Source organism: Larus michahellis, chromosome 3 (assembly GCF_964199755.1).
Source record: "Larus michahellis chromosome 3, bLarMic1.1, whole genome shotgun sequence".
Classification (NCBI taxonomy): domain Eukaryota; kingdom Metazoa; phylum Chordata; class Aves; order Charadriiformes; family Laridae; genus Larus; species Larus michahellis.
The window spans coordinates 95,370,509-95,442,018 of NC_133898.1; the positions used below are offsets into that span (position 1 = coordinate 95,370,509).

At 41.1% G+C, this 71,510-nt stretch overlaps 1 protein-coding gene across 3 annotated transcripts; it reads left to right on the top strand.

The window, feature by feature from the left end:
- The first annotated feature begins 32,533 nt into the window (after positions 1 to 32,533).
- HMGN3 (high mobility group nucleosomal binding domain 3) lies at positions 32,534 to 59,031 on the top strand. 3 transcript variants are annotated; one of them, XM_074581323.1, is made up of 7 exons: positions 32,534 to 32,707; positions 48,964 to 49,014; positions 54,859 to 54,888; positions 55,541 to 55,588; positions 57,913 to 58,026; positions 58,143 to 58,242; positions 58,542 to 59,031. In XM_074581323.1, exons 1-7 carry the CDS (start codon positions 32,693 to 32,695, stop codon positions 58,553 to 58,555), a joined length of 372 nt encoding a protein of 123 aa, XP_074437424.1. In that variant the 5' UTR covers positions 32,534 to 32,692; the 3' UTR covers positions 58,556 to 59,031. The 3 variants fall into 3 exon arrangements, with proteins under 3 accessions (XP_074437424.1, XP_074437425.1, XP_074437423.1); XM_074581324.1 differs by having other exon boundaries at positions 57,916 to 58,026; XM_074581322.1 differs by lacking the exon at positions 58,542 to 59,031 and having other exon boundaries at positions 58,143 to 58,411.
- Positions 59,032 to 71,510: the final 12,479 nt, after the last annotated feature.

Here is a 71,510-nt window from a genome sequence, read left to right on the forward strand (position 1 = left end):
ATTTCCAAAATATTAAAAAATACAAATACTGTTGCATGGCCTGTTACATCTACGTCTAGCTACCTCCTTTAGCAAAAAAACAAAACAACTTGCCCTTAGTTTTCTCTGTCCCCTTCTGTTCCAAGTCTTGTGTCCAAGGAAGATGGTATAGACTAGTTTTACCTGTGCATACAAAATTTTCCAACAGTTACTTTTATCACTAAACCCTCCCATTCATTTACTTGCTGCTTCACTTTCTGGTGCAAGTAGTTCAACACATGGAGTAACTCTAATTGTATACATTTTCTTAAGTTAGCCGTTACTTTTCTGGTCCCTGAATGGCAGGAAGCTGGATCTAAAGACAGCATTGAAATCTGTGTCACTGCAGTTATTTAACATTTGTCAATATCTTTGTAGCGTAGGCTCTACATGGAGGCTGAATTAACTCAGTCAAATTTGAGGCCAAAATGAGTAGAATTTCACAATGTTTATCACTGTATGTGTGTTATGGTTTGCCATTTTACCCATCAGTCATTCCAAGCTGTGGATGTCCTAACGTTATGGCATTAATCTTATGTTATGAACTTTGCTTCTGAAGCTAATGAATACTCAGGAGAAAAGAATGGAGTCAAATATTTCAAACGTCCTCTCAGTACATTTGGAACCGTTCATATGAAATCAGTGTATTCCTGCTAAAAGGGTTTTAAAAGTGTGCTGACACTAACAGTTTTCTTGACTACCCCAAGAAAGCTCTATAAACTTGTGAGAGATCTCCAGTTTCTCTACACGTAGGCCCCACCTTGCAAGTGCAGGCAAGCATTACTACTGGGCTCAGTGTAATTCTTCAGTGTTCATACAAATCAGAAATACTGGAGAGAGTGGATGAAAATACTGTAGAGAGTGGATGAAAATCCCCCTCCGTTGAAAATAATGTACTGACCTCAGTGAGACAGGACTTCACTCAAAGTGCAAGAAAGATGTCTTCTACTACATGGTCTGGGCACCGGCAACATACCTGAGGGAAAGCAATACTCTAGCCATAGAGCTAATTTCTGTCATCAGAGATATTTACAGAAAATGGCTGTTCAGTTAGTGAATTGCAATAACTATATCCAGCTGTTAAAATCGCACATGATGCACCAAAACCAAACTCAAAAAGCATCTGTGATGAGAGAGCAATCATTTCTTGGTATTTAACCAAGATGTAGCCAATTAGAACAACAAACAGGATCACACAGGTTTTCAGATTGTATCAGCAATTCATCTTTGACGATACACAGCTTTGATTACAACCAACATTTGTTTCACTGAACTCTGTCTAAACGTTCTTTCTGCTTCTCAATTCAAAACTGCTTTAATGCATTTCTAAAAGTGTTCTAATTTACCTGTTTCTGCTGCTGAACTCGCTCAAGCCCTTGAAAATAATTTGCAGCGTATTAGCTTCTGTAACACATTATCTTTGCCCTTCATGTCATATGGCGGGTGCTTGTGGTACGAAGTATATTAATTCCAATATTGTAAGTTCTGTTGGTCTGAAGGATCATAGACAGCTCCTGGGAACACAGACAACCACTTCAAACCATTTTAACAAGTATTGTAATTTTATCTTGACTAGAAAGAAAGCTTAATCAACTTCAGTGCCAGATACTCTGATCACCATTCACACTCAAAAGGATTTGTGGTCTCTAAGTATGTCTAAAATTCCGGTTATCAGGCAGGATTCATACTATTCAATTTTAGCTCTCTAAAAGGAGGGGGCTTAGTCTACGTCAGTTTCTAGATTTCACCTTCTTTCAGTGAAGAGAGACAGTGTTTCATCCTGTCTGTCCTAGAAACTTGTGCTGTTTCCTCCAGAAAGAGTCCAGCAGCGATGCGGCTGCTATGGGTAAACGAGAGATACTCCACAGCAGCGAGTGGGCAGATGAAAGCACATGTAGAAAAGCTGTTTCTACAGAAGCGAAATCAGGAAATCAAGGAAAGGAGACTAAGCAGTGCAGCAATGCTACTTGAGCTTCCTCACCAGCTTCCACCACGTGTTATGACTGGCTACAGTCAGAATTCACAGTCACGTCTTTGCCACTCCAATCCACCACTTCTTTTGACAGACACTGCCCGACAGGGTAGGTTCCCCCATTCTCAAGCGTTGCCTACGTTTTTTGTCTCACAGATGGACAATTTCCCTCCAACTGTCCTGGAGCGCGTGTTCAACACGCTTGAAGAGCAATCCACGCTGCTGCCTGCCTTAGTCTCTTTGTTACTCACTGCTTTCACACCTTCTTCCGTGCTCATCAAACATCATTAGCACCAGAATTTTGTTGCAACCCCAGGCCCCCCCAGCTGAACCCTGTGGCAGCCGTAAGAAGCACCAGGTCACTGGCGATTCCAAATTTATGACTGCATTTGGACACAGTCAGTTAAACAGTTTATCCTTCTTTTATTACATCCCACATACATATCAGTACACTTCAGATGTGTACGATTTCTCAGTCAAACTGTTGTGACATACCAGGTGATGCATGTTTTATTTATTCTATTACCTCTATAGGTTAAACATGAAATCTCATTTTTTAAAAAATGAATCCACATGGTAGGATTCAATCTATTTTCAGTAAACCCCTGTTAGCTGGTATTAATTATATTCCCTTCTTTTAATTCTTGGTGAATCAAGTCCTGTATCAGTCATTCCATTAATTTGCCCAGGATTGATATCAGGCTGCTAGAACTATAATTAGCTGGGTCATCCTGTTTGGCTTTAGTGTAAAAACTGGTCACACTCTTCTAAAGTTGTTATAACTAGATTATGCTCATTCTCTTCAATTAAAAAAAAATTCATTAGCTATGTGATTACTTGGCGTAAATCAGAATTGCTTCAAAGCAATCTTACGAAGCGGAGCCATATAGCATTAAAGTGTCACATTAACTCCCAGATTTCTTGCGGCCAAGGGAAGCATTCATGAGGGATGTTCTCCATACTTAGACTGACAAGGACTTGGCTGTAGCTTCCCTTCACAGCCTTTGTAAACATAATCACTTGTGGCTGTTTGTGCAGCTATTAAGGCAACCTCATCAAGCACAGAGACTTGTCTCCTCAGTCTAATGAGAGCAGGGACGGTCCCCACAGGAGCATTTCCAAACTACAATCCAGCTGCTGCCACAGCTGTGCTTGGCTGCCAGGCAGAAACCGGAAGTTATGTCAGACTCCTGGTCTTGAATGGACAATGCCTACAATATCATAGAAATGTAGAATTGTTTAGGTTGGAAGAGACCTTTAAGATCATCGAGTCCAACCATTAACCTGACACTGACAAGTCCACCACTAAACCCTAAGCCCCATGTCTGCACATCTTTTAAACACCTCCACAGATGGTGCCTCAGCCACTTCCCTGGGCAGCCTGTTCCAATGCTTGGCAACACTTTCAGTGAAGAAATTCATCTTAACATCCAATCTAAACCTCCCCTGGCACAACTTGAGGCCATTTTCTCTCGTCCTATTGCCTTTTACTTGGGAGAAGGGACCGACCCCCACCTGGCTACAACCTCCTTTCAGACAGTTGTAGAGAGCGATAAGGTCTCCCCTCAGCCTCCTCTTCTCCAGGCTAAACAACCCCAGCTCCCTCAGCCACTCCTCATAAGACTTGTGCTCAAGACCCTTCACCAGCTCCATTGCTCTTCTTTGGACATGCTCCAGCACCTCAATGTCTTTTTTGTGGTGAGGGGCCAAAACTGAACACAGTACTGGAGGTGGGCCCTCACCAGTGCCGAGTACAAGGGGACAATCACTTCCGTAGTCCTGCTGGCCACACTATTTCTGATACAAGCCAGGATGCTGTTGGCCTTCTTGGCCACCTGGGCACACTACTGGCTCATATTCAGCCGTCTGTCAACCAACACCCCCAGGTCCTTTTCTGCCAGGCAACTTTCCAGCTGCTCTTCCCTGTAGTGCTGCATGGGATTGTTGTGACCCAAGTGCAGGATTCGGCACTTGACATTGTTGAATCTCAACAATATGGTGTGAGATGTATTCTGAAAACTGTATCTCATACCAGTACTTTGCAAGTGTGGGACGTGGCTTTTGGATTCCTCTGTTGCTACTGTCCTTCTAGATATGAACATAAGAAATGGACCACACCAGTTGTCCACCTAGACCTGTACTCTGTTGCTGAGCACAGCAGTAGGAAAGGCTGTTTAGAGGGCACACAGGAGCCTGGCCATCTTCTGAGTTCATTCCTTCACACATCACCATAAGCCATGCTCATTGTATCACAGAATACATCCCTGCTCATTTTCTTTAGGGCTGTCAACCCATTGGCCATGAATTTGTCCAGCCACTTTTGAAGCTGCTGATACCATCTGCCCCCACAGCCTCCTGTGGCAACAAATTCAGAAGTTCACTATCCGTTGTGTAAAGAAGTATTTTCTTATATTTGCTTTAAAATGCTTTATCACTCATTTCAGTGAATTTCCCTTATTCCAGTATTGCAGGTTTTGGTGAATATCAGTTCAGTTTATCTGCCACTGACATGACTTTTTTAAATCCCTCTTAGCTTTCTCCTCTCCAGACTGAAAAGTCCTGTATTTTTGCAGTATCTCTAGCCACTGGAAAGAGAAGAACAGAAGGTTTTAAGCCAGCCCCCCTCTGTTTCGTCCCATTTCCCACTCCAGTACAGCCATCCTTTCCCCTCACTCCAAATGTGATGGAAACACCGATAGCACTGATACTACTGGAAGAGAGTAGGAGGCAGGGGTTGATAAAGAGGCTTAACTTTGCCTATGGTTGTGGGACAGCCCTGCATATATCCCAGGCTCTACCTAAGCCCTGCAAACAGCTCTCCCCACAGAACTGCTATTCTCACAGGATTTGTGATGAGGCAGTTCATTAAACCCATAATGTTGACATACAGATGACTGAGAGGCTCAGTGCACTCTTTCCCCATCCAGACTCTGACTGCCAGGGCTGTAAGCTACTCATGATGGTGCTGGTGTAAAGCAGTTTCTTCAAGGGTGACATTGAGCGCTAGTGAGACTCCTCAGCAATAGATCATCTTTTGAAAGTCCATTGGTCGAAGATGGATGTGCCTCTTTGTCTTTACAATTTTTTAAACTGCTAGTGCTTAACACTGTCTAACATGTGCTTAGTAATATATATTTGGCCAATTTTCTGCTTGTCAGTCTGGAAAATCAGCAAAGAGTCATCTTTCAGTATTGAGCTTTGTACACAGCTAATGTTAAGGGAAAACACGAGAGTGTTAACAAAGACAAAGAGCATGAGCTGACATTATTTCCTTCAAGCTTCATTCAGCAGGAATGCCCTGTCAAGTGGAGCACATTATTCCCAAAAGCGTTTTGAAGATTAGTGGGTGAACATCCTCTGTCATTCTGTAATACTTGCTAAATATCAACAATGCTGCTGGGAGGGATGTACAGCATCGAGGGTGTGGCTGGAGAATTGACAAAGGGCAATACAACACTTGCCATTTTTTAGTTAGTTCTTTGTAAAATAAATACAGAACAGTTTAAGTGAGAAAACAGAGGACAGAGTCCTCTCCAAGCAAAATAATCTGCCTGTATTTGTCAATGGATCTGTAGTACATAATTTACAAAAGTAAGAGTCTTACAAATGTTTCCTTAATGGTTTCCTTAATTATTTTAATTAATGAATGCCTAGTAGGTTGCTTCAGTCACTGGTGCATTCAAGCGCTGTTTCTATTCCTGCCTTGTCTTCAGGTATCCTCAAGAATACAAAACAATGATGAGGAAGCGACCAGTGACTGGAACTTGAAGGAAAATAACGAATAAAAGAATTATCATGATATAAAATGTAGGTACAGTGTTGGAAAAAGGCACTGCTCCCAAGAACAGAGGGAAGAGGTTTACTGTCTTACTGCCTGGCATGATTAGTTGTGTTGCGGATTTCTTCCTTTTTTTTACCGGTCCTAGTGACAAGAGAACATACACTTGACAGAGCCTTTTCATTCAGTATATATTGAGCTGTAATCTCACATTTTAAAAAAAGACAAGAATAATATATTACTAGGCAATGTAATATCAAATGATGAGCAAACAATCCAGGAATAAATTAAAGTCCCACTGAACCCGAAATTGCTGGTTAAGCTGAACAAGCTCTGAAAATGTAATTATCTTGTGGGAGTTCATCTTGTTGGTCTGAAAAACTCTAAATATTTATCTCACAAATCTGTCCATAGGTTGGTTGTTTTGTTTTTTTTTAACTTTCCTCAATCAATTAATGCAATATAACATGAGAGTATGCACATTCTAACACTAGAGATGCAAGTTCATATTTCTTTTGTTAATGTGGCTCTAGAAAAAATATTCTAACATGTTACAGACTAAGAGGACATCATTGCTTTTCAATGAAATCCTGGTTGTCTGAACCAGGTGACGTTAAGGATTTGCAGCCAATTTCAAATAAATACAAAACGGGAAGACAAGAGTGGGAGAAGTAGCTCGTTAGAAGGAGAAGTTTAGGTCACAGGTTTTCAAATGTTGGAGCTTCTATTGTGTAATTAATCTGTCTCTTCCCAGTGTAAAGCAAGTATCTGCTGGAAAATAGTATCATCCATTTCTTCTGTAGGAAGAAAAGTATTCACAGTGGGAATCAAAAGAAGTAGGAAAGTCATTAAGAGATGCTAACAAGGTGGTTCAATGGTCTTTCTTCAGAACATGTCAGTAGAATTCTTTTTGCTTGAAAAGAGAAATGCTTTTTTCCTACTGCCAATGTCTGAGTCCCTAAAAATCATAGACCCTGACTGTACAATCTGAGCCATATCAACAGAGTGTTATACGCATGAAAAATGCTTCTGAAATCCATGCTGCTGACATGGTCCTTAGAGAACCTGCCCACCAAGGTTCATTTTTAGTTGATTAGCTTAGGCATGGAAGGGAGACATGATTATATCTGCAGTCAGCCCAAAAACATTAGCAGCACTGATGCTGTTAGTTCAAAAAGAAATTATTTGTAAACAAAAGTAGCATCTCTATGATCTGATCACTAACATCAAGAGAACACGGTAAGCATAGCTGCAATTTTAGAGCAGGCAATAGCGCTCTACAACTCACTAGCTGAATTATTTTCCTTTTAATGTCAAACCGAATGTGCTGCTAGAGGATGCTCAACACAGCAACACAGAGAATTGCATTAACTCTTTGCTTAGCAAAGGCTGAGCTTCCCAAGAAAGGAGGATGGCAACAGCCAAGAGATAGAAATCCATCGCAGCAAGCTCTTTCTGTCTGTATCTCTGCACTTCAGCAAGAGCTGTTGAATTTTAATCTTTCGGTCTCCATTTCACACGCTTTTTTCAGACTTCAGAATTAATGCAAGAAATGTAATATTTTTTTCCTCATAGTCCATCTAATGACAGGCTGCACACGGCTCGTTCTGGACCCCAGACATGGGAGTCTTAGAGAGCCATGTCAGTTTTAATTTCTCTCTTTTCCTTGCATAATTACCAGTGAAAATATAAAGTGACCCTAGGAGTGAGCAGAATAAAACACTTAATTTCTGCAACAGGACAGGAGGAAACACTTTTCTCCTCTTCTCAGGTTTATGTGTACAGCATTGCCAAAGCTGGAGGCTTTCTGTGAGGCACCAGCTTCTTGAAATGGACTGAGATGTGGCAGTTGCCATTTTTTTCTTTTTTTGTAATGTACATTTCTCATACTCATGTTTGCACAGAGAAGTCTTGAAAGCATCCAGCAGTTTTAGAAGTCACTAGAAAAAATATTTTTTTAAAATTTATCTCTGAATAAATTGGGGGGACTTTTACATGTGTTTGGCTAGCATTAATTGCAGTTAAAATATATGATTCTTATTTGGAATACTGATTTCACAAATCTTCCCAAAATCTTCAGAGCACTCCTGTCCACAGCGGTGAGGTCACTGAGGGCAGGAACTGGTTAAGATGGTCCTGGAAAAATTTGCCCTAGCCAAAAATGCTAAAACTGATTTTATAAATAGCAAAACAGAGGAGAGAAAGGGACATCCTGTATCTTCCAAGTTCAACATGGAGCACGTGATGTATGAGGACAGGCTGAGAGATGCAGGTTTGTTAAGCCAGAAAAGAAGGCTTAGGGGACTGCTAGGGGCTTACAGAGAAGACAGAGCCAGAGTATTCTTCTAAGTCGTCAGAAAAAAAGATGAGAGGCAACAGGCACAAATTGCTGCAAAGAAATTCTGACTGGATAAAACAAGAAAAATACTTCACAGGAGAATGGCCAAGCACTGGACCAGGTTGCCTAGAGTGGCTGTGGAATCTCAGTCCCTGGAGACACTCTCAATTCAACTGGAAAAAGACTTGAGCAACCTAAGCTAACTTGGAATTTCAGTCTGCCTTTGAGAAAGAGGTTGAACTGGATGAGCTCCAGAGATCCCTTCCAACCTGAATTATCCTACAGTTCTGTTTGTCTCGATTCTTATTTTGTTAAGCTACCCAAGCTAAACCTTTTTGTCTCTTCTCATAAAAAAGGAGAACCTGAAGCTCAGTTTCATCCAAAGTGCTAGATTATCATCTTTTCTTGTGTCAGTCAAGTATCTATAATGAATGGGGTGTACTAAACTCATGTAAATGTTTGCAACAAGTACATTATCCTATTTACAGTTGATATAAAATAGCAGCTCGGTAGATGGAGACACTTCACACTGAAATATATACACAGAGTCATGACAGAGGAAGATGTTTTACCCCCTGCAAAGTCAAGGTCAGCCAAGTACAGATGACACCTGCTCTGGCAATGTGACATTTCCATCCCTGAAAAAGTGAGTTTATTCTTAAATCAACAGGAGGAAGATTATCTCTTGACTAACTAAGTACAAGGAAGTTTTGGGGCAGGACAACTGAATCTGAATGGATTCCCTAGCAACCTCTAAAGAAACAGTATTGGCTATAGAGGTTCGGATGCTACACTAGGAGGTGGTTTCCACTGTGGGACATCATATGAGAGAAGGGCAGACAAGGAGATAGTACCAGTGAAGAGATAGGTACATCTACGCTGGCAAGTAAAAGAGGTCTGGGACCAATGCTGGACCCTGAGGCCAGCTGGCACAGATTAGCAAAGGTCCCCGCTGCTTAGGGCTAGTCTGCTTTAAAGAAATAACCGTGTCCACACTGCAGAGTACTTGTCACTGAATCTCTTCTGGATCCTGTGTACTGCCCCCAAGATCATAAGACATAATTATTATCTTGTGCCTTTTTTTTTTTTTAAACCACAAATTCTCTGAAATAACTTCAGGACTGTGGGGCAGCCCACCACTGTCATATCATTGGACTCTGAAACCGCAGGGTTTGTGTTTTCTAGGAAGCAAAAGGGTACAAAGCCTATCAGGAGACTTTGCTGGAGGATTCCATAGGGAGTTGAACCTGATGGTCTCTTTCTAACTGCCTGCTAGAGTTGGTTTCTGGATTGAGCTATTCCCAAAACTGTGTCTGTGTTTTTGTCTTGCAGAGAGTATGTCAGAGTGGTCAAATGCAGAGCCAGGGGTAAGCTGGCAATCAAACAATTATATATCCATGCAGGCACTTCCCCCTCATGCCAGAGTTGCTTAGTTTCCTTAAAATTTTAATAGGATAACCTTGGGGTCTGGTGTTAAAGCTCACTCCCTGGCCCTATGTGTTTACCAGAACAGAAGTACCCCTTGTGTCTACAAAACACTGACTATACAGAAGGAGAGAGATTATTTTTTTTTTTCCTGTGTTGATCTTGGTACCAGCAGATTAAGTAGTTTCTTTTTGTTTCTATAAACTTTTGCAATTCTGACATCTGCTTTACACTTGGAATTGATACTTTATCTCTCTTTCTTTTGACTTAAGTATGATATCAAAGTAACTGGCTAAGAGGCATTGGTCCCACACCTGTCTTATTTAGCAAGACATTCCTTTAGATTGGCAAAGGGGCAACGCATCATTACATTGGGATTTTAGCAACTGTCCAGCTTTTCTATGATAGCCAAAGGAAAAAGGAGTGTATCCCCATGGTAGCTGCAACAGCTGCTTTGAGAGTTCACATCACAAAGATCAGGAAAGGAATTAGCGTGTTGCAGTGACAGCTAGAAGAGCTGTCTAGCCTGTAGCAAGGTAGTAGATGCTGGTCCTGAACGCCCACGGGCAGTTTGTGTCAATGCCTCTGCCTGCAGATGTCCTCCCAGATGATCTTCAGACCCAGTGGTGCAGAGCAGCCAGCATCCACACGGTCCAATGTGAAACCTCCTCAAGCACAGTGTGCTCCTGCACACGCTGCATGGTACTTGACTTGGGTCTCCCTGGGGACAGCACAGGGACCCCACGGGTCTAAAATATAATGATAGAGTAATAGTAATAACTCTGTGTGTGTGTGTGTGGTGGGAGGAGTTTGATTTCAAAGTGAATGTAAGGACTGTGCTGGATGGAGCCCACCAGAGTGCTGTTTTAATAGCATGATGGTGAAAGCATCTATTGCTTACTCTGAGGCCTGGCATCATCCCAGTGGAGTTTAAGGGTGTCTTAAGCCTTTTGGGCTGGTGTTGGAGGAATGTGAAGGCCCAATGGAGCAAAACCTGGCAACTAGAAGCCATCTCTGTCTGCAGGGAACAATCCATAGGACAAATGATCGCCAGCAGCACATCAGAGAATGGTGGTCCATCCAAAAGAAAGTCCAGGGACAGCTTTGCGTATGGCACCGACACTTCCTGACACATCCTGGAATCACATTTGCCTCTTTCATGATCATATCATCTTGGCGCCATATAGTTCTTCTGTGGTCATCTGGACCTATGTAAGAGCAGAGATTCCTGTTCTTTGTTCCTAAGTCTATTGCTTTGCACTTGGCATTGTTAAATGCCATTCTATCCTCAAACTCTTCTCCAGTCCTCTCTTATACCCTCGGATCCTCTTTTATACCCTCGATATTCAAATCCTCTTTTATGTTAATGTTGCCTCTCAATTTTGCATCATCATCAGATTTCATTAGGATGGGCACATTTTCCCATGACAATATATACTACATGAAAATATTAAATTAGAGATCAAGACAGACCAAAAATTTTGCTACATACTTCCCTCTAGTATTATGACTGTGTTCTCATCACAAACTCCTGTCATGTGTATTCTGACTATCATCTTTTCAGTTCTTATATATATCCTCCTCTTCATAAACTGATGATTCTCTGTGTGGAACAGAAAGTGAGTAAGCAACATCCAAGCTGATTAAAGCTATTGCATTTCAAGGGAAAGATAACACAGAGAAAATATTTTTGTCTTAAAAAAAATAGTGTTGCTATTGTATAATCTACTTTTGGTGAACACAAAACAGATTTTGTTCCATTTATCCCAGACATGCTGGCAAAAAAAGGAAGTAAGCTCAGCTTTGCTACAGAGGGTCCCCCTTCTTCTTTTCTGGTTCTCTTTTTGTTTATACAGATAAAATTAAATCTACTATTTTAGTTGCCTTTACAAGATCTAATTCATGTTAACTTTTCACAATTCTTAATTTAGCTCTACTCTTTTTGCCCTCCAGGAAACTCTTTGGTCTCTTTTTGTATTTCACTAGTTATTTCTAATATCCTTTTGAGGTGGTTAATTGTCCAGCTCGATTCTGAACCTTTTCATAACAGTTTCTGGACAAACATTTTTGGCAGTTTTGAAAAATCCAGTTCAAGCATTCCCTTCCCTAAGCACTTCAGTCCAGCCTGCTTCACTGTATAGTCTTCCTAGCTTATCAAACTTTGCCCATTCAAAATCCTCACTGTAGGTACAGATCACTTCTGTTAATCCTTCCATTTCATCGCCATTCTTTGCCAGACAATAACGAGCTCCTTGGTGAATTCTCTTAGGCTAAAAGGTTATGAGCTCTGTTAGTTTTGGCTATGGCTTACATGTCCAGATGAATGAGTTTGAATGAAGTTGTTTTACCTGAGGCATCCTCCCTGCCTTTGTTTGCAGAGAAGATGAATGCAGTGCCCCTGGCTTTCCTGTCCTACCTGCATGTATAAACATCTGAGTGTTTTAAAACATAAGGTCCTGTGGAGGGAGTCATGTAAATGTCTATGTCTGAGAGTCACTGCAGGTTCCTCTTAGAGACCCTGAAGAGAAGCAGACATTTTAAGGCTGCAAATCAGAAACGAATAATTTTAGTCCTTCCAGTGACTAATTTTGGATAGGGAGGCTAGACAGTTAGCTCAGATGTAGCCATCTACACTGGAGATAACTACTGTTAAAGAAGATGAATCAAATTCCTGCTGTGCTTTAACCAGTTGTTTCTGAAACAAACTACTGCACCCATTTCAGTGCTAATGAGGTTGTGGATTTTCTCTGCTACCTATTACCACCGCTGGAGATAGGAGACTGGGTTACTGGCACCTTTGATATGATACAATGTGGCATGTTCTTATTGCAGACATTTTTCAAGATAATTATGTCACTTAGATTTTAGTTGACTGATAATTAATAGTAGTGAGATTCACTTGCTAGATAATAATTAGTATTATCCCTCAATAGTCTTATATATTAAGTACAAAAGACAATGCTTTCTCAAAATTAAGTTAATATCTGCCTTGAGTGATATCTTAGGTTTTGTACAGAATACTATAGTTTCTGGAGACCTCTACATTAGGTGGCGCATATAGGCTGGTGTATATTCATACAAAGTTATCTGCTAAAGATAATTACTCACTTGTCACACACTGCAAGAATGAAGTGCTAATAAACATACACATATTTGTCTAAAACCATATGGTTCACTTAAATTTGCATGACCATAAAAAAAGCACACAATTTCTTCCTTCACACTGAGTCATCCTGATTAATCTTGCTTAGTTACACTCCTAGTTATATTGCTTAGTATATTCTTAGTTAAGTAGTCAATAAAAGATTAGAAATTTACAATGTCTTCCTTCAAGCCAAGAATGGCTTTTCCTCTGATTGTCCATACAAAAATTTATTAGTGAAAATATTATTCTAACAGCAAATAATGCAATTAGGTAGTTGCTTTTGTTTGCTTATTTAGTTGTTAGGTCCAACATAGCTTTTCTGTAAACGTATGCCCTGGTGTGTTATTAGGTTAATCACATATGTAAAGTAATAAATGATTTCTCAAGAAAGATGTCAACTTTTACTGTAAGGCTAAGAGAAAACTGCACTGACTCTTATATAATAATGAAATACCTTAACATCTAGACCACTTTATGATACTATTATATCTTCGGGCTGACATATAAAAGAACAATAATACCGATATTAAGCAGTATAAAATATCTAGTACTACTGACATTTTGACACAAGAAAGCTTAAGGTGATGTACAGATACTCAGCGCCAAAAGACTACCTGATTTCCAGGTGCTCAGCTGAGGCGACGCTCTGGTGAGGTGGAGGGGAATTTCCCCTGGAAGGTGGCGTGCAGTCATGGAAGAAGAGAGTGCCACTTCCATTTCAGGAATAGGAAGTTCTGCATCAGGAAAGTTGCTCATGGACTATTGAGCTGTACAGTCATGGCATTTTCCAGGTAATCACATTTCATCCGTTTAAGCCCTTCTTGTCCTCGTGAACATTTGAGCAACATTCATGACAATATTTAGGTTTGTAATATTTGCAGAAGGTGCTTACTTTAAAATGCTTACTGAATCGTTTTTGTATCAAAATGATGTCTGGGTTTTTCCACATTATTACAAGCTCAGCTATTCTCTGGTTTTCACTTGTGATGGGTAACTCTTCACATCTTTTCTACTTACTGATCAGACAGCAGATTTTTTAAACAGTTAGGTAGTAAACAATGGATAGCCAGTACTCCTTGTGGAAAAACAGACTGTCTTTTTATAAACAAACAGCTACATCAATGAGGAATAATCTCATGATTGCGGTGAGTATTTAAAACCCATTACATAAAAAAGACAATTGGGGTACAAGCAGAGTCGTACAAGGCCGTTCTCTGGAATTTGAAAGATATATGCCCCTTACTATAGTTTTTCATGTAAACCTGGCACAAATTTGAATATTACATGGTATGGAGGTGGTCAAAACAGATTAGATTTTATGTTTGGCTATATCAAAAGAGTCTAGCCTGAATTAGCTGCTATTAACAAACAAAACCCAGAAGCTATTTAATATATAAGTGCAGCAATTCTATCAAAGACGTTACATGGTATTTGCCAGTAACTGATCCTTGAACATTAGCAGCTAAGGAACTTAACAATCAGATGCATTTAATTCAGCTATCGAGTAACAAAGTGACTCACAATGAATTTAAGAGGAAAAAAACCCAAATAATTCCAGTTCAGTACTTGTGTGAGAAAGAGCAGACTCCTGCCCATTGTGGCTATGATCTCAAGAACTAGTCTGAAAACCAAGTTAAAGTACTTTACAAAGATCCTGGTTAGGAACACAGGAGGCTGAGAGGAAGGGAAAATACACTATTTTGTGATTTTTTTTTTTCCTTTTTCTTTGGTTTTCCTTTCCTTTGGCTTAAAATATAGCAGAAGTGCCACAGGACTCTGAGCACCCTGTCAATTATCTTGAAATTTAACTAAACAAAACTTAGTACAATCAGTTCATGCTGTACTACCAAGTAGTAGTCTATTCAAAGAGCAGCTAACACAAATAGGTGCTGGACGGGGTGGGGGGAAGGAGGCAGCATCCCAGAGTCTCCATAGAGGATATATTCCCAACCCACCTCTTCAATTCTGTCATACTGGGGCTGGCAACAGCATGTCTGCAGATTGCAACCTAGGCTTTCTTAGATACCACGTTTAAAGATATCCCAGGACATACTTGGCTCACGCTACTTTTAATTTGTCTTACTATGCTCATTCAGGAGAGCTTTACTGAAGCAGACTCATGTGGATTTACCCCCAGCTGTTTGAGGATAGAAAATAATAATGGAATTCGTAATTAGACAAATGCCGGTTTCATTACTCCTGACCTCCATATCACAGTTCTAGGTAAAAGAACAACTGCTCCGTACTCCTAGATGAAAAACTATTTAGATCAAGGCTCCACAAGGAGCCTTGGACAAACCTGATATGTCTATTTAGAGCCATGACAGAGACGAGCAATTTATCAACATCAGTAAATCCTGACGAATGCCAAGACACACAAGTCCCCTAAATCAAATAAGGGCCTCAACCAGATTTTGTCTAATAATTGCTTGCTGAAAGCTGAATGTGAGGCGGACATAATTAATTGGATTCTCCCTCCTCATAGCATAGCATAGCCCTAGAGCGCAGGCTGTGAAGATTTAGGATGTCGAGCAGGAACAGCAAATTAACTTGCAGAACATACAGGAATGGAATTCTCACCTTCTCCGACAGGTAAGATCATGTGGGACTTGATGGTTTTTTTTGACTGACCTTTCCAATCCCCAAAACCTGTTTTGAAAATGAGGAGCTCTGCACTCCATCTGCTGTCCCCAACTGTCCCATTTAGCCCAAATACTGTGAAGTTTCTGTATATACTTGGCAGATATGAGAAATCTGTATTTGTTTTAGGTACTATACAATACTTATTCCACCATTGCAATGTACTGATTTAGAGATGAAAGAGTTAAGGCACCATTTTGGCCTTGTTAAGCAAATTAATGCACTATTTTGGCTTGTGAAATAAATCAAGCCTTGCTCTGCCAGGGAACAAATGGGATTTTGCATGACCATGGATATATCTAATGTTGGGCAAGTCACTTACACTTACTTTCTCTGTTCCCTTTTTTTAAATGGGAATACCAGTGCTAGTCTGGCTGCAATGGATTTATGAAAGCTATATATGTTAAAGCTCATGACTAAGCTGTAATAGTGGAGCTGTGTAAGTGTCTTCCAACTAGAACAGTGATGCTTATATTCCTCCCACATTTAACCAAGGAGCATGTGGATAAGCCTGCAGGACCTGTGGCATCCAGCAGGTAGCAGGAATAAGTGACAGAGCTTACCTAGCTTCCTGATGTTTCCTTGAGATGTAGATAATGTGAGTGTCATGGTTTAACCTCAGCTGGCAGCTAAGCACCACGTAGCCACTCGCTCACTCTCCCCCTGTGGGATGAGGAAGAGAATCGGAAGAGTAAAAGTGAGAAAACTCGTGGGTTGAGATAAAGACAGTTTAATAGGTAAAGCAAAAGCCACACACACAGTCAAAGCAAAGCAAAACAAGGAATTAATTCCCTGCTTTCCATCAGCAGGCAGGTGTTCAGCCATCTCCAGAAAAGCAGGGCTCCATCACATTTAACAGTTACTTGGGAAGACAAATGCCGTCACTTCAAAGGTCCCCCCCTTCCTTCTTCTTCCCACAGATTTATATACTGAGCATGATGTCACATGGCATGGAATATCCCTTTGGTCAGTTGGGGTCAGCTGTCCCGGCTGTGTCCCCCCACAACTTCTTGTGCACCCCCAGCCTACTTGCTGGTGGGGTGGTGTGAGGAGCAGAAAAAGGCCTTGACTCTGTGTAAGCACTGCTCAGCAATAGCTAAAATATCCCTGTATTTTCAACAGCCCCATAAAACCAATATGGAAAAAATTAACTCTACCCTAGCCAAAACCAGCACAATGAGAAAAGTAAATTCTAGGGTCTGCGTTTGATGTGTCTGGGTTTTGCCACTGGGATAAAAATATCACACACACACACACACACACACAGAGGAGGAATTCACAGGAATAAGCAAGCTTCCTTTCTTTTATATCAGTTTCTCCTATGCAGGGGGAAATAGGATCCTGAGAAACTCCATTTCCTTTAAGTTGCCAGAAGACAGCTTTCCCTGAGAAACAAGCTTTCAAGCTAGAAGGCAGACCAGCTCTAATATTCACCCATCAGTAATCTCCTGTAAGGACTATACATTTTAAAAAGAGAAAGGGATGTGTTCTGTAATGATGCTTTTACTTCTCAGCGTCTTTCATAGTTGTTCTGCCAAAAAGTGCTGCTTCTTTGAGAACATAGTCCTTGTGGAAGTGTGTAGGTGACTAAGATTGTTGATGTTTTTCAAAACCTACTGGTAAAAATCCCCAGATCTCAGAAAAACTAAATGCCAGGCATCAAGGCAATGATGGCCAAGATGCAGCTTTTGTAGCTTTGCTGGTGAACAAAGGGCTTCCTGCTGTAAAATTGTTAGCCTCATTCTTGTAAGTGATTGTATTGGGGGGGGGGGAAAAAGACAGAGGAGATACCCAGGAAATACAGTCTAACCTTAACAAATGTTGAATTTCCACTGACTTGTGCCAGCATGCTGCTTTTGCCAGAAAAATGGCAGATGATGTACAACATAATTAGTATGTAGCTAGTGGAAGAAAAGGTAGATTAAAAGAAAATTTAGGGAAAGAGTAACCTGTTTCTTATCCTGCACGTGAGAAAACCCGATGGAACCTGGATCTTGTAGCCACATGAAAAGTCACTCAAAATCCATATGTCATTGGCTGCCACTGTCAACAGCAAAGCAGGGCTGCTATTGGCATTTCCGCAGCCAGAGTCTGTGCTCTGAGCTGCAGGGCACTGATGTCCTGCCATAGTGGATTTTGTGAAATTTAAGGTGAGCCTGTCCCCTCTGAACGGGGCACTCCCCCAAAAACTGTTTGGAGCTCAGCATAGTGGCTTCCCCCGCCATCATCTATAGTAGCCTTTTCTGGGTTCAGTCAGCTGTAGCAGGCAAAAATGAACACTTCTTAGGTTGAGTAAAACCTTGCTGGAACGGATGAATGTAACAACTGTTCTTTGTTCAAGTTCATTGTAAGGAACTGTGCAAGGGCCCTCATACCAAAACACAGCCACTTGTTACCACCCTAAACAAATGTGTGCCCTGTGAGATCCCACTCAGGAATTTGAACTATCTGGGTGGAGGTCTTAGATAGGTGGAGCTTCTATGAGTGCTCTTGTGGTTGTGTTGTGGGTGGGACAGAGAGAAAGAAAAAGGGAGAGGGAAAGAGAAAGGCAGGGGGAGAAAGCAGGAAAAGAACAGAGAAGATATGTTTACACGGGGGTTTTTTTGCAAGCAGATGTGAGCTTGCTTTGGTTGTGCTCCAAGCAGACACAACTTGTGCCCACGCTATCAGCAAAGGCTTAGTAGCTCAGGCTTACTAACCATGGCTACGCTGTTTATGGTTCGGAGCTGACTCATGCCCATCCAGAGTAAAGGCTCACAACTGTGCAGTTAAAACCAGAGACCAGAAAAACAATCCTAGGCACTGGCAGAATAAGCAAGTTGTGTCTCCTCCAAAAAGTATATAGCTCTTAGACTTGCAGCGGGGCACTGTCCATAAAAGTCTAAATTAATATTAGCACTGAACCTTGCAAATTCATCTTGCCGTTCTTGTTCCCCAATCTAGCAGTTCAACACTGGGCTACACATACTTTCTGGCAAATTCCTGTTCTTCGTTTTGAAACTGGAGGACATATTCAGTTACCTGCTCCGTAAGTGAGCTAATCTTCATTGGTATTTTGCTGACTTCAGCTTTCAGCTGTGAGATTGTTTGTCTCTTTTTTTCTGTTGTCTGCCATCTCGTCCATATTGTGTGACATTGGCTAAATCCAGCTGATAGCCATCAAATCAAATACTAATATGCACATTAAAAAAAAACCCGACAGCAATGATTTCAGGCTCCAAACCTGGAGTCCGAATGAGAGTTCAAAATTACAATCTGAAAACCTTGGCCCATTCTGAACGTATCTACAAATCTCTCAGCTGTCTTACACAGATGTATGTGAAGCATCTCAGCAACTATCTCCCACCTGCACCAGCTGAGGTACCAAAACAAAGACGTTCCTCTATTTCCCTGAGAAGAAAGACGAAATATAATCAGGAAGAATGGTTGGCATTAGAGAAACATCTGGGATCTGAGTTCTGCTTTGACTATTTCTGTGTCCAATAAGAAACAGTCAGTGAAGAAAATTCATGAACAGTTCTTCTAGCAAAACCTAGATCTCCCCCATCCTGGGTAAAGGCACTAAGGCTGAGAAGCCTAGGATCACATCTTCTTTTCCACTGGGTGGAACTCAAAGACTTTTTTCATTCCTCTGGTCCTGATAAATTATTGGCAGTTGCAGCTCCAACAGGCTGCAGATGTCCAGAAATCCTAGCCAAAAGACCACTGATCTCAAGTTTGTAGATCGGCTCCTATTCTTAAAAAGACATTGCTGCCACATGGCCTGAGAAGAGGACAGATCCCTCTTATAATGTTGAATGCCTCAGTCCCAGAGCAGAGCTGGAATTACAGTCATCATTGCCTACATATAGGCAAGCCAAAACCTTAGGAGTGTGCTGACCATGAACGCTCTCTTAGCGCTACCTTCCTCTGACCACACATAGTGTAGGGACCTGAGCCGACTCTATACAGAAATTTCATAAATCCTGTGTGGGATCAAAGGGATTGAAACTTTCAACGTTGGGATGTTCACTTTTAGACATAGATACAAGCTTCCAAGAAAGACACTGATTTCTCAGCTATGGTGGTTGTATTGCATTTATCTTGCTATGTATCATTTCAAGAGCAACTACTCCAGGTCTTTTCATGTCTTGATATGTCCTATGAATATGTCTGAACTCCACACTGCAACAATCTTCTCCAAGGATGACAGGATGATCATTCACATCTTGTGTTTTGAAATTTTGACCCTAAGTAAGTCAATGAAAGGTTTTGGGTGTTTTTTCCCTTAGTTTCAGTAAGAGTAAGATTTCATTCTTCATACACATCTCTTTTCTATGTCTCACAGTGTGATGGCCAAACCTGGCGATGTTTTCAGTCAGCGATGGAAAGCATGTCTATAGTATATAATGAAGGGTGTTACAAAGGGCTACCAACCAGTGCTGACTGAAGCTGGTTGCTCCATGCCGAAGCATGGAGTACATGCTGTGTGTTACAGCACCATTCAGGCACCCTGGTTCTGCAGCAGAGATATTACATCTGCATTACAAGATAACAGTAATTCTAGCAAATTTCTTTCTCATAATCTAGCTGCATACATAGTTTTAGATAATGTATTTAAAGGGAAAGAAAGAAGCAGATGAACACCGGATTTGTAAGCTGCAAAGGTGGGATTGAGGCTGTAACCCCATTCATTTTCTCTCTAAGGAGCAAGATAAATTTCCTGTGAAGAGGCCAGAGAAACCTTAAATCAACAACATAACTTTTTAATGTCTATCTTATTCTGTTTGTAAAATATAACATGTCATATGTAACATATATTACAGTAATATATTACAAAATATAATATATAAGGTAATGTATATTGTCTTATATTTTCTATTACATTATATTCCATGCACATTTATACATTTTATATATGTGTGTATATATATAATTATATGTATAAATATAAAATTGAGTTTACTTCTTAATTTAGGGAAAGATTTTAACATAAATGGCACCCAGTATAGCAGAACAACCTCACCTCTCCTCCCCTTCAAAGACATGTCTCTGTATGTCTCTGGCATATAGAGATACTGTAGCAAAACACCGAGGCAATTTAACTTTACAAAGTACAACATAGAAGTCCTTTCAGAGTACATTAGCATACTGTGCTTCAGCAGCTTTGGTTTCTTCTCACAGGAGTTAAGAAGAAATTCACTTAATCAGTACATCTAGGCTCAGCTTACCAACTTCTCTTAGTACTTTAATGTCTTTGTTGGAGGTAGGACTGTGAACCCTCAAAAAACAATCATCACAACTTCTGCTGGCAATTAGGATGAAGAAAATTAAACCCAGGAGACACACTAGTTGTATATTCAAAGCTGATCCCCATGGGGGGGATTACTTCACCTACTAGAGCATGCCAGAAACATCTTAAGGCTTTGACATCATCACCATACTGGGGGGAAAAAAAAATAAATTACTCTATAAAGTGGCAGTATGTTTGATATATGTTGTAGACTTCTGAAGTTTTCAGTCAGAATGCTCTGACTTTGGGATTGCTACATCAGTAACGGCCATGTGAGGTACCTCGCCTCAGCTATGGGTAACTTGTTTGTTAAACGAAAACAAACAAATGAAACGCGATCTTCAGTCAACTTCAGCTAACCCTCTTCTCACTAAAGTTCTCCACTGTTTAAATTCCAAATGCCTAAATTAGCAACTGTGGGATCCCTTCAGCTCCCTACTGAAAACACTTGTTACTGTATTTGCTGACTTACACTGTTCACCCAGCTATATGGGCTCCCCTATTATAACAATGCATGCAATAGAGCTAATTATTTATAATTTGGGCATTAGAAGCAGTAATGAATTTTCAGGAAGACTGGTTTCATTTTAGCTCAGTTTGTGATAGGGCGTTTACAGAGTTAGCCATACAGGCTTATAAACATTTTAAGTATAACACATATTTTCAAATGTTATTTGTCTTTGCAAGTTGACAGGGAAAGCGCTCAGCTTTGGCCCAACTTTGCTTCTATCCAAGACAATGGTTTCATTGTTTTCAGTGGCAGCAGATAGCTGACGGCAAACCTTTGGGAAATCCCACCAGTGATGTCTCCTCGGTTTGAAGAGGATGCATGATGTAAAGTTTTGTGGGCTTGGTGGGTGGTGGTGCTTGTTTTGGTTTTGTTTGGTTTTACTTATCTTAGGGCGTTACGAGCCAACCTGTAGCAGAAATGGGTGGACTAATTGTAAGTTTAATTCAGGGTAAAAAAAGGTCTACATGTAATAAAAAAAAAATAGGAATGGGTGCAAGTGTGCTGTAAAGAAAAAAAGGGTGTTGTAAATACAGCCGTATCTAACACACCAAAGTTTTAAAAAAGGTATCTTATTAGAATATACAATCCTGCATGCATGCATATACCAGTTTTGTGGTTTTTTTTAAAATCGTGACAAAATTTCCCCAACAAATGCTTTTTCAGTACAATGACTACATACTGTTTACTGTACAGAACCAAGCACTCTTCCAATAACAGTTCTATCATGCATTCCCGAACTTGAAGCATTTTTTGAGCATTAATGCTTTGAAATCTCCTAAGTGGTTAGGTCTAATTGAGAACAAATTTTTCAAGATTTTTGAGAATATTTTTTCAACGATGATTCTAAAGCGGCACTCTGGAAACGATTTTTTTAAGAAGTGTTTAGAAGCCATAATTTATAAAGTCCATAAAATGATACACTATCTTTATTTCCTGAGTTTCATTAACTGTTCCTCATGCCTTTGTTGACTGCTATGACTAGACTTTGATATATCAACAAACATAATTTATGACTTTGTGGCTAGTTAATATGTTTACTTACTACATTATCTAACAGTTGCTTTAGGATTTCCCATTTAAATTACACTGGCTATTTAAAGGCCTTATTTGGCAAGGTCTCCATTGTATTGTCTTTTTCTTCTTGTCAGCTCAATCAATTATCTATTGACATATTTACCATTAAAGATACACAAAAGAGGACAAGCGCAGTTAGCCCAGGAAAACACATGCAAGGAGGGTGGAAACAATATATATTTACACTAATTCCTTGCTACAAAATAGCTAATAAACTAACCTCTGCATCCCTAATGCAAACTCAGAGAAGACCGATTCATATTTAACACCTAACAGCAGACCCTTACCCAGTAGTGGATGCAGCCTCAGTGTAAAGGAGAGATGAGAGCAATCTCATTGCTGTAATCTCAGGAACTCTGTGCCAGGCCACTGCAGCTACAGTTTGTGTTCTCTTGCATGCTTGCTCCCTTTCCTGTTTGAGGAAGATGAATTGATTGCAGAGAAACTCTAAGCAAAGTTTGAAAAGAGATAGTAATAGGGGATGCAGAAGAAGTGTTTGTTTTGTTGAGCTGGTCCAGAATTTCAGCAGCTAATGAAGAGTGTTGGCTTGTGCTGTTCAAAGTGTCATTAAATGACAACCCAAAGAGATATTACTGTTCCTGTGTTGTAGCAGCATTTTGTCATTAGTCGATGGACTCATCACATCTTCAACTAAGATGAACTTTATACAGTGTCTACACCAAAAAACCCACTTACCTTTTATCAAAGTAAATAAATGTATACTCAGCACATACAGAGACTTTTTTAAAAAACTACTAAATTTTAGGTGATCCATTTATCCCTTTATAGTATTCCCTGTAGATAAGTTCTTACTGATTATTGACAGCACGGCTTAATGCTATGGAACAGAAGTAAGTCAGTAATTTAGGGGTTTTTTTTGTTGTGGGCTTTTTTTTCTCACTGTATGTTAGCAGAGGACCTATCACCTACCTAAACTTGCCTTAAAATTAAGCTTGATTTTAAAGTTTAAAAGAAACTCTTCTCTGTTTTTGTCAAGCAGCTGTAGTATTTCAGAGAAACGTGGCAGTGATGGAAACACTATCCTATCAGGAAAATATTAATCTAGACTTCTGACCGTCCTCCCAATATTTATGTGGTTTTTGCAATTTCAAAGGGTGATCCAGAATCTCGGCAGGATGAATTACTTCTTATAGCTGCCCAACTCTCTCCATCAATTAAAAAGGATGGTCAGGGCAGCCAGTTTTCAGTGTTCACCCAGCTAGTTCTGGCTGTAGCTATGCTGAGTGAAGAACACTTGGGGCACCCCCTGCTGCTCATTACCACCCCCATCATAGATTTCCACCTCCCAGGTTCTGCCAGTGTAACTTGTCTGATTGCTCCCCAGCCTGTGTTGAAATGAGCCAGGCCCATTCATCATCAATGACAGGTCTTTGCAGGTCCATTTTCGTTTGCCCAAACTGAAACAGAGAGTGACTGACTGAAAGACTGGGACAGCAGAATTGAGGGCAGCAGATTTCAGAGGATTTTTTATGATCAAGGGGTCCCTTGACCTAGCAAAGCTGCAACTGAACTGGGGCATCACTGCAGTTAACTGTCTGAAGGCAGGATAAATGCTGCAGTACAACTGCAGTCAGGCCATTCCAGCAGCAGATAAATGAAGTCTCTTGCCCCCAGCCACATATTACTGCCCTGCTTCGTTAACTGGAGGTTAGAGTTTGCCCAAACCCCACACTGTATCTGTGATTGCTCTCAGACTCTGGTCAACTAAAAACCTCTAAATGCTTGTGTTTCTAACCCAACCACTTGGGTAAGTAGTGAACTAGGGTGTGGCCACAGAAGCTGGTATATCAACAGACCTGAGAGGAATCTCTAGCTTCACCTGGCTCAGCGGTAGGTGGAACAACACATAAGACCTTCATTAAAGCCCTCTGAAGAGGAGTCAGATCTTCTTTTGCCTGCTTGATGTATAACACAATGTGGAAAACACCTCAGGGTGCTTCTCTGTTCTCATTTACTAGCTACTTCATTGTTAGGCATGCTAAGAATAAATGTGGAAATAAATAACGGAAAGGAGTGTATTCAAGGTAAGCCTCCTACGTTCAGAAAACAAATACTAACATCACACTGGATGTACGAGTGTATACTTACAGGTACGTGTTTGCGGGTGCTTTCAGAAAGGCCTGCCATAGAATTAAAGGCAAAATTCTGAAGACAGGGCTTCTGCAAGTAGAATGACTCAGGAGAAGGTTTAAGATGATAGAATCACTTCTCTGGAATTTTTGTCTAATTGAGATGAGAAAGGCTCTTCTCTGTCTGTGAAGATTAATTCAAGATTTACTACTTCTAATGCTACTTTATCTCAAAAGGTGGTGTCTTTCTTGGTCCAGCTTTTGTACCTAAGGATATTAGAAGGTAAGAAGCTGAGACAAGGGAGAGAGAAAATATTGTAAGAATATTGTTAGTTGTGGCAATTTAGTGGCTATCTTAGTATTTAGAAGGCATTACGGCTGGAGGTGTTGCTGAACCTGAGACGGACGAAGGCCTTTGCTCTTGCTTCAGCAAGTCATGCAAAACAATGCACTTGTATAAATAGGTCATAAGTTGCCTCATGGATTTATGTAATAGAGTAAGAAAGCTAGAATGGCAGGCAGTTGCCTTACTTTGACAACAGGCTGGGTAACCATGCGATGTGCTTCTCACGTAACATCAATATGTAGTTGCTTCTCCAGGGTGAGTGTTTCTACTGTACTATTGGCATCAAGGCTTCACAGACTTGTTTGTCATGGAACCCTGATTCTCCTCAGCTTTTAATAAATTATTTTCTTATAGTATTCTTTTTTTTTTTTTTAAAGTCACGGTGAATGTTGGGGACATCTAACTTATAGGACTTTTCTCTCAGCAATCTCTGACATCTGAAAAGAGTTGTTTTACTTGCTCAACAACTTTCTTAAAAACTTCTCTTTTTTCTTTTTTAAATTATTTCATTTGTTCTTGATTCTCTAGAACCAAAGTGGTTCCAGAAGATTCCGAAGAAGTTTCCAAATAGATTTGCTTTGCTTGGATATTTTGAGAACTCATGTGATTGGAATGGTGCCATGGATGGATACAGGCCCTTCAGGATGGGCAGGCCAGGATGGCAAGAGTGGGAGTCACCCTTTATGTGAGAGAGCAGCAGGAATGCATGGAGCTCTGCCTGGGGACAGCTGAGAGCTCATGGGTGGGTTAAAGAGCAGACCAACGTGGGTGGCATTGGGGTGTGTGTCTGCTACCGGCTGCCTGATCAGGAAGAAAGAGATGATGTCTTCTTCAGACAATGGGAAGAAGCCACACATTCGCAAGGCCAGGTGCTCCTGGCAGACTTGAACCCCCCCGGTGTCTGCTAGAGGGGTGATCCAGGAGGTTTCTGCAGTAGTGCACTGATGACAGCTCCTTGGCATAGGTCATTGGGGACCTGACAACAACAGGCGCTCAGCTGGATCTGATAGTTCCTGGTCTGGTTGGGATGGAGTTAACTTTCTTTATAGCAGCTCACATGGTGCTGTGTTTTAGATTTATGACCCAAACAATGCTGATAACACACTAATGTTTTAGCTATTGCTGAACAGTGTTTGTACAGTGTCAAGCCCTTCTGTTTCTTACTTTGCTTTTCCCCCTGCCCCGATGAATAGATTGGGAGAGCAAAGAACCAGGCAGATGAACCGAACTAACCAAAGAGCTATACCGTGCCACAGAAAGGGAGAAAAGAAGGTTTAGGGAGGTTAGCCATTTTTTACTTGGGAACTGACTAGGCATTGGCCTGCCTGTGGGAAGCAGTAAGTGATTGCCTTTGTTTCATTTTCTTTCTCTCTTCTTCCACGTCTCTCCTGCTTATTACACAAGTTGCATCTCAACCCACAAGCTTTCTTGCTTTTATTCTTCCTTTCCTCTTCCCCCATCCCACTGTGGTTGAGGGGGGAGTAAGTGAGCAGCTGTGTGATGCTTAGCCACCTATTGGGGTTAACCACAACACTTACAGTGAAAAACTGCTTGGGGCTGCGAAGGTCAGGCGCAGTCTTGGCTGCAGTGACCATGAGGTGATGGAGTTCGGGATCCTGTGAGGAAGAAACAAGGCAAAAAGCAGGATCACAACCCAGGACTACAGAGGAGCAGACTTTGACCTGTCTGGGGGCCTGCCTGGAAGAATCTAATGAAATATGGTCTCGGGGAGAGAGGAAGGGTCCAGGAGAGCTGGCTGGTTTTTAAGGATCATCTCTTACAGACTGAATAACGGTCCATCCTGGTGTGCAAAAGGGCAAGCAAAGGTGGCAGAAGGCCTGCATGGATGAGCAAGGAGTTTCTGACAAAACTCAAACACAAAAAGGAAGCATGCACAAGGTGGAAGCAGGGACAGATGACTTGGGAGAAATAATACAGAGTTAGTCCCTGAGAGTTCAGCGATGGGGTTAGGAAAGCTAAAGACGGCCTGGAGTTGAATCCGGCAAGGGACATGAAGAGCAACAAGAATGGCTTCTTCAACTGTATCAGCAGCAAAGGGAAGGCTATAGAAAATGTGGTCCTGATGATGAATGGAGCAGGAGACCTGGTGACAGAGGACATGGAAAAAGGTGAGATGCTTGACTGTCTTCTTTAGTGGCAAGACTTGTCTTAAGGGGTCCCAAGTCCTTGAGACCAGAGGGAAAGTCTGGAGCAAGGAAGACTTCCCCTTGGTGGAGGAGCACTGGGCTAGGGAATGTTTAAATGAACTGGCCAAACGCAAGCCCATAGGACCTGATGGGAGACATCAGCAAGTGCTGACGGCACTGGCCAATGACACTGTGAGGCCATTCTTGATTAGCTTTGAAAGGCCGTGATGATCAGGAAAGGTTCCAGAGGACTGGAGGAGAGCAAATGTCACTCCTGTCTTCAAGAAGGAGGAACTACAGGCTGGTCAGACTTGCCTTGCCCTGGGAAAATGATGGAGAAAACAATCCTGGAAATGTTTCCAAATATATTGAGGACAAGAAGGTGATTGGGAATAGTCAGCATGAATTAATGAAGGGGAAATCATTCCTGTCCAATCTGACAGCCTTCTGTGATGAGACAACTGGTGGAGAGAGTGGATGTTGTTTATCCTGACTTTAGCAAGGCTTTTGACACTCTCCCATGACAGCCTTATTGACAAACTGATGAAGTACGGGCTACATAAGTGGACAGTAAGATGGACTGAAAACCGGCTGAACTGCCAGCCCAAAGCCTGGCAATGTGTGATCACAGGGATGTTATTAGTGGCATGAATTCCCTCTGGAGACTAGTCACTAGTGGTGTACCCCAAGGGTTGATACTGGAGCAACTAATGTTTAACATCTTCATTTATGACCTAGATAATGTAACAGAGTGTTCTTTCAGGAGGTTTACAGGAGATACAAAACTGGGATCCATGGCTGATATACCAGATGGGTGTGCTGTCACCTCTGAAGGACTGACCTCAATGGCTGAAGAAATGAGCAGGCAGAAATTCCACAAAGGAAAATGCCAAGTCCTGCCCCTGGGGAGGAATAACCCCATGCACCAGTAGATACTGAGGGATGATGGGCTGGAAAGCAGCTTGGCAGAAAAAGTTCTTGGAGTCCTGTTGTTCAACAAGACAAACGCAAGCAGCATTGTGTCCTTGTGGCCAGTGGTGTTTGGGGCTGCATTAGGAAGAGTGTTGTCAACGGGTCAAGGGGGGTCATTCTTCTCTGCTCAGCCCTGGTGAGACGTACCTGGAGTGTCACGTCCAGTTCTGGGCTACCCAGTACAAGACAGACATTGACATACTAGAGAGTCCAGCAAAGGGCTGTGAAGACAATGAAGGGATTGGAGCATCTGATGTACAAGATGAGGCTGACAGAGCTGGGACTGTTTGGTCTGCAGAAGACAAGGCTCAGGGGGATCTCATCCGTGTGTGTATAAGTATCTTATAGGGAGGGAATAAAGAAACTGGACCCACGGTCTTTTCAGTGATAATCAGTGGTAGAACAAGAGGCAACAGGCACAAACTGAACTACATGAATTTCCACCTGCTTGTAAGAAAACACTTACTGTGACAGTGGTCTGACACTGGAACAGGTTGCCCAAGGAGGTTGTGGAGTCTCCATCCTCAAAGATATCCAAAACCCAATTGGACAGAGCTCTATGCAACTTGCTGTACCTGACTCTGCTTTGAGCAGAGGGTTGGACTAGACGATCTGTGGTGGTCGCTTCGCACCTCAATCATTCTGCCATTCTGTGACCTTAAATGCTAACAACTCATAGGCTGACCACAGTATGGAAGTGTCCAAAATAGTATAAGTTCTCTGGGCTATATGGTGTTAGCCAAACTGTGCTCCAAACTTCATTGGTGTGGTTCACGCCGACTTCTGTGGAAACTGTGTGTACCACCTGCTCTATTTCTGCAAATAATTGGGAGAAATTTATGGAGGCTAAAAAAAAAAAAGGGAATTATTAGACTTCTAAATTCAACTGCCTTTCTATTACGTGTGTGGAATGATTACACTTTTTTCAGTTACTGTGGTAGAAAAGTTGGCATTTCTCTGTTTTGTGGTAGCCAGCTACTAAGTGTCTCTGTTTTTTGCTATTGCTTGCAGTATTTGTGCAGAGCACTATTGAATGAAAGTTGCATTCTTTATAGTCCAGGAGAGGGTTAAAGAGTGGTTCTACTGGTTCAAGGTGGCAGAGATAACCATGAGTCAATGGTAGAAGGAGCTTTGCTGAGAACTGTGATGTGTTCCAAAAGCTTGATAGCTTGGAAACAATCAGGATAGTTGTGGGGTGCTTGAACATTTTTTCTTATTCAGAGATAAACCATAAGGCTGTTCTGAAACTAATTTTAAATGGTTTATGGGAATTTCTTCATATTGATTGACCTGCTCGACATGTTTCTTGTCAAAGGTAACTTTGGCATTTTAAAGGCGTTATTAATAATCTGGTGCTGTTTAGAAATTTCTGCTACTTCAGAATTGCTACTTGTAAGCAAAAATAATGATAATAAAAGAAATTAATTACCAGACTTCAGGGTGACTATGTTTGAAAGAGTGGAACTAGAAAGAAGTGGGTTGACTGCTTAGTTTGTATATCTGTAACCCTTTACCTCCACCATTTTGAATTATTGGCCTACAGCCACGTATTCATTGATCACAATGAAATGAATTGATCACAATAATGTCTCTTTTGACAGTTCCAATGCTATCTATCTGCGTGGGACCATACTACAAGTGTCATCCCTGGGACATGAAAGGTGATATAGGGCTACATTACTCGGATCTGTGTATTTCCTAAATGTTAGAGAAAAGTGGAACCGCGTTACAGTTGCATCCCCTACTAACTTATAAATAGAAAAATTTGTGAGGTTAAAATAAGGTATAAGTGAATTTCTATTACAACCAAATATATGATCAAAATATGGCTTTTCTAGCATGGCCTACATCTGTGGTACAGAAGTCTTTATCACATACTGGAAGAGAGCAGTTTTGCATTTTCCCTTTGAAAACCTACAGATCAGTGTTTTTCTCGCTGTTAGTGGCAGGGCTTTTCAGACAAGGCAACTTTTTAACACTAGTGGGTCAGGTATGCTAGAAAAAAGACAGCAGAAAGAAGAAACTACCAGACAATTCCTGTGTTTTTCAACAGAAGGCTGCAGCAGCAGGCCAGTCAGTCTGATAAGAAATTCTGCTGCAGAGAGAGCATAACACGGAGACAGCAGGGCTGAGTAGTAGTAGAAAAACAACTTGCTGCTCTTCTCATGTCTCAGTGACTTTCCCATACAACCTGCCACTGTCCAGAGACCTGATCGGACCTGTGGTGACAGAAGGTGCCTACAAACAATTCTGTACTGACCCAGAAAATACTGAGGGGGTGAACAAAGAGACCAACTGGACGGTTCTACAGAGCAGCAACTTTCCTGAGTGATTTCATCCTGAGGTGCTGTGTTTCTATTGAACCTGAGTTTGGTTCAGTGGAGGAAGAAAGGCATCTGCAAATAACTTATTGGTTCCACCAGTTCTTTCTTTCACTTTCTTGCTGCTGAAATTTTGCTTTTCCTCCACACTGCTCATTAGTTTTAGCTAATTATAAATGAAACGTCAACAGGATTGCTTCTTCCCTTCCTATAAAGCCAGAAAAATTTACCTCTTCAAGTTTACTGGACTTTCTCTCTGCCTTTTCCCAGGCTCCTACTGTTCTTATAGAACCGTTGTCTTCTACTAGTGGAAAGTTTAAAGAATCTGGAGAATAAGGGACTCTGGAAAGAAGGTGGGACATTAGAATTGAATTTATGTAATGCAGGGAAAGAACTGAAGACCTGGCACAGGGTGCTTGGAAAGATTGTGGAATCTCTGTTTGTGGAGATATTCAGAACTTGATGAGGCCCTTGGCCACCTTCTCTAACTGAGCAGAGGGTTGTACTTGGTGACCTCCTGAGGTTCCTTTTGACCTGATTTATCCTAGGACTCTAGAGTAGAGGGACAAGATGACACAAGAATGGAACAGAACAAGGAGGAAGGCAGTCGTAGAGCTAATCAGAACTTGTAAAGTGTGTGTGTGTTCCAAGCTATTTTGGTTTGGAATTAGATGTGGGCTTAATCCAAATTTTTGTGTGGCATAGGAAGAAATACTATGGTCACGCTCATCACTGCAGCTGTGTGCAGTTCTCCTCTCAATAGCATTCACCTCTACTAATGGAGGCCTAGCTCTGGTTTCTCTTTCTCAATGGGCAGCCCTCAGTGAAGCTGTAGGGGTTGCACTCATCATCCATAAATGATTAAGAACAAATGCCGGAGAACAGGTGAAAAAAGAAATAGGGAAAGGTTAAGCTGTAGAATCATTCTGACTTATTTCCTTCCTATGTTAAGCAGTATCTAGGCTTTTTACTATGTAAAACTAGACTAAATCTTTGATTAGCACAGGCGTCTCCTGCTGATGTCCCATGTTTCTCAGTCTTTCTGTGTGGAACTATACCACTTTGTATAAACTATTTACTTAAATGAATGGAAGTAGCATGCAAACCAGTGGGCATGACTCCCTAGTTTGGTGGTTTACACACTTAACTGGGAGCAAACCCAGCTGGGTTCCTGCCCTGGTGAATTATCAGTACAAATTAATTTGTACAAATTCAACAAAGCTATTGAAACACTACCAACAGGAGAATCTAAGCTCTCCTATGCCAGAGATGATGTAGTTTGTTGTCAAAATAATGTTGTGGGAGAACAAGAGGTATGAGTTCAAATCCCCTTGGGTAAAGAGGAAAATCAGGCCTATGGCTGCCACATCTTTATGTACATCCTAACTGCTTAGCTCTTGGCTAAAAGGCAGGTGGCCAACCCCTTGGCAAACTCCAGTTTCAGTTCCGCTGCTTCTGCGGGTGTTCAAGAGATTTAGATTAGGTATTAGGAAGAAATTTTTCGCTATGGGGGTGGTGAGGCACTGGAACAGGTTGCCCAGAGAAATTGTGGATGCCCCATCCCTGGAAGTGTTCAAGGCCAGGCTGGATGGGGCTTTGAGCAGCCTGGTCTAGTGGGAGGTGTCCCTGCCCATGGCAGGGGGGGTGGAACTACATGGTCCTGGAAGTCCCTTCCAACCCAAACCATTCTATGATGATTTAGTTTAAAGCTGGTAACAAGTCAATCACTCCTATTTCTCTAATTAATTAAAAAAAAAAAAAGTATTTGCTGGTATTTGAACTTAAGTGAAGAATTGGTTACACCACCTCGTCATGGAGTGTCTCTCCCAGCAGCACTGGTTTGTCTTGTTAGTGATTTCACACGGCATGTAAAGGGGAGACCTGAAAAAAATAGCTTCCTTGCATTTGGAGGACTGGAGGTTGGATGGATTTACATAGCAAAATAAACCACCGTGTTTAAGAAGGGAGAAGGGTCGTGATGGGGAAAGGCTGCAGTGGATTTCTGTCGAGGAAGGGGAGAAAATGGAGATTTAAACAGTTGAAATAAATCGGCTGTACGACGAACACTGTAGCACGCGCTTCTTTGAGCAGATGCTGACCACGGCACGCAACTTTCCCCGCGTGCCCAGACCTCCGCTTCGTCTTCCCGACCCTTCATGAAGAACCTCGCCACCTGGAGGGGCGGCAAGCGGGCTCCAGGCCGCAGGCGGACTCCCCCGGGGGCTCCGGGCGGCCCGGCCCGGCCCCGCTCCGTTCCCCTCAGGGCTGGGGTCCGCCAACGGCCCCAACCGTCGCCGCGCGCGCACCATCTCTGGCCCGCGCAGGACTGCCACTGATCACCCCGCTCCCGCCGGCGAAGCAGGAGTGGGGTGGGGGGGGCGCGGGGCGAGGGGGGAGCCAATCAGGAGGCGGGGCTGCCCCCGCTCTGCCCGCCCCGTCGGCGAGGCGGGCGCTGGCGCTGGGGGCTGCCGGGGCGCCGGGGGCGGCGGGGCGGCGCGGCGGGCACCGGGCGCGGGCAGAGCTGCGGGCACCAGCCACGCCGGTGTCGCCGCCGCCGCTGCCGCCACCACCGCCGGGCGGATCCGCGCTTGTGCCGGAGCTTCTTTCGTCGCTGTACTTTGGCGGCCCCGGAGCAGGGACATTATGCCGAAGAGAAAGGTGAGGCGCCCCGGGCTGCGCGGCGGGTCCTGCCGCCTCCCCCGCCTACCCGGGCGAGGGGGGCCCAGCCGGTGGGCGATTAGGAGCCGGGGGCGGCTGCTGCTCTCCCGCCGCCGTTGCCTTCCGGAGCCCGCGGATTGCTCCCGCGCCCGGGTATTTTGCTGCCTGTTGCAAGCCCCCCTCCGCCCCTCCCCGCCCCGCCGCCCCCTGTTTACTTTCTTGGCGCCGGGCGGGGCAGTGTCGCCCCCGTCCCCGGGGTGGGGGGTGAAGTCGCTGTCACAACTCCGTCCCCCCCCCTCCCCCGTCCCCCCCCTCCCTCCTCCTCCCTCCGCCGCCGGGGAGAAGCGCTGCAGCAGCTGCGGCTTCGCCCCTGGCCCCCGGCGGGAGGAGTTTCCTGCTTGCAAACTCCGGCGCCGCCGCCGCGGAGGTTGTGGGGGGGGAACCGCGGGGAGGAGGCAGCTCCCACTCTGGGAGTGGCGGGGAGCCGGATCCCGCCGCCACCTCCCGCCGCGACCGGGTGATGGCTGCGAGGTGGAAGGCGGGGGGGAGAGACGCAAGCCATGTTTAAAACAAACTACACCCTTCTCCTCGCCTCCCGCGGCAGACCCGTATGTACCAACTCCGGCGCCCATCCGGGCAGCGCCCCCGGGGGCGGGGGGCGGCCGCCGGGGCGGGGCCGGGCGGTGCCTCCTGAGGGAGAGCGCCCGGCCCCCGCCGCCCCCCGCCGGGCCGGGGCAGCCATGGCGGGGCTGAGGGGCCGCTGACGGCCTCCCGCCACCTCCCCAGCCGCCCTCCATCTTTTTCTCTCCGTGAGGGGGACCGGTTGTGAGACGGCGTTCCCGAAGGGGGAGAAACTTAGGCGGTCCTTCAGCGGCCCGGGGGTCCGGGGCGGAGGAGGCGGCCGTGGTGTGGGGGGGAGCCATGCTGTGGAGACCCTCGTCGAGAACTTGCCGCTGATCGAGTGGAACGGGAGGCTTGACGCTGATACACGTTATGGCAAAAAAATAATAGCTGCAGTCCTTTAACTAGGTCAACCAAGGCAAAGCAATTTGTGTTTTTGGGGGGATTTCCCAAATGTCACCTGTGACCTCCTAATACACTGTATGTGGGCTGGGGCTCAAATCTGATTTAATAAATTTACAGGTAGATGATGACTTCCAGGTAGCTCTTGTCCTTTCCTTATTCTTTATGGGAGCTGTCAGAATGTAAAATTGACAGCTATGCTACCAAATTACTTAATTCGCAGTTCAGAACCCGCTTCCAGTTCTGAAAATGGTTGCAACCATGGGGTTGACTGCTTTTATTGGGAGAACTGGGCTTGAAGTTAGTCAATGTTGGGGTGGTTTTTCCTCTTGTGCTTCTGTCATTGCACCCTGGCGTAGGCCTCACATGCTTTTGCTCTTTTAGCGCCGTCGCTTGTCATCAGGAAAAAGTTGAAAATTAGCCTGTGCCCATAGGACTCTCCACGACTTCAGAAACCTTGCAAACTTCCCACCCCGCTTCCGTTGTCCTTCTGTGTTCTTACACTACGGATAATGTTTCAGGCTGCCCTTCCTAAGAGGGGGTAGAGTTAGTGTCACTCATGTAGGTTTTTGTAGTCTGTTGTGAAATGTTTCTTAAGGGAAACTATCTTTGAGTTCTAAGTCCACGAGAACGTGTCTTCTTTCTGGAAGATTATAAAAAAAGTCCTAAAAGCATTACATTTGGGATCAGAGCAATGGAGATGAATTTTAATGGCACAGTAAATATTAATTTACTTACCGTTGTATGGGTAAACATTTAAATTTTAAGATTATTTATAAAGTCTGGGGTTTGGGAAACAGTGGTTTAGGAAAAGTACGTGATTAATGACTTCGCTTTTGAGAAAAGTGGAGTTGACATAAGTATTCTACAATAGTCAATTTTATTCCAGAATAACATCCACAGAGTGAGAAGTTAGTGATACAAGAGTAGCTGAATAATTGTACTGCTTAGCTTTCACAGGGAGACAGAACCATCATGTGCAGCTTATAGTCAACTCTTATGTTAAAACTTCTAGTTTGTAAAAAGGTTAACACTGAAAGTTTTATAAGGAAATAAACATCAAAGGTCAAAATGAGAAAGTTTCACAGTTATGGGGATAGGTAAATAAATAATATTGCAGAAAGGGCATGAATCCAGCAGTACTTGTTTTTGTGTATGTCTTGCTTACCTAAATTAACTGTTTGTTTTTGCCTCTGATTTTTTTCATCTCTAATGTAAACTGAGATCAGTTGCCGAGTCCCTGGCCTTATGTTCATTATGAGTGTTGTGAACAAAAAAATGGAGGTTGTCTCCCCTTCTCTTGAGGGCTGTGGCCTGAGGTATTGGGATATCGTTTCTCATTCCTTGAGGGTCACAGGGAAAAGGAAAAAATTCATGGGTATTGAGGTGGTGTTAAATACTGCGCTAAAACAAAAAGAGGTTGAACTCTGGACTCCTCCTGTCAGATTTCTGTATCCTTTGTCTGTTTTAATAACATGTTGTGGTGTGAACATGGCCTTTCACAAGAAGAATGGCATGCTAGTGTGGGATAAACCAGAATGCTTGTTGTGGTATTGATAGCCTTGAAATGGATTGGGGTGTTTTGTTTTGTCGCTTGTCTTGCTGGAATTAGCTCTTGGGTCATACTGAAAAACTCCTTGACCTTGAAATAGCCCCAGTAAAAACATCTCATTGGTAGCCATAGAAGGATGAAGAAGCGTCCTGCACCTGATGACAAGAATAATTGTGGTATGGTTACATACACCCACATACGTAAGCGTACAGACGTAAGCTTTAATGTGGTCGTCATCAAGATGAACGATACTTGCACCTTTATGTAGAATGTGCACCATCTCTGAGGGGTATTAATAGGCCAAGTGGTGACTTGTCCCTTATTGAGTGGGGAACCTGTCAGTTAGTTGGAGTTGCACTCCAAAATGACCCAACTCATTCTTTAATCTGATTCTGTGCAACGCAATCTGCACCTCACATGCTGTTATGAAAACCCTTGCAAGTTGAACCAGATGTGAGGACTAGATGCAACTACTTCTTCTTAAGTCTTTTTTTTTTTTTTAATGTAACATCTTTGACTGTTGTTGTTTCAGAGCAAATAAAAATTATTGTGATCTAATTGGCCACTTCAGTAGACTGTTTGCCGCCTGCTTGTAGTCAGGCACGTTAGTTTCTGCAGTATAAGTCAATGCTGTGAAAATGTAATAGGGAACATCTCTGTCAGGTTCCTGTTCCATTATGCAAATTCACTTTCTTTAAAGTCAGAGAGACTAGTTGGTTATGTTTACTACAGAAAAACAAACCCGCTGAATATTTTGCTTGGAATACTGCTTTTTTAGTGGAAGTTAGAAGGTGCCATATTCCAGGGCTGTCCTATCGTAGCAAATTTAGTTACATGATCACTTGCTAGTTTTTTGTGGGACTCTTACCTTACTAGTTGTTTTGCCAACCAGGTAGCAAATCAGTCTTTCTAATCTTTGGGGTTAAATGCACACTCTTACATGTACTAACCTAGAACTGTTAAATTCTACTTACCCTTTTTTTTGTCTGGACATAAACTCAGTTCTCTTTGTGAAATCCTTCTGTGTGTTAGAGTTTGCATTTCTGAAATGTCATGAGTATTCTAAGAGAAATGTTGTTCCTCATCCACTGATAGGGAAATGGGGCACAGAAGTGAATAGCCAAGTTGTTGGAATGGTCCCTTCCTCTTGGATTCTCATGTTAAGATGTCTCTCCTGATTTTTTATTCCTCCTAATAAGCACCTCCTGCACTCTGGGTGGTGCATTTGTTGTTACTTCTCCAAATTTTTCTTCTTGCTTCTTGGTGTGTACATAGAAACTGCTGAGGAACTTGCAGTAGTAACTGGTTCTCTAAAACGCTGTTGGAGCAACTTGCATGGGATCAAACACCAACTAACTAATGAAGCTGAGGGTCCTGTAAGATGACAGCTCTTTTTGCTGTGTTTCTGAATGATCCCGCTGTTGCTCTTTGGTCCCTGGAATGAGGTGGTGTCATGGTTTCAGCAGGGATGGAATTAACTTTTTTACGAGCAGCTGGTGTAGTGCTGTGTTTTGGATTTGGGAATAGTGTGATAGTGTGTTAATGGGTTTGGTTGTTGTGAGGCAGTCAAGGCCTCTTCTGCTCCTCACACCACCCCACCAGTGAGTAGGCTGGGGGTGCGCCAGAAGCTGGGAGGGGGCACAGACAGGACAGCTGACCCTGACTGACCAAAGGGCAGTTCCGTACCATATGATGTCATGCTCAGTATATAAAGCTGAGGGAAGAAGAAGGAAGGGGGGACGTTCGGAGTGATGGCGTTTGTCTTCCCAAGTGACTGTTAAATGTGATGGAGCCCTGCTTTTCTGGAGATGGCTGAACACCTGCCTGCTGATGGGAAGTAGGGAATTAATTCCTTGTTTTGCTTTGCTTTGCTTGCATGGCTTTTGCTTTACCTATTAAACTGTCTTTATCTCAACCCATGAGTTTTTTCTCACTTTTACTCTTCCAATTCTCTCCCCCATCCAAACTGGGGGGAGCGAGCGAGCAGCTGCATGGTCCTTGCTGCTGGCTGGGTTTAAACCACGACAGGTGTATATCTTGTGCAAGGAATAGCAGGTGAATTTGTGTTCATAGTGCAGCAGGATGAAGTACACTCAAGTGCTGTTCAGCTCTGCTTCATGTCCCTTTCTATGTTTTGATACTCCAGCTGTGTATCGGTCCATGTCAATTCAACATGCCAGCATCGGTGTAACATTGTGTTTATTCTGCTACTGTTATCTTCATTTTGAAGCTACTTGGCATGAAAGAAGCTGCAGTGATGTTGTGGGGACTTGGACCTTGCCCACAACTTGTTTCATCACTGGAGTTGGAAGCTCTTGGTCTGTAGCAGAGGCAGTCTTCAGTTTATCTCAGAACACAACTAACAGGACATGCTCTGTTACCAGTGGGATGCAGAAATGGGGGAGGTTCTGTATTTTATTTCATGCTCTGGAGGTGATTATAGATTAGGAGGGAAAAGGGGGTCAGTACAAGATACAGATGTCTTGGCTGCTGCCCCTCTCCCGCTCCCATTCTGTCACACTTCTCTCTCCAGACTTTTGCTTGAACTCCCCATGTTTCATGCTGACTGCTTCCTCCTTTCTCCCTGTGCTACATGAGGACTAAGAGCAGAAGTCAGAGCTCTGAGAAGGTAGTTTCTCTTTCCGCTTTTCCCATTAGATCAATCCTAGACCATCAGTCACTACTGGAAAACAGGCTAGGCAACAGCAGAAGACGACATTCTCACTGAGTACCCCTGACTTTGACAAACTCATACCTAACATGCCAGCAGAGTCCCCAGATGGGCTTCTACCTTCGTCATCCTTTGCGGGGACAGGTAAAACAATTGCTATGCAGAGATGCACTTAACATTCAACCAAGGCAAACAGAATAGAGGTGCCGGAGCATCTTAAAAGGTTGAAGGAGTCTTCTAATACAAGGGAAAAGGATGTTTTGTCACTTAACAATTTTAGAAATTGTACCATTTGTTCTAAATTTGTAACTATTGAGAATTTTAAACCTTGTTGTGTTTAAAGCAATTGTAAACTGCTTACTTGGCCTACTCCAAGTACCTGTTGACTAGACTAACTCAAAGGATCTACATCTTTCATAGAAAAATTAAGCAGAAAAGATTACAAATTTTTGTCTGCGTATGGTATACTTAGATATACTACAGTGTAGCAGTGTTGAGTGGCACTGAAGAAAAAACGTGCTTGAGTAATGCTGCTGTGCCATGTTGCAATAAATTATGTTTACTGGGCTATTAAATACATGCAACAAATATCCGCATTTTGTATTAAAGATACACTTTAAAATAGCTTAGAAGGAGCTAGTTATGTAATTTTAGCTATGACTGTTTTCGGAGTTATGGAGAGTAAAAGCTCATTGACCAAGGATTTATAGGTCTAAAATGTTTCTAATAGTTTTATACAGGTCTGTAAAAATCTGACCCATTTATCAGCAATTGATAGCAACGCATATAAATTTTCTCCTTACACCAGTGAAATACAGTTGGACTTAATGAATGGGCAACCTAAAAATTCTTAAGTTTGCTCGGAATTGTTAATTAAAAATCATTCTTAATGCTTCTTGGGTGCATTAAAGCATAATATCTGATGAGATGTAGCCGGTAGTACAGTCTACTTTGTAATTCATCACCTCTGAGTTCAAAACTAACCAGGTGCAGATAATCTTTTTATATACATGCCAACATGCGCAACATGCGAACAGCGGGAGTATTATTTTGTATTCCAGAGTATCAGTATTGTGAAGTCTGAAAAATAAAAAAGTTCTGTGTGTAAATGGAATATAGCAGATACATGCAGTGTAGTTTAAGGCTGTTTTTCTTCTGTCATACTTGAAAAACTTCACTTTCTCTGCTGCTGTGTTACCCCAGCAGTAGCCACCTATAGGCCTGTTAACATTCCAAGGTGTGTCCTTGTTGTTTCAGAGAAATTGTATGAAATTGAATTTTTCTTGACATAATTGTAATATTGTCTTTTGTGTAGAGTGTAAGCAAGCCAGATCCAGAGATTTCTTTTGGAAATCATCACTTCGTAGGATCATCATCTGTTTTCTTTTCTTGAAGTGCAGTAAGCTAGCACAGTGATTTACCTCATGGTCCAGTAGCCAAAAAAGGCGCTTTCAGGTGCTGGACTTACATTTCAGGTCATAATCCTCTTAATGCTTGTTTATTTAACAAATTTGAAAGTGCTTTTGATATTTTTTTTTTTTAATCCTGTATCATTTTGCTAATCGATTTTAGAGATGTTGCACTGTGATACAATCATAGAGTCATAGAACCATAGGGTTGGAAGGAACCTCTGGAGATCATCTAGTCGAACCCCCTGCCAGAGCAGGGTCACCTTAGAGCAGGTTGCACAGGAACACGTCCAGGCGGGTTTTGAATGTCTTCAGAGAAGGAGACCACCGCCTCTCTGGGCAGCCTGTTCCAGTGCTCTGCCACCCTCAAAGTAAAGTTCCTTCTCATGTTTAGGTGGAACTTCCTATGTTCAACTTTGTGCCCGTTACCTCTTGTCCTGTTGCCAGGCACCACTGAAAAGAGCCTGGCCCCATCCTCCTGACACCCACCCTTTAAGTATTTATAAGTGTTGATAAGGTCACCCCTCAGACGTCTTTTTTCCAGACTGAAGAGACCCAAATCCCTCAGCCTTTCTTCATAAGAGAGGTGTTCCAGTCCCCTAATCATCTTGGTAGCTCTCTGCTGCACCCTCTCCAGCAGTTCCCTGTCCTTCTTGATCTGGGGAGCCCAGAACTGGACCCAGTACTCCAGGTGTGGCCTCACCAAGGCAGAGTAGAGGGGGAGGATGACATCTCTCCATCTGCTTGCCACACTCGTCTTGATGCACCCCAGGATGCCATTGGCCTTCTTGGCCACGAGGGCACGTTGCTGGCTCATGGTCATCCTGTTGTCCCCCAGGACTCCCAGGTCTCTTTCAGCTGAGCTGCTCTCCAGCAGGTCAGCCCCCAACCTCTACTGGTGCATGGGGTTATTCCTCCCCAGGTGCAGCACCCCAGGTGCAGCACCCTACACTTGCCCTTGTTGAATTTCATAAGGTTCCTCTCTGCCCAAATCTCCAATCTGTCTAGGTCTCTCTGTATGGCAGCACAGCCTTCCGGTGTGTCAGCCACCCCTCCCAGCTTTGTGTCATCAGCAAACTTGCTGAGGGTGCACTCTATCCCCTCGTCCAGGTCACTGATGAATATATTGAAGAGGACTGGACCCAGTACTGACCCCTGGGGAACACCACTCGTCACTGACCTCCAACTAGACTCTGTGCCCCTAATCACTACCCTCTGAGCTCTGTCTTTCAACCAGTTATCTATCCACCTTACTGTCCATTCATCAAGCCCACTCTTCCTAAGCTTCCCTATGAGGATGCTGTGGGAGACTATGTCAAACGCCTTGCTTAAGTCAAGGTAGACCACATCTACCGCCCTCTGCTCATCCATCCAGTCATGCTATCATAGCAGGCTATCAGATCAGTCAATGAATGTGTGGTAAGCTGTTAGAAGGGAGTATGGCTGGGAATGAGCAACTGGCTGCACGCAGAAGAAAGATGCTCTTATACCACTTCTACTGTCAGCAAAATTGTCAGTGTGGGACTCTACAGTTTGGACTGTAGTTCAAGAGATATTTCAAGCTGGTGGGTACAGGCCAAAAGAAGCAATTACGGATACTCATTGCTATCCTTACTCTGATTTAACCTGTGGGATGTCATATGTGTTTGAGGTAGTTTTTGGCCAGACTTGTCTGCTGATTTAGTTTCCCATACCTTGGCACAATGAGTTAAGCTGTCTTGTTGGCAGGAATCATTAGGTGGGGAACGGCAGAACCCTTCTTAGCAGCAGCCAGGCATTAATCAGATGGCAGCCTTAGCCAGCTTTTCTTTGATTGTCCCTAACATAGAGTTGCATAGAGGAACATTCTTTAATTCATTAGAATAATCAGAACAACTCAGTGGTCAAATTGTGTCCTTGCACCATTGCAGGGGGAGGCATTGGGCTTGATTTTTTTTGTTTTGTTTTGTGTTTTTTTTTTCCCTTGGTATCTTTGGAAATTACCAATTTTCAATAAATTACTCCTGTAACTTGGAGATACAGCCCCTGCGTTCCCGTAGTAAAGAGTGGGTGTACTTGGTAACAGTGAAAGCTGCAACTATAAAATGCAGTATTCCCTAAGAATGTTGGGATGTCTCTGCACAAGAAAAAAAAAATATTGTATATGTTCCCATCAACACTGGCTTTCTTGGGACAGTTGGGTACATTTGCTCTTCCCACCTAGCTTTCTGCATTGTCCTAATGCTACCTGAGTTAGTAGTAGCAGACTATAGATTCCATAGTTGGAAATCAGCTGTCTAATGACATTTTTACCTGTGTGGTGTGTTGTTCCTCTCAAGCAGACTCGAGGAGAGGTATTGGTGCTCTATTTGTAGTAGGAAAACATCCTTTATCTCTGCTACATCCTTTCTTCCTTATCCCACCTGCACCCTTTTGTAGACATTTTACTTTTTTCTTCTCTTGAAACTGCATTTAGGTTGTCAGTGAAGCTCTCCATCCTGGCTGTTGTAGCACGGCAATACTCCTGTTAACTCCAGCTGGAATTATTACCAGGATGTAAGACGTTGTTGTATCTAAGGCGTTGTACCAGTTGTGCCTTTGGTACCTACCTTTTACTTGTGGTCCTGCTATCATCGTCTCAGAGTTTTGTTGTTCTGTGGCACCAGTTAGTTGAAACAACAATAAAAAAGGTTGTTGTGATTTTATCACAATTATGTCCTCTGGGAAGGGAGGAATTACACACCTTTTTTCAGTACTTTTCTTTTTCAGAGGTGGCTATTTTCAGAAATCAGTTGTTATTGAAAGTAGTTGTCTAAATTTAATCTCTATCATTAAGTAGATTTTTTTTTTTCATATTTTTTTCAGAGGTACTTTGTGCTAGTTTTGCTTTGCAGGTCTGATCAGTTTTATTTAGATACAGATTTTTGGAACCTGATCATCAAGGTTTTGAAAACTCTGACTCTGTATGTAGACTTCAGTGAGTCCATCAGCTTCATTTCACTTGCAGGACTGGCATCAGATTTGAAAGGTCAGAGAAATAATATTATTAGGGATTGAATTTCATCCATCATGTTCTTCGAATCTGCCTTTTTATTTTATGGTGGCACAAAAATGGTTAAGCAAATACTGAGACAGGAATTTACTTACTACCTAGCTGAATTCTCATGTTGGCTGTTCAGGGGAAACAGAATAATTTCAAATGCACTGTGCTCACTGCTCTCATGGCTGATCTGTATTTTTCAAAATGCAGCTGATTACTTCACTGTCTGAAAAAGGAACTGTCTGTCTAATTTTAAATTACAATGCTTTTTTTTTTTTAAATCGGAGCCTCTAGAAACTGCTCTTACTTCTTCACTCTGCTGTAGGTAGAAGATGTCATATTCAAAAAACCGACTGCAGAGAGGGCAATGTTGGAAGGAAAAATAAAAAACAAACCAGTTGTGAGATTTATTGAGTATCCCATCAAATTTAAATGTGTTTTAAATTATATTGGTCAATCTTTGACCTCTTTTCAGTGGAAATAGCAAAACCTCAATCTACAATGAAGGATTTTACTTTCTTGGAAAGGCATTTGTTCTGGCTGGTTTTGGATATCTAGAAGTACCCCAGGCCTAACTTGGTGCCTGTCTCTTCTGTCTTGTCTCGATGAGCATAAAGCTCACATAAAGTTACCTGTTAAGAATTAAGGAATTTAATAAAATGCATTTTCTGAACCTGCAGATTTTTTTATTCTTATTTTCTCATATATTCTTTGAAAATGCAATGCATGTTAACCAGTCTATGGTTAAATATGTTTGGCATGAATCTCTAAGCAAGAATGGAGACTTTGATCAGGAAACATTTTCCCTGATGTTTTTTTTCCCTAATTGCTTATTAATACCAGGGGATATTAATGGTCTTCTTTATATTTAAACCTTTGTCTTCTTTATGATCTTGACATTCTTCCCCAAAGAATTTGAAGATTAAATGTTCTGCTTTTAATAGACGTAAGATGGAGGGATTTAAATTCTATACATGACATATTGTATAACGTTTTATTGTAATACTTCTAAACAGAAAAGATTAGAATATTATATACTTAATAAATATTTAAGCAGGTTTTTTGTTGTTGGGTGGTTGGTTTTTTTTAAGTGAAGAATATATGTACATATATATATACACACAGTATATACAAAAAGAACCCCTTGGATTTTTCAGAATAGAGCAAGACAGGTATCATTTTGGATAAGTATTTAAAAAATCCAACCACTAACCAAGTTTGTTCTGTATTTTACTCGTAGTGAGATACTTGGCAGAGATACTTGTTTTTTGAATTAGTGGCTTTTTTTTTTCCCCTTTCCAGGGTCAGGCTCTTCATAGAAAAAGCAAATGAAAGAGTGTAGTAGGAAGAATGCCTGATTTCTTAAAGCATTTATTAGGGAGAATTAATTTTACTTGCAGAGTTCATGCACACTGGCTTGGCAGTGAGCACTGTTCTATCCGCTGAAAACATCAAAGACCTAGCTGTAAACAAAGGTTAACGATAAGATGCTGGAGGAGCTAAATGAGGAAACAATGGTTAGAAGGTTGTTGCTGAAGTTGGTTCGTGTTAAATTAGTTGACATGTACTCTTCATTAATCTAAAACAAGAAATAAACAGCATTTTAATTACATTTATGAACTAGCACAAGATTCAGAGCTACTCTGAAGACAAGTAATTAGAAGATCTAGCATGTATGGGGAAACAATTCATTGAATTAGATTTAGTCTAATGCAGAGTTCTACTTACAGGGAAAAGAGTGGAAGAAAAAATTTAGGAAAATAGTGCAGTGAACCCTGAATAAGGCTTAGGACTTGATACGTCTTCTCTTCTTGTGGTGTAGTTTTGTTGGAAGCTTTTCTTGTATTTTGGTTGGTGAAAAAAGTTGTTGGAGGAATGACCAAAGCATTACATCATGGAAATTGCAGCTAGAACAGGGAGCCAGGAAAGCATCTGCAGGCAAATCCCATTGCAGGCAGTGTATTGAGATGCGGCTGAACAAAACAGCTTGCAATGAAGGGAGGAAGTGCTATAGAGAGGAAATGCTATAGAGAATACTCAAGTGCTAGGACAGTTAAGGCTTTCTGCCTTTCTAACTTCTTAACGTGATATGAAATTGGCATCTCTTTTTTATTTTTTTTTTTTTTTTACTTGGGTATGAAAGGACTAATTTTTGTCCCATCAGAGTAAAGGTGTTGAGTTTTGGCTAGTAATAAGATCCTTCAGAGAACGAACGCTCTATTCCATTTTATAAGCAATTTTCTGTACTGTTACTTCTCACGTACTTGTACTCTTATTCCTCACGCTTTTTACTGTACTCCTTTGTAATAGTACAATCCATTAATTTAAGTACAAACAAAATACTTACCCAGAAGCTGGTCACTGCAAGTTCAAACATGTACCTTTGGATCTTTCAAACAGACATCAATAACTTCACTACTTTGTGTCACTGTGCTCTCCTTACATCCTGATTGTGTTGCAGGGGTTTGATTAGAAAAATTGAAGCTTTTTGTTTCTTTTGTGGTGCATCTCTATCAGGTAACCCAACCGTAAGAACAATAAAAAAAGGAAAATTGCCTGTATGTTCTGTTAATTTTTTCCTTAAAACAATTATCTAGTTTTCTGTTTTCAGCAGTAATGGTTTTGGCATTGCAGGTACCGGAGTATTATACTGGTTTGTGGTAACACTGGTTCTTATGTGTACTTCACAGTTGGTGAAATGCAAGAGCTGCATATACAAACAAGCTCAATTTTAATATTCTTTTGATTATTTTTTTTAATGCTCTCTATCATCTATTAACATTGCTTTGTTTTTTAGAATCCTCTCAAAACAATTTTCTAGGTTGTCCTTAAAAAAGGGGTGGGGAAAAAGCAAATAAAAAAAATATAATCTGATTGCTGGTAGACACAGGTAATCTTGCATAGAACCTTCCAGGTTAATCTTGTGGTATAAAAGTTATGCAGCTCAGACAGATCTTACAAAGCTTAGCTACGGCTTGATTTACAATCCTGTTGCCAATACGTAGTGCTAATTGAGGTATGACACAATGTGTGGTCATCTAAACTGAAAGCTTGCTATTAGTTTAAATGCCAAAAGCATATTTAGAGTTAGCCAGTCAGCTTCTTTCCTTCTGTGTATCTCTGTAATTGGAAAAAATAAAAATCACTGTTATCTGTGTCCTTATTTGCCTTTTTATTTTATCTGTCTTGTCTCTTTTAGGCATCCATACAGTATCAGGCACAGCAGGCCTATAGGGTCTTCTTTATGAGTATAATACAGGCATGTGATGGAGTACAGCTGAAGAATTACCAAGGTTGAAGTACTGCCCTTGTCAAGTGATTCAGTGCTCACATTGTCTTTGGTTTTGCTGCACAAAACTTGCAGTGTGGACAGACCCGCTCCTGACTAGTTTACGATGTAAGGCACAGTATTCAGGGTGCATTTTAATGTGACTGGGGCGTCATGTGAAATATGGTGAGCCATAGCATTACGTCATGTGCAAAAACGTGCCAAGGGGATGGGTTACTTAGTATGTTTGGTTGCTTTGAAACCACAGTTCCTTCAGTAGTTTGTCACCAGGACAAAAGATGGGGGATGGATTCCTGTGGAAGGGTTAGGGACAAGGACTTCAAGGTTTTGGTGGTATCTACGTAAAAGTCCTGGGACTTCCAGATACTAGTGCAGACAGTCACTGCGTGTGGCATGCCAAGTTCTTTGGGAACTATGCTTGGCTCACATCCATTCGTGTACAAATCTCTCTGGTCCCTATGTACTGCAAAAACTAGCATGAAGATCCACATCAGCTGGGACTCACTGGAATGCCTAAGCGGGACTCACGGAGGGGAAAATAAGTTTATGTTCCTCTTGTAACAAATACGCTATAGCCATGTCGGACATATGTATTTTTTTTTGGTGTGACTGCTTGCAACTGCCCCGTGCCACTTCATTCTTGTGTTGTACTGGCTCAATTGTTTGTGCAGCTCTGCAGTAAAATAATTCTGCTGGAGCAGGGAAGACTATATATTTATAATATGTATATGTATTTATAATATTTATAAATTTGTGTAAGCAGCAGGCTGTTTTTCAGCTGGATCAATTACCTTATTCATGACATGGCCTCCCACACGGCTCTGCCAGCGTGCTGGGAAGCCAAGGCCCTGGGAGGATGAGCGCAGCCTCCCAATGCCTGGACTGGTAGTGATTGCAGAGAGGAGGGAGCAGGTCTGCAATGGAAATGAGAGCGTGTCGGAACCCCTTGCTGCTTATTCACACCTCTGAGATGATTGCTGTGCGTGTCCCTCCGTGGAGAAAGTTAGGTGGCCTTCAGAATTGCTGTTGGATTTTCTAACTTAAGAGGGAATGCTGGGCTAATTAGCTAACTTAATTGAAGTATGTTGTGTAATATATCATAGTAGTATATACAGTGGTTGTGGTTGCCTTAAGAGTATTTTAATATAATTTTCCCCCCCTGTGGTTAGGTTCATGAGCAGTTTCTAAAATCTGCTGTCGAGCAATAATACTGTCATCTAAAACCAGACTGCCCTGTCTATCAGAAGTGTAGGAGACTTATCTTTTATTAGTGCTAAAGAAAATGGGGTAAATTACTGTGCGTTAACTGTGCAGTACTGCAGGGTGAGAGTTTGCTCCTGGGCAATTACTGCAAGGCTATTGGCATGTATCGATGCCATCTTGTGATGATTTAGACGTGTTTCAAAGCTCTGTGGTTCCTAAAAGTGTAGCAGAGTAAAACAGCCCCGATTGTGGAGTGTCAGGCAGCTTCATTTAGTTTATGGTGAGTTTTTTAGCCTGGCTTCTGAAGGAAATGAATCATACCGTCTTTCTGTCACTGTCCCTGTAAATCTTGAGCCTCTTGGCCACTATGAGGAAAAGATGAGAAAATCTGAGAAAACTTCCCTATAAAAATAGGTGCCCGGGACAGGAAGGATGGTATTTGAGTTAACTCCCAGGGAAAGGGTGCAGTACAAGTTTGTTAGACTGGAGAAAATGCATTTAGGATAAACAGATGTTATAAATTCATGGACTACAGAAAAACTATACCCAGAGCCGAAGAGGGAAGTTGTAGAAACCAAGACTTTGCTACTGACAGTAATCATGGAACTGCTTGGTTTTGTTTTCCTTATGGTTTTTGATGCTCTCAGCATCATGCTGTCAAGCTGTAGCAACTCTTTAGTAACCAAACGGAGAGGCTTTTAGGAATGCAAAGCTGAAGCGACCCTGCTGGCGGCTGGTGAGGCGGCAGTAGCCTGGGGAAGAGTCAGGCTCCATTTTGGATGCCTGACTCTGTTGCTATTCTGAGTTGCCCGACGCTGCGCAGTGCTGCTTAACTTCCTGCTGTTCTCTAGCTACTTCGTCCTCGGCTTTTTTTTTTTTTTTTTTTTTTTTTTTTAAACCGGCTGCTTTTGTGGCATGCTTCCTTTCTGTCAGGAGAGCGCACAATAACAAAGCCACGTTTTATTCTCTGGTGGGGGGTTGAAGAGTGTCTTTCTATGAGTATGTTAGAGCCCAGTGCCCGGAGAAGGCAGTGCTCAACTGCTGCAAATGAGCCCGTCTCTTTCTCTGCCCCAAACTGTAACTGTGTAACTCGAAGACATTCTGTGTCAAAATCTGGGGGGAGGTTTGGGTTGGGACTGAAATGGAAAGACAAAGGAAAAGATAACTAGCCTGCTTCTTTACTGATTGAAAAACAAAACAGCAACCAAATTGCCTTCTCTGCTGCCTGTTAAATGCCTTTTTGAAATACATGCTGTTCTTGTAGTTCTCTAACTGCTGCTGCTCCCTGTTTTTCCATGAATCGCTTGCTCCTAGGTGGAAACCCAGTCATTTGCAAAATGTGAAATAATACATCTTGACTTGTAAACAAGACAGAGGCTTTTTTTTTTTCCTCCCCCTCTCCTGTGGTTTAACTAACATTTCTCTAGTACCTCTGGAAGAAGAGCATTAGAATGATCAGGTTGATACTTTGTTCTTGTGAAGAAACATGTTTGTCCCTAGCTTTCCTGTCAATGTCTTGGTATTTTACTGATTTTTGCTGTTCTGATGGAGGAGATGAGAGGAGAGAAAGATACTGTTAAAGCTTCCAGCTGAGTGAGCCTGAGGCACAAAAGGAGTAAATGAGGTAAAGAAATCACTCATTTCAGCAATGCTGTGCTTTTTTGGTTCATCTCATCACATCTCATTATTCGTTAAGTTCATGTTTGGGAAGAAACACATTAAATTTCTCAGGGATTTCGAAAGTCCTGGTAGAGCAAACCTCAGATTTCCAGTTCATACTGTTGTGCTACCAACTGCAGATTAGATGGAGCTCCCAGTGGAGCTTAGTTAATTGGCTAGAGGGACCACTGAGGGATGCTGTCTGATACGGTATGTATGTACCTGGTGTTGATCGGTCCTTGTGTTCTTGCTTGGAAAATCTAGAATGGCTTTGGTACAATGTGTCTTGTAAATACTAACGTAAATTTGCCAGGCCTGTTTTAGTTGCTGCAATGTATAGAAAGAAGAACCTTCAACATAATCTTTGTTTTGCTGTTGCCTGGATGCTTTTACGTCTGTAATGAAGACACTGACTTAATATTTTCTTTCAGTCTCCAGAGGGTGCTGAAGGCAAGGATGCAGCAAAAGTAACTAAACAAGAGGCAAGTATTTATTTTTATTTTTATTTCTAATTTATTTTGGCATGTAATTATTTAACTGGAGATCTGCAGTCTTGCATATCCGAAGACTACGCGTTGCTCTGGCACTTCTGGTGAGGTGTTTTCAGTGGGAATAATGACAGTAAACAACATTTGTAGTTTATCTGGCATAATTTGTTTTTGATGCACTGAGGATCCATACAGCTTATTAGTACACAAAATAAATTTCAGAAACACTTAGGGCTTTGATAGACAAGCTCTGATGGATCTTGTGGCAACAGTGTAGGATGCTACTGCCTGGAACTGTTGCTCTGTCTCTAGTGGGTTGGCACAAGAGGGTTAATGCACACACCTCAGCCAGTCTACTTCAAAACTATTCTTAGCTTAAGTGACTGATGGAAGGGTGTCTTGAATTAAGATACCAGGCTCTAAACTGGAGCAGCTGACACATTTGTGTGTTTTCTTTGTCTGAATTTGTTTTAAGGGCACAGTAACTTTTGTCAGAGAAGGCAATGAGACTGCTGGTGATACGTTGATCTCTACAGTAAAGTTTGCTAGTTTGTTTGTCACAGCCCTTAATGTGAATTTAAAAAACAGGTAGAGAATTAGGAGGATTCGTTTTCTTAGGTTGTCATCTATTGTGGCAGACAAAATTAAATCAGGGCCTTGAAAAGAATAGGCGAATATTCAAATGAGTTAACAATTAATTGCTCTTCTTGTAAATCTTTGAGCATATTTGAACAAGAAAAATGGTCTAATGAAATTTTACACTTTCTGAATTGGGAAGTTGGTTGTTGCTCAGTCCGGCAGAAAAAGATGCCGGAAAGTGGAAATGACAGAATATTTCAAACAATAGTAATGCTTACAGTAAGCTCCTGAAAGAATCAGGTAGAGTAAAAAGGAGGTCTGAGAGGAATAGATTTTGATCCCTTAGTATCTTCCTGTGGAATTTCCTAGAAGAAGAAAAATTAGTTTCTGTTTCTATGAAAAGACTGACTAAATCATAGTAAAAATATAATCTCCTTTGCTCCGAATTAGTGTTTTTCTCTATCCAAGTTTAAATATCATTTCTTCAAGAGCCAGAAAAGTGAAAGCTCCTTCCCCTAAAAAGTTTGAGACCTGATTGGTAGATGAAAGAAGAAAAGACCAAAAAGCTTACAGAAATACACAGGCTCTCTCTAGAGAGCGCCTGCTGACTGTGAAATATGAGAGCTCTTAGAGTAGTCTTCAGTCAAGGTGAGATAATAGTGGCTGTTGATACTACCAACAGCCCAACAAATAAAGGTAGTCTCAGTAGATACACCTATAGGTCTTAGTGTGTGAATGAGGAAAATAGTTGTAGGATTATATTAGAAACTGTGGGAGCTCTTGGAATAGGTAGAATTTATCTAGGAAGGGTGGCTTCTGTCTGAACCAAAAGAGACCTGTGTGGACCACACTGAGGAGATCTTCTGAATTAGTTTAAACTAAACATCTGTGGGGAGACCAACAAGTTCTCGAGAGCATAGGGTGAAGTCAGACCTCCCTATCGGTGTGGAGAGCGAGGGCTAGCACAGAAGCCATAAAAGTTAGCAGCTGAAAAGGTAAAGAGAGTCTTGAGAAATAAAGCCCTGGTAAATTCACGTCTATGAAAACAGGCAGTCAAGCCAAAATACAAAAGCTGCAAATTTAAATCTGGGCAACTTGGACTATCTGGCTTTAAATGAGGACAGTGATGTAACTCAGAAACTTGTTGGGACAAATTATACAGGGTTGGGAGCTATGTTGCATTAGTGGTAGAATGACTTTCTGTCACGTCTTTAATATTTCTCTAGATTAATTGAATCAATAAGTACGGGAGAATCCTTTATGGATTGCCAAACCATGTGTAAATGGGAAGTATATAGTGTAGAAATTGTGCCAGGTATCATCTGACCACAATAATAAAAGTGGCAATGGGATGTTAAAGGAGACCAGAGAGGCTCTGAGGACAGAAATAGTGTTGATGGAGATTTCACTTACCTTTCAGATATTTGGTAAAAGGCACAGGATGGCATTACAAAGACAAAAAAAGTTAAAAATATAAATGCTTGCTTCCTGCAGGAACAAATCAAAGGACCAATAAAAGGATAATCAGCTCTTTATTTGGTCCTCAGTAGTATGTAGGAGCTAGTTAAAAAGGCAGTTGTCAGGGAACTGTTCTGTAATTATGACCGTAATATATTCAGATTCATCATCCTTGCAGAAATGTAAGTGAAAATAAACTCCGCTATGATAAGATTTGATATGAAGAAAGGGAATTTTATTAAAAATTAGAGCCTATTAAAAGGAGCAGCTAAAAGTTTAATGGTTTCAGGTGGCAGAGAGGTTTTGTGGTACTCCATGCTAGAGGCTTGCAGAAATGCACATTAGTTTTCAAAAGCCCCCGCTCCCTCCTCCAAAAAAAGCAATGTCTTAATAGCAAAATAAGGGAAATTTATTGTTTTTGAAAAGTATTTTTTGTATTGATGGAAAACAACGAGGAAAGGAACAAAGCCTCCAGCATAGCAAATGTGAAGCTGAAAAACAGTAATGAAACTCCTGCTATGGAGAATTCTTAGGGATGTTGTCACAGTGGAGCCTTATCTCATGGGTGTAGAGTCTGGAGGACATTCTTAATTGAGTGTGAGTGAGAATTAGACAGTATTCACCAGCAATTGCCAAACTGTTAAGTGCAGTGTGTAATATACTGCTTGCATTGGCCTCAGTACCAGGGTGACTGAAGGTGATGAAATGCTCCCAGGACTTTAGATAAGAGATTCTGGAAAAAAAGCTTGTGAGTTTAACTTGCAAAACTAATTAAAAAAAGAAAAAGTATATGTAGACAAATGTAAAATGGGGGAGTTGACGCGGATTTTGCAACGAGAAGTCATATTTCAGGCAGTTAAGTTCTTTGTAGAAGTCACAGGTACAAGAATGAAATGATAGCATGCCAACTGATAGAGTTTACTTGCATGTAAAGAACGCTTTGATAAAGCTCCCCAGGCAGGTTCTTAAAGAAACTAAGTTAGCATGGATTAAAGGGAAGGTCTTCTTAAGAATTTGTAACAGATGAAGATATAAGAAGAGAGTAGGGAAGTAGTAGTTAATTTTCATAAGGAGGAGAATTATCAGTGGAGCACTGGAAGGATTTGTGTTTGGGCTTGTGTTGCTGAATGTGTTCATTAATGATCTAGGAGAAGAGGTGCTGTAGAAATGACAGTTAGCTGAAGTTTACAAAAAATTATCAGGGTAGTCAGAAGTGAGAGAGACTGAGAAGGCTGTTGTGTCACTGATAACTAAGTGATAAAATATCAATAGAAATTCAGTATGGAGAAATGCAAATTAATACACGGGGGGAGGGGAAGACAGTGATGGTCACCAGATAAGCTGTTAATCAGGGCAGAGATTGTGAAATCACAGTGAATAGTTACTAGAAAATATCAGTTCTTCTAAACAAAAGGTAACTAGAATATAGGAAAAAATACTAGAAGACAGAGTGTGAAGTATCAGTGATGTGCTCCCAGATATGGGACTACTAAATGAAGTTCTGACTCTTCCTTAAAAAGGCCATGACAGAATGAAAAGGATACCAAGTACAAGTTTGTCCCCTAAGCGGGACAAACAGAGGATGCAGAGCAGCTTTTAAAAAAAAAAAGCTTTTTTTGTGTGTCTTTCTTTTTCTTTCACCTCACTTTTTTGTAACAGAGGTGTGATGAAATCATCAGTAGCACAGAGGAAGGCAGTTAGGGACTTATTACTCATGTAACCCGAAAAAAAACCTAATCTAGTGAAAGTAAGAGGCAAGAAGTTTAAAGGGAAGACAACAGAGGGGGAAGGTTTTGCTTTTTCTTTTCCACACAGTGCATAATCCTATTATGGAACTCATTGCCACAGGATGTTAGAGAAACTGAAAGTGTAAATGGGTTCACTAGGTTATTAGACAAATTTATGGAGAAAATGACCCTGGGGGACTATTAAACACATGACGTGGATATAATATCCAGGTTGGAAAGTTTGCAACTGTAGATTTCCAGAAGCTGGTGCAGTAGGAAAGTGCAAAGTGGTGTTCCGTGTCTGCTCCGTGTCATACTCTTTCTATGGGTTTTTGCTAGTGGGCCAGTGTCAAACAGAGCATTGGGCAAGCTGCTGGCTTCTGTACAGCTGTTTGTGGGGGGACAAGGGTTCCAAAAGCACATTAAATTCTGACCTTTGCTGACTTGACTGCAGTTCCTTCCTTAAAATCAGATAACACAAAAGACATACGGACTCTGAATGAGAATTAAAATGACTTAACTGTCAGGCATTTTTAAGGAACTGAGGGTTTATGCTGACTTTCTTCTGGCAGTACAAGTCTTCCATGAAACCAGTTATGGAACAGGAACAGTTGGGGAATATGTGAGAGAATTATAATCCATCTAAAACAACGTATTATCCTTTAAAAAGTAGATCCTAACAAAACATTCCAGTGCCCAAATGCAGAGAGATAGAAATCATCAGTTAAGAAAATAGTTTGCAAAAGAAGCTGCCTTGAGCTAGGAGTTCTTTGATTACCTGACCAAGCAAAATGTTTTATTTTAACCTGTTGTAAAATAGTGCTAAGCTGCTAAACAAGCAGTTGATATTCTAAATTGCCAAGAAGAGGGAGGTTTACTTTTTTTTGTTGTTAATGATGCATAAATATTTGATAGCTGAAAGTATCTTTAGGTGTTTTTTGACAAGACTTCCATTTTGCTGGATGCAGGTCTGAACTATTCACTACTGCTTTCCACTAAGAATATTTAAATGGCTCCAGTGAATACAAATGACTACATTCTTCAGATATTAGCAACAGCTTTTTCCTGTTGGAAGATGTGTGGAGCTGTGCTTTTTCTGCTCAACTTAAATGCTTACTATGTAATTAAGAAGATATTTTGATTCACTTTTTAAGCTGTGTTACATTGGATATTTGTTGCAGTTCAGTTGTCCCTTTATTTTGGCTAAAAGTGTGATTCCGGTTTATGACTTTAACTCTGATAACCATGCTGTGTAACTGGATCACGGGTTCCTCTGTTTTAATGAATACAAAAATATTCTGAACAAACTAATGAGCTTACAACTATTTCTAAGACTTAACTCATCTTCAGTAATAAATTTGTGACAAAGAACAGAGTGAAATAAGGAAGGTCTGTTTGAAATGATAAAGAAAAGTGCAGGAAAGCAGAATATCTGACTTTCTTCTTTCCTTTTGAGAATTGTGTTCAAATAGAAGAAATAATTTCTCCCTCTCGTCCTGCAGCTGCCTGTGTACACCTGGACTCTTGGATTGAGTGTATGGGGAACTGAGGAAGTGGAAGGACTTAGTTTCATGTTTTGAAATTTTAACACTCTGATATCCTCTAGGGAAGGATGTTAAGTTTATTCTGCTGTTAATCAGATGGTATTTTTACCCACTATTACAAGTAGCATCTGCTAGATTATAGAAACATCATTCTAAGTATTTATGAGAAAGGTTCAGCATCCTGTGCACAGGTAGTCAGGCTTGCTGTATTTGTGAACCTTTCATAGAGCAGCAAAGGACTCGGAAGTACTTATAAAATAGGGGCAGAAAAAAAAAGTGTTTAACCATATGGAGATTTAGACATTGTAATTTATGAACAATTTTCATTACTAATTTTCACATCACTTTGCCCCTTCAAAATTTTGATCATCCAAAATGAGGAAGACATGAATTGTGTTTAGCAGTAGAGACAGACATCGGTAGAGACATATTTTATGCTGTCACCATGAAATGACTGATACTATGTTGCTTTGGATACTGTTTGCTGTAAGCCTATAAAAATGTCTTCTCTGTTTTTTCTTCTTCTGTAGCCCACAAGACGATCAGCAAGATTGTCAGCTGTAAGTATGTATAACACCTCTTGGTATGTGCTTTTCTAGGCACATATGGTTTCTCAGACCAAACAGGTTTGTTATGTTTTGCTTGATTCAACTTCTACTCTAGCTGAGGGGTATTAAAGAACTCTAGGGCTGAAGTTTATCTGTGTTTTCTTGGTTTTGGGTTTCAGGTTGTTGTGGTAAAAGATGTATTTTCCCCACCTCAGTGCAACACTGTCTGTTACATGCAGGATTGACTTTGTACCATTTTGCAGGCTGATGTTAGTTGTGGAAATGCAGCTGCTTCCCTTGGAAGGAGAAAGAGCTGTCCTTCAAGGACTTCATTTGATGCCACTACTAATATTTAGTTTTAGTTCCTCTTCTCTGCTAGAACATATCTGATTTTTTTTTTTAAATAGTAACTACTAATCTCCACATTCTACTCTTATAATGACCCCCAAATTGCTTTGACTCCCAGATGGGTGAGCTAATGAAAATGTGTGTACACAGTGATGAGGTGCATTTGTGCATTAAGGTTTTTCAGTCTTCTTCTAGATGCGTACTAACGAGCAGGAAGTAAGGGAAGGTGTGGGGTGGGGGGAGCTGGGGTGTGGAGGCGGCTGGCTGGCTTCTGGTAACATATCTAACGCATTGTGCAACTAAAAATGTTTTATAGAAACCTGCTCCACCAAAACCTGAACCCAAACCAAGGAAAACCACGAAGGTAAGTACTCTTCTTTTTAGTTGCCATCATTGTAGCCAATAGTAAGCAAGTATACTCCTTTGCATTGCAAACAGTTCAGTTCACAGCATTTTTGTGAGGCTTCGGCTCCCCTGCCCTTCCCCAGCTCCCTGCCCGCCCCCCCCTCCCCACCCCGGAAAAAAAAACAAATTAGATCATTCTTTTCTTTCTGTTCCACCCCTTCCTGGCCTCATTACTGGCCCAAACAAAATGTCTTGCCTGTTTGATATGCAGACCATGTTAGTTTATGGTGAATTCCTAGTTTAAGAAGAATCTTTACCTTTCCTACACCTTTCCTGAAATGTACAGGTTTGGTTGAGTAAGCTCTACCTGAGACTTAGCAATTTCTACAATAGGATTTGAGATTACCCTGTGCCATCCTGTTTCCTTGTCTAGAGGGACAGTACTTCATTTCACAGTGAGAAACTCTTATCTGTTCTTGAAGCCTGGCTGTTGCTGAGAATGCACAATTATAATTAAAGGTGAAATTAAATATATTTAATTTGAATGGTTTGAGTTTTCTAGGCCAGTTACAGTCAAATTAAAATCTTATTAGTGTCTGAAATACCTTTTCAGGATTTCTGCATATAAATCATGTACTTCAGAAACTGTAGATTTATTTGTGCCCAAGGGGAATGTTAAATAAGAGCAATTGCTTTAGTGAAAAAAAAACATGCTGGAAACCGAGTCTAGCACTCCTCACACATTTTTTCAAGTCCTTTTATTGGTATCTCAGTTGGGCAAGTATCAGGACACAAAGTCCGTATGTGAAAGTAAAACTCTATGACTTTGAACACTTTATGATTTATCAAATGAAATTACCAATAAAGTCTTGCTGAGTCCGTCCTGCTCCCCTCTTAGAAAGAGTATTAATAGAAAAGGGAATATGGTAGCTTCTATAGCTTCACATACATGTTATGAAATTAATTCAGTGTTATGGAATCAGTCTAAGCTGCGTGAGAGACACTTGAAGCTCATTTCAGGCGACTCAAATCCTTTATGACATTATTCTAAGTAACTTTTTAATACAGTAATCTGCTTTTTTACAAAGTCTAACTGGATCACATTTTCAGGAGTATATTAATCTTGGTTTCCTAAACAGAAAACAGCAAGTGTGTACTCTGAACCTGCTAGTAAACAACAGAAGATGGCACAGATTTGAGATAATTTTTAGTGTTAAAAACTTGCAAATGATGGATTTACTAAGTCAAGTCCTTAGCTTGTTCTTTCCTAGGTGAAGAGTTATGACTATACTCACACCACCAATAAGCTTCTCAGTTAAGCACCACCACTGCTGTGTAACATTGAAGTTGAAGGGTGAAAGCAGTAATTCAGGCTGCCCTGGAACTAGGATTACTGGCACTGCCTCCTCACTGCCCCACTCCTGCGTGGGGATCGCTAGGGAAGGGTAGTTAATGAAGGGAGACTGACCTTAACCCTGTTCACAGCTACTATTGCCATTTTGCATGGGGAATATGGAGCAAATGATCACATGGAACATCTCCACAGTGTTTATCATCAGAACTACTTTAAACACTAATGTAAAATATTTAATTAAATACCATTTAAATTTTTATCCCATTACACTTAAAATCCTTAACCTATGTCTCTACTAGCCTTAGATCACAAATATAAATATGTACATAGAGCAGGGATTAAAGAAAAAGTAGACTTCAACACACAAATTGTTTGTTTAAGAGCAAATCTCCAAACGAAACTGTAGCTGTTAGAATAGTTCCTTTTGATAAATTCTCTGCTTTGTATTGCTGCAGATGGAATTTTATCTGTGTTTGCCTCCCTAGTGTGTTGGTTGGTTCTTTCATTGACATGGAATGAACATCGCAGGTGTTATCAAACTAACAAAAGGACAGCCAACAAAAATGCTTAATTTTTTAAATCTAATTTAATATTTCATGTTAATCGAAAATGTAGTGCTGTTACACAAACAGTGTGTTGTTTGTGCTTGGCTGAATAGGCTTTCAATATACTGTAATTGGATTTGTGCCTACAGATATCTTGTATATACCTCTGTATATACAGCTCAGCTCTGCCAAAATAGTTTGAGGGGGTTTTGTATCCTTGTGAATTAGCAGAAACAATAAAGAAACAGATATCAGCATTTTCTAGAAATTTTGAGAGTCTCCATGTACCTTTTCCAGCTAGTCTCTAGCTGGTTTTCTGTTCCAGTCCAGCACATGCAGCTTACCAAGATTTGCTTTTTAGTTCATATGAAAGTTTTTTGATAAAGATGTAGGGTGCTGGCTACTCATACCGTGTCTCTGCCCATGTTTTTCATCTTCTGTCAGAAGGAACCTGGAACAAAGGCCAACAAAGGTGCTAAAGGGAAGAAGGATGAAAAGCAAGAAGCTGCAAAGGAAGGTACTACACCATCTGAAAATGGTGAAAATAAAGCTGAAGAGGTACTTCCCACACATACCTCCTGCTGATTGAATCAGTGTTTTTGAATTATTCGACCTTTCAGACATTGATAGCATGTTCATAATGTTTCTTTTTATTGCCCATAATGTTATTGCAGATTCGCATCTCTCGCTCAACTGTTAGTGTTTCAACATCCAGAGGTGCCCCACCCAGCACACTGTCAGTAAAAGGGCAGATTGAAACAGTGAAAGTTAAGGGTACGGTAGAGCATTCAGCATGTGTGCAGTGAATAGAAACAGATAGTAGTGTGGTGCTTTTCAGTATGAACAATGGAAGCCGACAGGTAAGGCTTGTATTGCTTTTGAAAAGCTGGGACCAATAACTGGACAAGAATGTGTGAATGTACCTGTTCTGTTTGTGCTTGAATGTAATATGGAGGTAGGTTTGAAACTGAGCTGTTGCAAATAAGAACTTGAAGGAGTAAGGGTAGTTTGGGTATTTAGGTGTGTAAAGGCAATTTACTATAGTAATTAATTTCTTTTTTTCTTCTCCACAGGCTCAGAAAACTGAATCTGTAGGTGACAAGAATGAATGAAATATCATGAAAATTTTGGGTTGATTTTATGTACCTCTCGGACAACTTTTAAAAGATATTTTTATCAAGTATTTTGTAAATGCTAATTTTTTTAGGACTATGATAGTTGACATATTAAACTGTATATGAACATTTCCCTTCTCATAACAGTGCTTTTAGAAATTCCCATTGTTGCCAAGTAATATAAATATCAACTTAATATTGCAAGGTATGTGTAAAATTGGATCGGCATTCCATACACTTGCTTTAAGAAATTAAGTCTTGTGCATATGGTGATGTTTTTACTGTGCGTATTTGAATTTTTCATGCAGTTTTTCTAGAGCAATAATCAGTGGTGCTTTTGTACTTAGGGTTTATGTGATTTTAATGAAACATGGATAGATGTGGCCACCTGCTGACTATTTTGGGTTCTTTTAATGGATTAAAATAAAAGGTCTCCTTGCCTGCGAAACTACAGCCTCCTAATGTTTTCTCTAAATCTGAGGAATGCCTTACTCCTATTTTCAACTGTTATGAGGAAGACTAAATGATTTGCATGCAGTCTGTTTGCTTTTTTGCTGAGATCTGATGAAAAAATGCCCACACAGGAGTAGTAGGCTGGGATTTTCAGTGGCCTGCAACTTAAGGGACTTACAGATACATTCTTCAGATATGCTATCATGGGGTGAGTAAAGTTGTGCTCTGTCGGGATCTTGTGTCTCTAATGAGCTATCAATACAGAATGAATTGCTTGATTGATAGAGATGTACGATAACTGTTAAAGTAGCTTTGCTTTTCCCCCACTCCTTTTTCATTAACTAGAGAAGACTTGCATCGTATTCTGTGGAAACCTTTCTATCTGCAGCCTCAAATTTAATATAAATAGTAATTGCTGTTCTGCTTCAGCTGAGGACAGTTGTTAATACATTGAAATCGCTGTTAAACAGCGCTATATGTTTGGTACCTGGTAGAAATGGAACAACGAAAGTTATTTTTGAGGTGATTCTGGTGATATGGTGGATTAGTTAATGATTTTTCCTTTTTTTTTAGTGGCCATGTTTCAACTCTGCAGCTCATTCTAAGCGCCTTTTATAATTTTTCTCCTTCTCTTTTCTCTAGGGGCCCTGGTATTTCTAGTTACTTCTGGGATGGGAGGGGTGAGAGAAAAGATGTTCCCTGTTCTTCGGTAGCATTGATTTGTGTTGCTCAAGTGGTGGCCATTATGTCTGAGGATACCATTTGCTTGTTTAAGTCAATAAATAAATGACTGTTGCCTGACCTAGCATTCTATTTATTCTTTGGGAAGAAATCTCCAGTTGCCTTTTTACATTAAAACAGAAGTCTCTCTATACTGAAAAATTGAAGATTGATTACCAAAACCCTATATGCTAACTAAAACAGTAGTTAACACCTGCACTGAGATAAATGCCACACCTGCTCTAGCGATAGGCTTGCTACAGCCAAATAATCAGAGGAGGTTGTTCTCTGCATCATGAACTTAGTTTTGGAAGAAAATTTAAACTAATAGTCTTGCTTCTGGTGATGGAAGGTCAAAAGGCTGTATTGTTACTCAGTGGTACGTGCTTGGTCCTGCACAGTATTTCTGAATTGCTTTCTGATGGACCCTGTTGAAAATCTCTTAATTTAGACACTGCGGTTATGGGAAGTTTAACTGAACTTTTTCACAGAATCATCAAAGTGCTGTTTCTAAGCATTTGTCAATTCATGGGTTTATCATTCCTGTGAGGAGGGGTTTTGTATACTGTCATCATTTTGTGTGGGTAACTGAGAGATTAGTTGCCTAATCCTATCTAGACAGTTGGGTTTCTTGAAATGACCCTTTTAACTTAGATTGAATTTAGGAATGAGCATCACAAGACACTGACACATCTCTGGACAGGATTATTTTAGGAGAGCTCCTGTTACTAAATGCCTAAAAGATGGACTGAAGTGGGGTCTTTAAACTGATTGCGCAATATCCTAAGCTAGTAATTTTGGCACAAAATTCTTCTGTCAGCTTGACCAGGTTAGGAGATTCAGCTCAGCGCCAGAGTTTTCTGTTAGAAGCATTTAACAGCAGAAAATCCACTTGGGTGAAGTTTAATAAAACACACTATCCTGCTCATTCACTTAACATTTCTGGTGTTTGTGTTTTTTTCAAAAATGTTTTGTAAGTCTGATGCTTTCCTGTCTTTTTCATCTATGTGTCAAGTTTTCAGAGAGGCAGGAAAATTATCAAAGCACTGTATCAAGTTGTACAACACAGTTTTTAAAATTAGAATGGTCGCACATTCAAACATATGTAGAGCCAAGTCTTTGTGGGCAGCTGGTGACCTGCAGAGCACCTTCAGGAAGTATGTAAGTATTTTAGTTTTGAAGAGGCACTTGAAAGTGCCAGGTGCTGAATCGCAGCCGTGAAGAAATTGCATCATCACTATTTAATGAACGGCTGCTTCACACTTGAACACAAAGTTTGGAGGGATCCCTGAAAGTGGTATTTGTCCTTTATGGGATGTAACAGATGGGTAGTTCAAAGTACATCAAAATTTATTTATTTTTTTTTATTGGGAAGGATGGCCTGGTTTTGAGTTTAAAGAAGGGAGGTACATCAGAAACAAGACTTAATGAATGATCAAAAAAAAAAGTCACCCTTGAGTAGTTAAAGGTCCCCCTTCCCTTAGCTTTATATGATTTCTCTGGGTTGTTGCTTTCTGCTGCTTCCCTCTCCTTGGCTGTCTATGGGCTGATTGCATATTTCAGCACAAGGTTACACTTGGCATTTTGTCTCTTCAACACGGCAGAGGCAGCTTTTTCTGAATGGAGAACCGTGCAGATTAGACGCAAGCGTTTAAGGGGAGTGCTAATGGAAAATTGATCCTTACGCTAAACAGCAGTGAAATTTGGTTTGCTGCATTTTGCTCAACTCTCAAAAATTGGAGATTTTGTTCTGTTCATAACGTCAAAAAGGGGGGAAAATAGGGAAAGGGAGAAGGAATAGCAAGAAAATAAAGACCCCGTATTAGAATAAATAACATACATATGTAAGAGTTAAATTCCTAGTGGAATGGGAAAAGTAATTTTTTTGTTCCCAGTTCTGTGATTTTTATTTTTTTTTAATGTAGCCTTAAAAGGGGAAAATAAGATCACTTAAATGTTCATTGAGTCTGAAGGGAGAACATGGTTTAAAATCAAAAAAGTCCTACAATCCTAAGGTAAACATCATTATACCAAGCCTCAACAGCCACAATTTTGATTAAATTCTTACTGAAATTACACAACATCTATGTAACCCTAAAGAAGTTATGCAACAAGTGGCCATTCTGTATTCTATAAAGTGTCATCAAATGAGAAAGGGCAAAATGATGTGAAATGTGAAGGAGTCTCTGTCTCTTCCGAATAAATTGCTGTTACCTGGCTGCTTTACTGGACCTGTATTTTCACTGATGTCACTGGATCTGGAATACTGCTGGGCAGCTGATCGGATCAGATTTTAAGCAACAATTTAGCCCTCTATGTCAATTCATATTCAATAAGTCAGTAGATTTCTGCATTTGAACCAAAGCACAAGAAGATACAGGAGAACTGTCTATAAGCAAGTTCAGTGACAAGAACTCTGTCATCCTCCTAGTTTAAGGTTTATTATCATCATTCTTTTCTTTGTAGGAAAACTTGGGCAATCCCTTCACTGCCGATTAAATTGCTGCATGCGTAACGGTCAGGAGAAGCACGAGAATGCTCAGTGCCATTACTTTTTGTAAAGGCAAGATTTTTTTACTGCAGTTCTCCATAATAAACATACTTTTTGCTTTATTCATGAACGTTGAACTTGGCGTAAAGCTGTTACTTGTCTAGATATGGCCTAATTGCCACAGATTGCCCTCTGTAATGTCCCATTCTGTATGTATAATAAATCAGAATTACGGCTTTCCTGTAGAAAATGGACAAGATAAGAAGTAAACTATTTTGATATATTACAGCCTTTGTGATGAAGGATAGTATTAGTAACAAAGTAGTTCATATGTAACAAGCAGAGACCAACCTGTGTTTGACTAGTACAGCGAAATAAGCTCTTCTTGTAAGCACCTTCAAAGTGGCTATAAATGAGTTCTGCTGCAAAATGACTTAACAGTATATTTCAAGTTTGTCTATGGATACTAATTAGTCTCATTTTTTTCCTAAATGTGAATGGAAAAGCACATTTACATGCCTGCTAAGATAAGGGTAAAGCGAGTAATTTAAATTCATGCTCAAAAAAGAAACGAGTGCATGAAGCCATTGTGCTTGATTTTACTACTGCATTTAAGTTACCGTAGTATAATTTGTAGGAATTGTTTTATCACTGTTTTGATTCTCATTCAGAAACAAATTTCAGACTTGGGGCCCATAAAAACTGAATTTGTATTGGATGATTTCAGGTACTAAGCTGTCTGATATGAATCTTCTAATAATGAACAATTTAATGCAGAGCAATATAATTTGACAATACAGAGACTGAAAGTAGTGATCTTGTCAAAGTCCTCAGTCCGTTTCTGAAATGAATATAAAATGTTACTGTAGTTCCTCACAAAATAAAGGTTGTAGAACAAGAACTTTTGCCTTATCCTGGGGCTTAAGCTGGAAGGCCATTCTAAGCTTTCTCTAGAAGAATCAGAAGGAAATACCTTAAGGATCTAATTTCTCCAAACCCCTTCTAATTTCTGACAATGTTCTGTAAGGAAAGAAGGTGGAAGATGATGTGAGCTCTTAAAATAACACCAAGGGATTCATAACCATAGGAGATTAAGAAACTGATGTAAGTATGTCAGTTGCATCTAGAATGACTGTGAACAGAATCACAACAAATTCTCCAGACCTGCTCCTCCTTTCTGAATTATTAATTAATACTCTCAAATATTCTGTAAGGAAAAAAAGTGGAAGGTGATGTGAGGCGCTTGTTATTCCCAAGAGGGAGGAGTGCTTCCACTGTGGCAGCTGTGGGTTGTCCCAGGATGAGGTTGGAAGAAAGATCGGTCCATGGACGTGGGAGAGGAGAGGTGTGAATACTGCGCAGTGATTGAGTGATTGCAAAGCAATGTTGTTCCGTGGAAGACAAGCCGGAGGGGTGGGGGGAGGAAATGGCAAGAGGGGAAGAAATCTGACCCTGTAATCTGGAGTGGGTGCGTGTGGAGGAAGAGCTCTTGCACAACACAGGAGAAACTGATTTTCCTAGGAAAAAGTGCAAGAGAGAAACAGCAAAATTCTTTGCATGTGTAAGCAAGCTTTGAGTGTCACTAGGTTTATTTTTTTCCCCTCAGGTCTTTTATCAACAATTCAGGTACTGAGTGTACTTTTTTTTTTTTTGTTCCCTCTGGGATACAGTTCTTGTAACTTTATTTTTTTTCTGCTTCCTTGAGGGCATTTTTGCACTTGAGTATCATTTGTGTATCTGCCAAATTTCTACCTGTAGGACAACTAATAGTTGTGTTGATGAAGTTCTGGAGTCTTTGAGGAAGCTTTGCCTGCTTTGCCTGCCGAGGGAACTAGGTATGTGAAAGTTTAAACTATAAGGTAACCTGCTTATTAAAATTTACTGCATCATATTACAGAGATTTAAAAATGTACTATACTCAATTTGAAAATAATTTTTGTGAATCTCCAGCTAAGCAGGGCATTCATGGTGAGCAGGTTCGGTGAGCTCAGACTCCCTTCCAAGGCCAGCAGGACAGTATCCTCCAGGTGAGCGAAAGTCAATGTTGATGTTTCAGCTCATCTTAAAATGAGGGCAGAAGATACAGATTTCTATGCCCTTTTTTGGCATGGAGGTGATTAGATAGTGTATTATTTAGTGTGGTGAGTAGGACTAGGGAAGTGATTGTCCCCCTGTACTTGGGCTGTGGTGAGGCCCCACCTCGAGTGCTGTGTCCAGTTTTGGGCCCCTCACTGCAAAAAAGACACTGAGGTGCTGGAGCGGGTCCAGAGAAGGGCAACGAAGCTGGTGAGGGGTCTGGAGAACAAGTCTTATGAGGAGCAGCTGAGGGAGCTGGGGTTGTTTAGCCTGGAGAAAAGGAGGCTGAGGGGAGACCTTATCGCTCTCTACAACTACCTGAAAGGAGGTTGTAGCGAGGTGGGGGTCAGTCTCTTCTCCCAAGTAACAAGTGATAGGACAAGAGGAAATGGCCTCAAGTTGCACCAGGGGAGGTTTAGATTGGATATTAGGAAAAATTTTTACACTGAAAGGGTTATTAAGCATTGGAACAGGCTGCCCAGGGAAGTGGTTGAAGCACCATCCCTGAAAGTATTAAAGACAGGTGGATATGGTTTAGTGATGGTTTTTGTCAGAGTTAGGTTGATGGTTGGACTAGATGATCTGAAAGGTCCCTTCCAACCTAGGCAATTCTATGATTCTATATAGCATAGAATAAGCAGTCTTTCTGGCATCAAGATGCTACTGAAAAGTCTGCTGTCCACATCAGTGGCAATAGATACCAGCCTTTGAGGCCAGATGGAAGATTGAAAATGAAGATAGCCAGGGGAAGGCCTCATGAACTTACCACCTTTCTACTACTTTAGGCTTCAGGCAATAGCCATGCACCAGATGAGGGTTGCTTGGCCTCCGCAGCCAGAGGCGAGGTGTGGGCTGGGCACTTGCAATGTGTGTGGTAGATCATCTAAGGGAACGAGGTGGCTGCTACAGGTTATTCTGATACTGAGCAGCAGAGAAAGGGCACGCTGCCCAGCGGTTGCATAAGGATGGATTTGGTCGTGACTTTTTTGGCAGCTGGTTCTGTTAAACGATCACAGCAAGTCAGAAAGCTGGCAATAATTATTCAAAGATAGTGGATGCAGATAATGTTAGTAGGAATTAATGACAAGAGACAGTTAGCTCTCTGGTAGTAGAGATGCCATTGGGACTATGGGCAGTGTATGAAACTGATTTTAAATGTTGAGTTGCAAGCGCCAATTACAGCAGCAGTTGAATGTAGTTGTAAAGGAATCCCAGAGGCCAGTAAAAAATGAGATTGTATTTCCAAGTAGATGTCGCCCTCGGTGATGAAACTGCAAGGGGGGAGGGGTGGTCACTGCCACACAAGTTTTAAGTAACTGATGTTAGGACGCTTTTCTTTGGCTCTGTCAAGCCACTGTCCCGTTCACACTTGCATGACCACAGGGGTGTCTTAACTTATTTTCAAAATGCTGGATCTTTTAAGTGAAAACAATAGCGCTCCTCATCTGATGAATGCTTCAGTTATCAGCATTAGATTCACCCTTTCCTGGTGGGGTGGTGCTTTAGGTCTACAGATCCTAAAACACATGAAGTAATTTGTAGAAAGCAGCCTGCAGCACAAATACCGCATTCTTACAAAATTCAATGACTGATTCAATTTATCACTAATAACAATAGCCTTGTTTTATATCAACAGGCGTGGAAGATACTGACCATCCCCTTTATTTCATGAAGCAATTAGACAATGCATTTGGTATCGTATATCTCTTTACAACAATGCATCTGTCATGTTCAGCAGATTGATACCTTTTATGTTATGGTTGGACTGCGAATGAAGGGCTCTGTTATGTATTACTTTTTCAAAACTGCGTGTTCCCCCTTCCCCCTGGTAGTCCTATTTTCAGCAGATAAGAACAAGACAGCAAGAAGCTTTATGCACAAATCCCGTTTAAGGATTCTTTTCAGTGCTTTTCATGCACCAGCCTTCCTGTTCCTGGTAAGGTCTGACAAAGTCTTTGATCGCTGTAGCGTCTCCTTTGCAATATCCCTCAAGCACTTTTAAATAGATTTGTTGCAAACAACTGCAACCAGCTCTTGACTCCCTCTAACTATAGGTACCTCCCAGTTCAGAACACTGTAGATGTTTGAGACACACTGTGAATCTCCGACAGCTGTTAATTTATGTTTATCTCCATTTAATGTTACATTATTTTCCCCCAGCTTCTCGTCAGCTGTATCCTTTTATTTTCCAGGTTTGTTTTCCACATCAGCTTTTCCTTCAGTGATCTTTAGTGTGGTCCTGACAAGCTTTTATGATCATTTTAAGCATTTCAGAGTTTTGCCATTATTTGATGGACAGAATGAAGGATCAAATAATTCAGAGGTTTAACAAAAACATACTGAGATTTAGCTCAGCCTCTAGAACTTCCTAACAAAGGACATGTGTTGGATGTGTTCCCTATTTTATATGGACTATACCTCACTAGAAAGACATCTAATTTTTCAGAAGTAAAGCATAATGGCAGTCTGTGGGTTTTTGTTTGCTGCAAAGGCTGGGACTGTGCTGGCAAGTTAAAGGGTGCCAGGGCGCAGAGCTAGAGACTTCAGCCCCACTGCTTACACTGTTCAGTTGTCGTCAGCGGAGTCCCTGCCCCTGGGCCAGGCCAAGCGGCGCTCTCCCAAGCAACCCTTGGTGTGGTTGGGGGGTTAGCTCAGCCCCAGCTGACAACGCAGATGCAGCCATCCTGTTGCGGTAGTTAAAAAGAGTTTAGGAATATGGCCATGGCCATCGGCATGAGGCAGCTGGCCTCAGAAATAGAGTGGGCACTAGTACTCTTCACTAATATGGATAGAGTTCAAAATTGAGGAATACAGCAACAAGTACTCTTTACCTTCTGCGTACAGTAATTCAAGATTTTATTGCCTCTAAATATGCCATGACCTGCCCTCCTACAGCGAATCCTATGCTATTCAGGACATCCAACAGTGAATGGACACCACGCTCCTGGAGGGAGAGGAAAAATCTAAGGTTGCTGGCTTAGATTTCAAATCAAAAATCAGGGTTAGGAGTATACATGAACAACACATTTCAGAGTTACACGCTTAATCTGATAAAATCTTGGATGCACTGAGGGTGGTGGACCATGAATCAAGAAGTCAATTTCATTTGAGGGGTTTTCTAATTTTACTCAAATGTTAATTATTTAGATAAAAAGACTCAAAGCAAGGGGATTCAGTACTTCTAATTTGGACTGGTTTTGTTAGGACTTGGACTTCAAACTAAAAGGACTTTGGCTGGAAAAAACAGAGCAGACATGCTCCTAGAATTTAAGGTGGTGTTAGAATGTAAGAAGCATGTAGTGTTTTGTTTTTAAATGGGATTAGGTAGGCAAATACCTCTTCCTCATTTTTTTTAAGAGCATTTACTACTTTGAAATTAAGTTTTAAGTAATAACCTAAACAGCACTGGGGCTCGGGTCTGAGCATTAGCAATCAGCTGCCTATATTGTTAAAATTGTCAGCAAGTGCTATGCAGGGTCTGAGGAAAAGGAATGTCCTGCGGAGGTTTGAGAACCTACTGTAATATTTAACTCTTAGTAACCAGGAACGTCAATACTAGAACTTCAGTGGGAACCTCGGTGATTTTAAGTTACTGACTCTGAACTCTGGCATAAGTCAATTCTTCCTTAACTCGGGCATTTTACCTGAAGGATGGAAAGCTGATGGAACTTTTTTCTAAGGGATTGCCCTTTTTTTAATTTTTTTCCCCAATTTTTAAATGGCTTTCCATCTCGTTTGGGAGTTTGCTATAGCACAGCTGACTTACCCCTGACTTCTGCTTGTTCGTCTGCTACTTTCTCCCTACATTCCTTGTTCATCCCTGAAAAAACAGTGAAACCAAAACTATAAAAACCTGACAACTAGCAGGCCCTGCAGGAAGTATTTTGGGTAATTTATTAGGCAACTCTCTTTTCTGTTTGTACAAAACAAATTTTCCAGAATTATCTGAAACTTGACTATGTCTTGAAATTGAAGCTTTGAGACATTAAGTTCTGATGAAATTGTGATCAACAGGATCCATGTGATCCCTTCTTTAAAAAGTCAGTACGTTATTTTCAATGTTATTATTTTCAATTTCATGTGGGTAATTCCTCTTGCAGCTCAACAGAACACCCACCCTCCCTTGTTCTTCTCAAACCCTAATGATTTTTATGAATTGTATTAGACTACATGGGAGAAATTATGGGTTTTTTTCTTATTTCTCAAATTTTGGGAGTTTGATACTTTATTGCTCAGATCTATAAGAAAGGAAACTGTGAAAACCTCAGCTTTCGTTTCTAATAAATGTCTAATAGATAAAGCGTACCCCAACTGTTTTTCAAGAACAAAAACATCCTGCCTGCAAACAAAAAGAACCTTAGTATTTTAAGATAAGGATTTCGGAGGGTCCCAGCTCCTCAAATGTTGACATGCAGGTTTGGCATGACTTTACGTTTTAACCAGGTGATTCAAACTTTAGTTATATTTAGGTGGAAAGCTCCATGAATCCTACACACTCGTTCCTCTTTTAAAGCACTTTCAAACATACATACAAAAAATCTGATACATGGACTAAATAAACATACCTTTATTATAACCAGAATAACACACTCCAAAATTAGAACTATGGTAAAAATAAATACCCGTGTAGTTCTTCAAACGCTCAGCCTAGTCTTTGTAAGACATCGTGTTTCTTTACATTAGTTGATTGAGTTTTAGTGTTATTCAGTGCTTTGCTTACAAGGGCCTGCCGAGAGGCAATTAGTAGTAGTCAAACTTGATGCTGAAAGATCAAGTTCAGTTCCTTTTCTTATTTGATCTTGGAAGCCTGAGCTTTAATAAAACACACACGTGCAGCAACTGGCTGTGTGCGAATGCTCCAGAGCTTGCTGCAATAACACCCATCAGTGACGAGCTGACCCACAGCTGGGTGAGAATGTGTGTAACAGCCTAACTATAAAATAATCTTTTGATACTTAATTTTCCAACGCCAACACCTTCTGGGAGTGTGCCCAAAGCTGCCTGTTCTGACTAGCTCAGGATCCGCAAATCTGCTCGTCTCGCTTGCGCACCCCGTTCGTAGAGCATTTCCAGGGCAGGCTTACCAAAGTAGGTCCCAACCAAAGCGGCAGTTGTGCCTTTTATCCAACAGCTTTGTAGTTTTCATTCACTCTGGTGCACAGGGGGATCCAACTTCAGTTCAAATTCTTCCACACGGAAGAGAAAACAGTATTTTGTACCTCTGAAAAGTATGAGCTAGCCAGCTGGGTGGATACCCTTGGAAGAGGGTTCTTCTTAGCCTCCATTAAATAAGCTGCTGCACTTCGCGTGGGAAAACTACAGATTAGCTGGAGTGAGCACGGTCTTTTAATCTTGTGGTAGGTCCTCACCTGGGAAAAGGGAGGCACATGTGCCAATGTCCGTCTTACATTCATATTAGGTTAAAAACAAGGGAGCAAACAAAAAACCTAACTAGCGTCATGAATATGCACGGGTCATTTGTGGTCTAATCACACTTCCTGTCGCTAGTGCTCTAAAACCTGTAAAATCAAGAGATTGATTCAATGATTTTAAAGCAACAGTTACCTTACACAATTTATATCTCCATTACTACACCATGCCTAGCTGGCACACCAAAATCTTCAACAGTTTATCTGGGCAAACTGAAAAAATGAAAAATAATCCTTTCAAGTCACCAAGTAGATGCTCTAGAGGAATACAAAATATGGAGAAATCTGGATCAACGGCCCAGTGTTTTCTCAAAAGACTGAACAATAAATGGAGATCAGAGTCTCAGTGATACGCATTTCATGGTTGATTGACAAATCACACATGTACACAAAGTAGGCACTGTCAGACAAATGGTTCAACGCTAACAGCACTGAAATCTTTACTGTAACTGCAAATATTGGTACTACTCACACTACTCGCACTACTTCATTACTATTTTGGGGAAAGCAGATATTTCTACCACATAGAAATAAAAATGCTTTGCAGCTCTAAATGAAATCAAGCAACACTAGAAGGAAACACTCAGGGAAAAACTGTCTTAAAGCTAGCAACACAGCAAGGCTGCGTTGGATCAGACTAATGATCCTTCTAATTATGTACGTGTGCTGTCACTGGATGAATGTTCTTACTTATAGAAGCATCGGTTCTTCCAAAGACTGCTAAAATCCTTGCTTTAGCGATTTCTGAGGCAAAAGTAAAGACAGGATGGCTATATTTTGTGGTGGGGAAAAACGTAATTTTTAATTTGAAACCTTTCAACTATTTCAGTTCTTGAACTATATCCTAGAGTTTACATAAGATTCTGCTTTATCTTCTCTGAAACAGAGAAATTTTGTATGCCATACTTAAATATTACCTCTTCCAAACATTTTATTCCATTTCTTTGGTCTTTAATTCTATTCCTAGAATATTTTTCCTTGATCATAGCTCTTTTCCGTATAGATCTCTGAATTCTAATTCTTTAGGGATAAGGTGAAAGACTCAACGCAGTATTCCAACAGAAGACGTGTCATTGTTTGTTTCATATTAAGAGTTCTAGAAGAAAAAGACCATATTCTCAATGTTGAGTATGTAATAAATAGAATGGTCTTTTTAAAAAGACTTACTACTGGCTATAGAATAAAGCTCTTTTTCCTATATTGGTTTAGGAGCCCATACGGAGCGTGACTGACTCCTATTATTTCTTCCAACAGATTATTTTGAAGGTAACATCATGAAATTTTACCTACATTGCTCTGCTCATCTCTTCTCTGGGTAGATCTATCTGATATTTCTTATGGCCTGCTCTGGTTCTATCTAAACTGTACAATGAGTATCTGTAAACATCAAAATATTTTTCCTTCGGCCTTTCCTGTAATTACACATTAACAAGTGTATCAGATATATCTCCGATAACAGTATCAAGTTATTACATAGATGTAAATCTTTAATAGTCCACCATACTAACTTCAGGGAAATCCCAAGTCTATACCAAAGCTCCTGATAACCAGCCCCATTCTGAAGAGTCAGACAAATAACTCATCATCTGTATTTTCAAAAGTTGCACTTCTAACAGGCTACTACTGTCCTTGAAAAAAATCAAATCCAAATTGCTAATCAGAAATGGCCCTCAAACTTGGGTAAACAGAAACCTAGATTTTCATTTACAGAAACGAAAAGATAAATATTCACTGAAGGACACTTAAAATGTGTCGTCT

What these genes read in the sequence shown, in the direction of transcription:
- HMGN3 (XM_074581322.1), top strand. An exon ending in GATCAGCAAGATTGTCAGCT is followed by an intron (nt 54,889 to 55,540) that starts GTAAGTATGTAT and finishes AATGTTTTATAG; the next exon opens with AAACCTGCTCCACCAAAACC. An exon ending in AACCAAGGAAAACCACGAAG is followed by an intron (nt 55,589 to 57,912) that starts GTAAGTACTCTT and finishes ATCTTCTGTCAG; the next exon opens with AAGGAACCTGGAACAAAGGC.